General features: G+C 46.0%; 2 non-coding genes across 2 annotated transcripts; both read right to left on the bottom strand.

Annotated features, from left to right (window-relative positions):
* Positions 1 to 31,960: 31,960 nt before the first annotated feature.
* LOC115892239 lies at positions 31,961 to 32,124 on the bottom strand. The gene has a single exon (XR_004052130.1). It is a non-coding gene; the product is annotated as a U1 spliceosomal RNA (small nuclear RNA).
* Positions 32,125 to 35,755: 3,631 nt separating this feature from the next.
* LOC115892252 lies at positions 35,756 to 35,858 on the bottom strand. The gene has a single exon (XR_004052143.1). It is a non-coding gene; the product is annotated as a small nucleolar RNA U13 (small nucleolar RNA).
* Positions 35,859 to 71,793: the final 35,935 nt, after the last annotated feature.

The following is a 71,793-nucleotide window of genomic DNA, read 5'->3' as shown; positions in this document are numbered from 1 at the left end:
TGGTGGCAGGCACCTGTAATCCCAGCTACTTAAGAGGCTGAGGCAGGAGAATCTCTTGAACCCAGGAGGCAGAGGTTGCAGTGAGCCAAGATCATGCCATTGCACTCCAGCCTGGGCAACAAGAGCGAAACTCTGTCTCAAGAAAACAAAACAAAATACAACAACAAAAAACCCTGGTTTGACCTTTTTACTATCTGGGTGACACTCCTTGTGTCTTGGCTTTCTTATCCATAAAATGTACTTGATGAAAAATGTACTATTTCATCCGGCTGTAGTAGTAAAAGTTAAATGAGAAAATGGATCTAAGTTCTTAACTCGGTGCCTGGTACAACATAAGCACTAAGTCAATGTTGTTATTAATTTGTGTCTTCCTGAGGGAAGTGGGTATGGGAAAGGAGGCTTAAACATGATTCCCCCTCAGAAAGGCCTGATGGAGTTTTAATAAAAAACTTGTGGCTTTTTTCTCCCTGCAGTCTTTATGGCCCTCCTGCCTCCTACCCTAGTCCACGGGAAGCCAGGCTAGAATAGAAAACCTAAGAGGAGACCTCATGGTATATGCGCTCTCCTTAACAATCAAGGCTTTGTTACTAGGCCAAGCTTAAGGCTCCCCCGGCTCTGTTTTCCCATAGGGCGAATCCTCTCCCAGAGGCTCTCTGAGCCCACGTGCAAAGACATTTCAGAGGCCCATCCCATCCATTTACCAGGCACGCCCACATGGGCCTGGGGCTCTAGCTGAGGTCACTGCTATGCCTAGGAACAGCTGAACAGGCAGCTCAGTTATCTCTCGGGCTGGAGACAGCCTGGCTGGGGCACCTGAGGCTGGAGCAGATCCCTGAGGTTGTAAATCAGGGCATGCCAAGATCATCCTAGGAAGAGGATTTGGGCTTCCTTCTGTCTAAAGGCTCCGGTGCCCTGGCTTCATCTAGGGGATGGCAAATAAAACTGGCTTCTCCAGAGTGACACAGGGCTGGCCAGGGGCCAAATTGCTATTGATTTTTCTTGCTAGGGTCTGAAGCTGAGATAGGAGATGGCTTTTTGCTTCAGCTGTGTGGACCAGCTCAGGAGGAGGCGGGGGGTGAGGGGCTCCTTTGCAGGAGCCTGAGCCCCTGGCTGAAGTCACTGGAGGAGAGGGCACATGTCAGGAGCAGAATAATGACTCTGCAGTCATCATGTGTCATGTGCAATGGAGGATGACCGTGATGGCCCTGCTGCACTCCAGCCAAGGGTCCAGTGGGCTTTTTGTTTTTTTTATAGTTTGCCGAATGATCTTTTAGTGTCTGACTTCACAGTAGGAAGAGGTTTGATACCTCCAACTGCTTTTCCTCCTTCTGCCAGGATGATGGGAGCTAAGCAGAGCAGAACCACAAGCTCCGTGTTCAGGCTGGCCCCTGTGGCAAGAGTGCAAATAGGGGCTTGTGAAAGCTGTATCTAAGTATTTAAACATTATCCATCCCACTACAAAAATGCTATGTAAAATAAGTTCTACCCTCCAACTTTGACAAATGTATCTTCCTAATGCCCTGCAACACCAGGATGGACTTTAGATTTATCGGGCTCCTTGGTCCTCCACACCCCAATGTGATCTTGCAGGGAGAGCAGCCCCTGACTCCACCCACTCCCCTTCTGTTCCACTGCTGGTTCCATTTTGCATTGTGAAGAACGTCCCTCACTCATGCGTGCTCTCTCTCTCTCTCTCTCTCTCTCTCTCTCTCTCTCTCTCTCGCTTGTGGACACTCCAGCCTGCATATCCATGTTTCATTCCCACTGTCCTTCAAACAGCTGCCCCTAAGTCAACTCTCAGACTTGGGTGCACATGCTGGCGGGCAGGTTTGGACTTCCAACAAAGAAAGAAGGGAAGAGGCCCACGCACATTCTGGAAACAAGATTAGAGCTACTTGGGCAGAGAAGTAAGGATTCCAGGCACCCAGACCAGGACTTAGAAGTGGGAGGACATGGGGCTTAGATGGGTACATCTCTTTGGTCCCATGGACTCCTTAAACATCTGCCCCTTTGAGGAGGCATAAAGCCAGAGGGGATCCTTTGAAGTGGGAGGCCAGGGCAAGACCATTGCTGCCTGATTCAAAAGGCTGTTCTGTCCATGATCACAACACCATGAGACTCCAATCTTGTTCCACAATCACAACACCATGGGCACCATGAGATTCCAATCCTGTACCAGTATGGAGACTGTGCTTCATGGTAGAGAGCATCATTTCTGAAGTCTTGCGGAGATGCATCTTTGACTTCTCTTCCTTCCAAAGAACAGTTCCCTGGGATAGTAGGGACTGCCTTGGAATTAGGAAAATGAGAGGAGAAAACAGCAACTGCAGGGTCCAAAGCACCCCAGCCCTGACCCATGCCTTCTTTTTGGCCTTCCCTAGATCAAGGTTCCCTCTGAAGGCGGCTCTCCCCTCCACAACCCATGTGTTTTCTGTTGTTTCCTAATCCTCAGCTTGGCAGGCCCCCGAGTGCTGCATCCATATTTTTGTCTGCTCTTTTGTCTGATGAGTTTCTCCCTACATGCCTGAGCTGGCAGCAGCAAGCCTGCAAAATGAAGCTCCTGCCCCTTCACAAAAAGATTCATCATGTTCTTCTTCGAAAAAGCCTTTGCAGCCTTCATTTTTCTCCCTCTTGCCCGCCATCTCCCTCTTCTTTTGGTTCTATTATATACGTATTTTTAGCAGCCTTGGTGTTCCCTGCATTTTTTTTTTTTTTTTTTTTTTTTTACCACAAAGTTGACTGTTATGTAACAGTCTCATGGACCTGCCTCCCAGAATCTGAAGTGTCTGTTGCTATAACTACAACGCTCATAAATTCAGCCTCCCTTAAAATTATGCATTTTCCAAACTCCCCAAGTAGAGACTCAGAAGGGTTGGGTTAGCTGGATTTTTAACCATAAAATTCATGTCTAGACCCCCAAATCTGTACTATATATTTTTAAAACATTTTTAAAGGGACCTGGGTTTCTTTTCATTTCTGCAGACAGTTTAAAGGATAAGTTTTATTTCTGCATCTGGAATCACAGACTTTCTCAACTCTCCAGGAAAGAGGTTTTTGCCATACTACCAGATTCTACTGAATCATACTACCAGAAACCCACTGAATAGCAGGGAAGGAGAGGAAAGGTGTGACTTGGAACTAGCCAGTGGTTTTTGTGCCCAGTCTGTTTTTCCTGCAATGCCTTGGGTTTCTGATTTGAGCTCTGTTTCTGGAACTCTGTGTAGGAACCAGGTCATGTATGAGAGGAGCTAAGGGGACCTTGGCAACTGGTAATAACTGAAGGCAAGCCTGTTCTAAAAGAAATAAGATTGCTGCTACTTCAGGAACCAGGAATCCAATCACTACCCTCCATTCCTACTGCCACTGTCCTGATCTAAGACACTGGCTTCTCCTCCCGGGCATGCCTCAGTGGCTTCTGTGAGACATCTGTGCCTTTCACAGTAATATCCATTATCCTCCTCTTTCGTAGGGAACCTCAATTTTGTTGGGGATGGCAATGTACCAGGCTAAAAACTACCTTCCCAGCCTCTCTCAGAGATGAGGGTATGTATTCATTATTCATTGCTGCATAGAAAATTACCACAAACCTGGCTGCTTTAAACAGCATACATGGGGCCGGGAGCAGTGGCTCACACCTGTAATCCCAGCATTTTGGGAGGCCAAAGCAGGCGGATCACTTGAGGTCAGGAGTTCGAGACTAGCCTGGCCAACATGGCAAAACCCCATCTCTACTAAAAATAAAAAATTAGGCAGGCGTGGTGGTGCATGCCTGTAATCCCAGCTACTCAGGAGGCTGAAGCAGAAGAATCGCTTGAACCCGGGAGGCGGAGGTTGCAGTGACCTGAGATTGTACTGCTGCACTCCAGCCTGGAAGACAGAAGGAAACTCTGTCTCAAAAAAATCCAAAGAACCAAAAAACATACATGGCCAGACATGGTGGCTCATGCCTGTAATCCCAGCACTTTGGGAGGATCGTTTGAGGCCAGAAGTTTAAGACCAGTCTGGGTAACAAAACAAGACTCCGTCTCTACAAAAAATTTAAATATATTTAAACACACACGCACACATTCTTATTATCTCACAGTTTCCATGGGTCAGGAATCTGGGCACAGTTCAGCCACTGCTTCCAGGTCTTTCACCAGGTTGCAAGCAAGATGTCAGCCATAGCTGGGGGCTCAGCGGGAGGTTTGATTGAGAAAGGATCTGCACCCAAACTCACATGGTTGTTGGTGGAATTTGGTTCCTGGGAGGGCTGTTTGATTGAGAGTCTCAGTCTTCACTGGTTGTTGGCTGGAAGCTGCCTCCATTTCTGGCCATGCGGGCCCTTCCAACATGGCAGCTATCTTCATCCGAGTGTGTAAGCCGAGAGGGCAAGAGAGAGAGTCTGCTAGCAAGATGGAGGTTATAATCTCTTGTAACCTAATCATGAAAGTGACAACTCATCACCTTTGCTGTGTTCTGTTGGTTAGAAGCAAGTTGTTTCTAACCGCCCTTTCATGCTGCTGTTGTTTGAGCCCCTGGGCTCAGCCATGCTTGAAGTCCTTCAATCCCTGGACTTTTCAGTTACAGGAAACAAGAACCCTCTTCCCCCTTTTTTTAGCTGGAGTCCACGTGAGCTGAGTTTTCCATCACTTGCAACACAAAGAGAATATTCTAATACAGTAGGCTTCTATAAATATTTGATGAGTGGATTTAAAGGAAGTGCTGAAGAATTGATAAGCAATTTTAGAACTCTGAAGGCTCAAGAGCCTAGAAACAACACCCAAGGGTTGGCAAACTTTTTCTGTAAGCAGCCAGCTAGTAAATATTTTAGACTTTGCAGACCACACAGTCTCTGTTGCAACTAATCAACTCTGTGTTGTAGTGTGAAAGCAGCCCTTGACATTATAGAACTGAGAGTGGCTGTGTTCCAATAAAACTTTATTTACAAAATCAGACAGCAGGTGGGATTATCCCACAGGCTGTAGTTTGCTGACCTCTGCCATAAGCTACTGACAAGTGTGAGAAGGATTGTTAAGTATTTCATTTGAAAAAACATCTGAGCAGACTGGTGAACTTGGGGGATGCTACTGCAAGGTTAGGTGAGGTTTCTTCTCAATCTCTTCTTATCTGTCAGTCCTCTTCCCTTTTCCCAGTCCTCTCAGTGCCTGAAGGACTTTGGTAAAAGGGAGAGGACATCCAGGTCCTCGGTGGCTTCACATTCATTCCACCCTCCATCCCTGGGTTGGCCACAGGTGTCGTCATCCCCAGCCTTACTTTGTTCTCTTCCCTTCCTCTCATCCTCAACTTTTTTCTTCCTTTCTTCTTCTCTTCATTCATGAACATTTGATGCCTTCCTCCTTTTGCCCCTTCTTCCATCCAGATAGCAAGGAGGGTGTTCAGAAAGAGGAGAGAGAGGAAGCTAAAGAGAAAAGTAAATGAAACACCCTCCTTCCCAGGACCTTCATCCCGAGTCTTGCAGCGGGAGTGAAGAAGCGTCTGAGCTATCCTTCAGGGACGAGCAAGGGAAAGGACCCCCCATTTTGGGGAGAATCACATGGTAAAATGGGCATTCCTGTGGGAGTGGGGCCTTTCTCCTAGAATGTAAGCTCCAGGAGGGCAGGGACCATGTCCTCAGTCCATCCCTAAAGTCTGCTGCAGTGCCTGCACTCACATATACAACAGAGTTGCTGAATGAGTCAATGGGCAGAGCTCTTGCAGCTGGTGTTCTGAGTGATTTCTCAAATGAAGGCTCACTTTATTTTCAGGCTGCTAAAGACTCTGCTTCCTTAGCTTAGCTCCAGGCCAGCTGCAAAGACTCCCTAAGCTGGAGGCAGGAGGGGTGATTCTGTCCTGTGTAATCTTTTTAAGTGACTTCTTTGGGAAAGGCTTTGCATGCATTAAACACTGGGTTGGCAGAGTCTTAGACATCTTTCAGAGGCCGTGTCAGGCAGCCACTGCCAATAGGGACCACGCGAGGCTGGGTGAAAGATGGATGAGGGATTATCTCTTCTCTGTGGATTCAAGGAGGGGGAGAGCCGAGGGCTGCTACGGCACAGTCCTCGGAGTGACCAGGCCCCTCATGGTTTCCAGAAAACACGGAGTATTCCACCTTCTCCCTCAGGCACAGTGTGGCCTTGCAATCAGGAACACAGATTTGAGACCTAAATGCCTCAGCAACAACACTACCACCTTCTCTTATTAGCTGTGTGACCCTGAGCAGGTTCTGTTCCCTCTTTGTGCCTCTGTCCTCTTCTTTATGAGTTGAAACACTGACGGTGCTGCAGACTTAACATTTTCACATGGGGTTCTGTTGTAAAGTCAGCTGGAAGTCCAAAGTACCCTTGAAAAATGCTTTAAATCACCCTTAAATTCGGTCTATGAGGTTTTTTTTTTGTGTGTGTGTGTGAGACGGAGTCTTGCTCTGTTGCCCAGGCTGGAGTGCAGTGGTGCAATCTGGGCTCACTGCAAGCTCCGCCTCCCGGGTTCATGCCATTCTCCTACCTCAGCTTCCTAAGTAGCTGGGACTACAGACGCCTGCCAACACAATACAATTTTTTGTATTTTTAGTAGAGATGGGATTTCACCGTGTTAGCCAGGACGGTCTCGATCTCCTGACCTCGTGATCCGCCCTCCTCGGCCTCCCAAAGTGCTGGGCTTACAGGCGTGAGCCGCTGCACCTGGCCCGGTCTATGAGATTTTATGTTATCTACAGCTCTTAGAGAAATTTCCAGGCCCACTAAAGGACCCAATGGGAAGTCTCTGTGTAAGTGTCTGAGAAGTCAAATCATTCAGTCTTCCAGACAATTACCAACCCCTGGCAGTGGCTGGTGGTGGAGTGAGGACTTCTCAGGTGTTCTTCTTGCTTGAAGGCTTTTCTCCATGCCGGTTTCATAGCTTCTATAATCGTCATACATGTGAATAATTGTTTTGTTTGGAATTGGAAGGATCAAAGAAAGAGTGGTGTTGCATGGGCGGGGAGTGGAGTGGGAGTTAGAAAACTTGAAAAGCCTCAGAAAGTTGTCCCATAGATTAAATGAGACACTGCATGGTCCATGTGTAGGGCAGTGGTTGGCTGAAAGTAAGTGCTCGATAAAAAATAGGTTTGGGTCTAACATTATTATTGTTACTATGTCTTTGGAGCCTCAATTCTGCCTGGTCTATAATTATTTAGAGAACGTAGTGGATGCTGTCAGCGCATCACCTGCACTCTACCCTTAGGTCTCTTTGCAGTTTTCAGAAAGGCCGTCTCTCACTCCCGCTAGCCTGCACCTGAGTCTCTCTCGAGGGGACTGTCCTCAGGCCACTGGAGCCAGTGGAGAGCAGAAGTGCTTGGGAATTTATGGTCTACCCAGCTCCCTCGCCCTGATCTTTCCAGTGGGGCCAGCTCTGAGGCTCAAGCCACACTGTCCCCAGCACTCCCCTGCAGGATGGAGGCAAAGGTACCCTCTGTTTGCCTCCTTGTTCCCCAGTTCCATCACCCCACTTCCTAATAAGTCACTTTCACATGAACCCTCATTTCCCACTCTGCTTCTGGGAATTTGGTCTAAGAAAGAAGTGCTGGGATTTTCCATATTGTGTGGATGGAAACCAGTGTGGGGAACAGCGTGGGCAGGAGAATAGAGAAAAGAAGGAAACACTGGGAAAGAAAGAGACAGGGGGAATCAGAAAATGGGGTGGAGGTGACTTCGGGCATTATAGAAAGCACACCAACCCAGACTTGACAAATGGAGAAACTGAGAACCGAGGAAAAGGGGCTTGCCTAGGGCAAATGACATTGCTAGACCCAGAACTTGGCTGGTACCTGGCTCACAAAGGTGCCTGGTATGTATTTGTAGAATGAGAGAATTGAATGGGTAAGTGGCCAGGACTGCAATCCCGTCCCCTGAGCCAACAGGCTCAACTGAGGCTTCGGAGAACATTTTGCCCTGCAACATCTGCCCCCCCAGGTGCCTGAGCCTCCCTGCAGATTAGTCTCTGGGTATCTGTTCCCCGCACACCTGGAGGCCTCTGGTTCTGGGGTGCCCTGGCCAAGGTCCCAGGGTGGGCACATCTATATGACCTTGTCATTGGCCCAAACACGTGGGGAGGTTCTCTCTTTTTCCTTCCTTCCTTTACCACAAAGGCATTTTCAGCATCATCAGAGATCATCTGTCCTGAGCTCCTCAAACTTTGATCTGCACCCAAACCTCCCAATTGTTCAAATGCAGATTCTGATCCAATGGGTTTGGGTGGGCCTGAGAATCTGTATTTTGAGCAAGCGCCCAGGTGAAGCAGGTGCTACTCCGTCCATGAACCACACTTTGCAAGGTTCTAGGAATGTGGCTTTGTTTGCATCGCCCCCTGGTCTCCTTACCCACCCTTTAAGGCTCAGCTCGAATGTCACTTCCAATTCCCTCTTGAGTCTTCCTCATTTTTTTTAACAGGAAGAAATCTTTTGCCATGTCACTTTTTCTATGCCTCTTAGAACATTTAAAATATGCTCCCTATGGCATGATTATTTATGTCCTGGACTGCGAGCTCCTTAACAGACTTTGATTTCATTTTGTAACCTTGTGGCACCTCTTTTGCTCTCTGGTACATTGTAGCAAATGGTCACTTGCCGGTGCCAGGCACTGGGCTCAGTCCCTAGTAAGCATTATCTGGATAATCCTCAAATAGTCTTGTGAGGTAGGTATGAGTATCCTGGGGCTCAGAGAGGTGAGGTGAATTGCCTGAGGCCACACAGCTAGTAAGTAGCCAAACCCGTTAAATCCATCTGTCAAGCCGGGCATGGTGGCACACACCTGTAGTCCCAGCTACTTGGGAGGTTGAGGCGGGAGGATCCCTTGAGCTTAGGAGTTTGAGTCCTGTCTGGGCAACATAGCAAGACCCTGTTTCTAGAAAAATCATTTTAAAATATTAAAAAATCCAATGATCAAAGCCCAAGCTCTTGTGCATTTTGTATTTGTTGAAGGAGTGAATAAGTAAATGAATAAATGAATGGATGGATGCGTACTTCAGATGAAAAAACTGATTCTGTGTAAAATGCTCCACTTGAAAGCTCAGGAATGCACAGATTTTAATTTGAGATGGGACTGATTCTTCCCGAATCCCTCCCTCCTTTCAGTCCCAAAATTTCCATGAAATTCTTATTCATAATTGAGACCCCACTCACAAAGAACAGGAAACTGACATATTCAGCCACAGCCATTACACTTCTGAACACCCTCGGGTTTAGTCCCCAACATCTCATCTGTCACCAGATAGGATCTCCCTCCCCGAGTATGAAGGGAGAGCTCCCTGCCTCCTGGGGGTGGAGTCGGGGTGGGTGCTGGAAGGCAAAGCTGCCTTTCAGAAAAGCGCAGCGCTGATGTGGAACCAGGCAGCTGTTGGCCTTTATTTCACTGGAGCAGCTTACCTCAGATCATCTTCTCAATCACAGGCCCTTAAACAGCTTCTGACAATCAATTCATATCCCTGCTGCCGCTGCTGCTACTGCTGGGAGGTGGAGGAAAAGAATTACCGTATTTGCCTGTGTATAAGCAGCAGCTTTCTGGTGGCCAGTGACTCCCTGGTGTGAGCCAAACTGCTGCCCCTGTGGGAGGATAGCACAGGCAAAGTAACTGACATTGATGGAGCCCTTGACATGGGTCAGGGGTCCATGTAAGTCCTTTCAGGGCCTCATCTTGAATTTTCCCCACATTCCTGCCACTCTCCCTCTCTCTGATCGGCACACTCCAGCCCCACTGGGCTTTCTCTGTACCTAAAATAGACCAAGTTCCTTCATGCCCCAGGGCTTCTGTACTTGCTGCTTCTGTTGGCTGAACACTCTTCCCCAGATCTTTGCCTGCCAGGCTTCTCCTCTCCAACTGGGTATCAGATCCCAGGTTACCTCCACAGACAGCCCCTCCCTGGCCACTTTGTCATGGGCAGCCTTCTCCTTCCTGCACCATTGTCATGTTTTATTTTCTTCAGAATGCTTATCACTATTTGGAAACCTGACTGTGTATGGGTGCATGTGTGTGTTGGTCTATATTTCCCCTTAGAATATAAACTCCATGAGTGCAGGGGCTTGTCTTGTTTACATCATCAGCTCCTACTACCATGCCTGGCAAATAGTAGGTGTTGCATGTGGCTTGCTGAGTGAATTAAGGCAGAACCCTGTAAAGATCTCTATTGTGAAGGTAGGAAAGTTCAGAGAAGTTAAGTGACTTACCCAAAATCACACAGCAGATAGGCCAACCCAGATGTGTTTGCAGAGAGAGAGGAGGTATGTAGTCAGACTCCCTCCCTGTCTGGGAAGGAAGGAATTGTGCCCGGGGTACCTAAGCATGAGTCCTTGTTTTCCTTCTTATCCCATTTTCTCATCTGGTCCTGAAAGAGCAGATGACATAGTGACTCACGTTTAATGGCTTTCTATGTATTATCCTGCTTAGTGCCCTGAGATCTTTTTATCCCCATTTTATGCATAAGCAACTGAGCCAAGGAGGCAGGTCACCTGCTGAACCACATCAAATATCAGCTTGTTATTGGCCAAGAGCAGGGCTTGCCACCCCCTCCTTGGTTTTCCAATTCTAGGATTGTCTTTGTGGACCGAGCACTGTGGGGAAACCAGATCATTCTTCTTAGGCCCAGCTTGCTGCTAATGATGGGTGGCGGAGCAGGTGCTCTGCCCCAAAATAGGGGGCATGGGAATGGGAGGGTGAACAGAGTGGCTAGGGAGCCTGGGCTTAGATGGCAGGTCTGCTGCTCACAAGCTGTGTGAGTCTTCACTCTGAGCTGTATTTTCTGCACAGCCTCACCTCACAGGGTGGTGGTGAGGACTGAGTGAGATCAAGCATGGAAAGGTCAACAAGTGCCCGGCACGTGGAAAGCACTCAGCAAATGGGAGGTGTGCTCAGTTATTGGGCACACTGAAGCTGATTGCTGGAGCCCTGGAATCACAGCATGGCAGGCTGGCTTCCTTGACTTCATTACTGTGCCCTAGACTTCCTGGCCTCCTACTCATCTTCCAGGAATCCTCCTTCAGGGAGCTGCTGGGACCTGGGGTTAAATGCCCCTTTCTGCTTCCAGGCTGAGCTTCTCTGTTGGAGACATTTCACAACGTCTATCTGTCTTTTTTGTCTTCACCTTCCCCGCTCAGTCTATGCCTCCAAGCCAGGATCTGACACATAAATAGTAGGCCCTCCGTAAATATGTGGGTAAAGAATATCAGTAAAAGGGAGCAGCTTGGGCAAGGGCAGAGAAGCATGAGGAAGCATGTGTATTTGGAAAAGCAAGCCATCTGGGTGGGAGGCGGGTGGGAAGGTGAGGCTGAAAAGGCATTTGGGACCAGCTCACAGGGGCAGCTGGAGACCTGAGAAGGAGTCAGGACCTGATGCAGGGGCGAATGATGAGGAGGCCGGTGAGTGGTGCAGATCAGAGTTTAAGAAGGCTGTGTGAAGGAGGACTGTGGGGGTTGAGGGATGGAGGGGAACGAAGGAGAGTAGATAGGAAACTGTTGCCAGCCAGGGTGATACTCAAAATATTTAACTACTGGCACCAGATCAATGAGACAACTCATAGGTCATGAGCATCAGCCAATCAGAAGGGGCTGGGTCAGGGTCTTGGAGGCCCCTGCTGCAACTCAGCATTAACCCTTCAGTGCCTAGTCTGTGGCCATCTGTGGGACTGAAAAGAGGGCCTGAGTGGCCTGAGTGGGAGAAGCCAGGGACTCAGGCCAGTGGATATTTACCAATAGGTAACGGAAATAGTGCAGTACTTTAACAACGATGGTGGCCATATCAGTGCACATATGCTGATGGTCAGCCGTGACTGGTTACTTGGTCATGGAAAGGAAGAAGCAGATATCTGTGAGATTGTTCAGAAAACATTGACAGGAGAGCGTGGTGACTGCTTTGGTTCCCATATTGTTATAAGAAACCTGCTTTGTTCAGAGCTCTCTAGGGTGGGTGGAAGGGGGTAATGTCACCCCTTGACCATGTTGGTTGTTTACTTCTGTCTGCTGAAATCCATGCGTCCTTTTCCTTTTTCTGGTACCAGTACCTCAGTCCTCTTTGGAGAAAAATTCTCCTCCTGCTTTTTTTTTTTTTTTTGGCTCATCACTGCAGCCTTGACCTTCCCAGGCTCATTTTCCCAGCTAATTTTTCTATTTTTTGTAGAGACAAGGTTTTGCTATGTTGCCCGGGCTGGTCTCGAACTCCTGGCCACTCAAGCTATCCTCCCACCTTGGCCTCCGAAAGTGCTGGGATAGTAGGCATGAGCCACCGCACCTGGTCATTCTCCTGTTTTTAGTCCATCTGGCCCCAGGGTACAGTGTCACTCGAGTCTGGCCCATCAGCATTTCCATCCACTGGACAGAGCAACTGGTTCAGCAAGGGGGCTGTGATCTGGGTTGGCTTAGTGAAAGTCAACCCTAGGAATGTGATTGGAACTTCTGGCAGAAAGAAGCCGACTTTCTACTGGGACTGCTAAACTGGAGGATCTAAACTTGGAGGTAACTTACCTGAAAATGAAAGCAACATAGATCAAAAAAGGGCCGAGCACCAGAATTCCCGACAAAAGAACTTAAGCTCCTGGATCCAGCAATGCCTGATGCCTACCCTCGACTTTTAAGTTACTTAAGCCAATAAATTTGCTTTTTTTCTGGAAGCCAGTTTGAGTTGGGTCTTCCAATACTTACCAGTCCAGTACTCTCCCTTGTGAATTACAAATTGAGACATAAAGACTGAAGCCTATTTATATTGGCTTAAACTAAGAGACCACAGAATACCAGGTTGAGTGGCCATGTGCTCACCTGAGCACAAATACCAGAGACACAGAGAGAGGTTGCAGAGAAGAACAAAAGTGAGAGAGAGATGGAACAGATAAAAAGATAAAGGGGAAGACGAGAGACCATGTGGCTTCAGAAAAAATAGGAAAGGCCTTTTCTCTACCCCTGGGATCTTCGTGGTCTCTGCTTCTGAACCTGCAGGGAGGCTGGCTACATTTCCTGCCCTCAGTTCTTCCCCCAGCTCTCATATCTTCCCCAAAATTGGCCTCCTGGACTTGAATTCTTTTGAGTGGATTTCTTGCCTCCAAATAATTCACAATCAACACAGCAGCTGATTGGATAGGAGAGACAGGGAAAAGAAATATACCAAGGATTACATCAGAGATTATATCATGGGGCGAGGAGAGGGAGGAGCACAAGGTTGCGGGTGGGGGTGACCCAGAATTAAAGCCTGTTAAGGCCTTTTTATGTGCCTAAAGCCAAGCCTGCTACAAATACTGCAAATTCCTCTCTCCTGGAAACTAAAAGTCCATGCAGCTCAAACAACCAGAATCCCACGATCCTGCCCTGCATGGATGCTCAGAAGGTTGTTGGTCGGCACATGGCTGTATTTGTGCTGATCTGACCCTGGGGATTAAAGGTTTCACTTGTTCGTGCCCTGAGTCAGCGTGCTGGAGGGTTGCCATCCTCCTTTTGATGGCACCCCCTGCCTCCTCATTTCCATCTGCACCTGTCAATCTCACCACACTCACCAGCCTCTTCCTGGCCTCAGTCTCTCATGCCTTCCATCACTGGATAAAGACTTAGTCACAGCCTCTGCTGCAGCCTTGCACATGTGCCCTTGGCACCACTGTTCCCACAACCAGGGATGGTGTCCTTGTAGGTGCCTGTCACTACCGGCCAGGGAGCTTGCTTTGGCCAGGAGCATGCTTGGGGGAGTGGGGTAGGCAGGCCAGAATGTTCAGGCATTGATGCCCCCAGGAGAAGCCAGACCAACACCAGACAGGGGTCTGTGGGCAAATACACCAGTTTCTTCATTCCTTAGGTGGGGCAATTCTGACACCTGTTCTAGACTATCTCAAGGTGTAGGGGAGCCCAGCCTAAGTTAAACTGACACATCCCTGCGTCCAGTCACTGTCATTTCTCACCTGGCTTCCTGTCTGGCTGCCCTCTAGTCCATTCTATAGCTGAGGGAGTTTTCTTTTTCTTTCTTTCTTTCTTTCTTTCTTTCTTTCTTTCTTTCTTTCTTTCTTTCTTTCTTTCTTTCTTTTTTTCTTTCTTTCTTTCTTTCTTTCTTTCTTTCTTTCTTTCTTTCTTTTCTTTCTTTCTTTCCTTTCTTTCTTTCCTTCTTTTCTTTCTTTCCTTCTTTCCTTCTTTCCTTCTTTCTTTCTTTCTTTCTTTCTTTCTTTCTTTCTTTCTTTCTTTCTTTCTTTCTTTCTTTCTCTTTCTTTCTTTTTTTTTTCTTTTCTTTCTTTCTTTCTCTTCTTTCTTTCTTCTTCCTTCTTCTTTCCTTCCTTCCCTCCTTCCCTCCTTCCCTCCTTCCCTCCTTCCCTCCTTCCCTCCTTCCCTCCTTCCCTCCTTCCCTCCTTCCCTCCTTCCCTCCTTCCTTCCTTCCTTCCTTCCTTCCCTCCTTCCTTCCTTCCTTCCTTCCTTCCTTCTTTCGAGACAGTCTCACTCTGTTGCCCAGGCTGGAGTGCAGTGGCACAATCTCAGCTCACTGCAAGCTCCGCCTCCCAGGTTCACGCCATTCTCCTGCCTCAGCCTCCCGAGTAGCTGGGACTACAGGCGCCCACGACCATGCCCAGCTAATTTTTTTGTATTTTTTTAGTAGAGACGGGGTTTCACTGTGTTAGCCAGGATGGTCTCCATCTCCTGACCTCGTGATCCACCCGCCTCGGCCTCCCAAAGTGCTGGGATTACAGGCATGAGCCATCGCGCCCGGCCAGGAGTTTTCTAAAATGCAAAATTGGCTGGGCGCGGTGGCTCATGCCTATAATTCCAGCACTTTGGGAGGCCGAGGCGGGTGCATCACTTGAGCCAGGAGTTCGAGACCAACCTGGGCAACATAGGGAGACCCCGTCTCTACTAAAAATACAAAAAATTAGCTGGGTGTGGTGACATGCACCTGTAGTCCCAACTACTTGGGAGGCTGAAGCACGAGAATTGCTTGAACTCGGGAGGCAGAGGTTGCAGTAAGCCAAGATCACACCACTGCACTCTAGCCTGGGTGACAGAGCGAGGCTCCATCTCAAAAATAAATATGTAAATTAATTTAAAAATAATAAAATAAAATGCAAAATTAATCCTTTCCCTCCTCTGCTCCCTATTGCTTTTAGACAGTATTCGAACCCCTTACATGGATGACAAAACCCCTTGCAGGGTTACTCGGCCAGCTGTCTCCTCCATCTCCCGCTCCCTTCTCTCACTCACAACTCCAGCCATGTGCAATCATCGAAAATTGTCCTGTGTGCAATGCAATGCTTGACTTCAACCCAGGCCATTGCCTGTGCTGCTCCCATCTCCTGTAATCTTCTCCTGCTTTCTCCTTTCCCAGTACCTTGGCCCAACCCATGCTGACTTCTGTCTTCAGGTCTCTTTCCTCTAGAAAGCCTTCCTCTGACCTCGGGCAGGGTTAGAGTCCATCTCTCCTTGCATCCACAGAACTTTACTCTTGCCCCCCTCACCCTGGGACAGAGCTGTTTCCTTATCTGCCCTTCCTTCTAGAGTTGTGGCTTTCAGCCCTGGTTGCACGTTAGAAACATCCAGAAGCCTTTACAAAATGCAGATACCTTGGCCCCGCAATGGACTAATCACATCAGAATCTCTGCAGGTGGGGCTTAGTATAGGCTTTTCTTAAAAGCTCCCCGAGCCATCGCAGAGTCTTAGTTTTATTTATTTCATCTTCAGTTCCTGGCACATAGTAGGAGGTCTCTGATAAATGTTGGCTGTGGATATGAATGACAGCTACTGACATGTGTCAGGTGCTGTTCCAAAGCAATCAATGGATACACGAAAGAATAAGTGAGTGGCCGGGCGCGGTGGCTCAAGCCTGTAATCCCAGCACTTTGGGAGGCCGAGACGGGCGGATCACGAGGTCAGGAGATCGAGACCATCCTGGCTAACATGGTGAAACCCCGTCTCTACTAAAAAAAAAAATACAAAAAACTAGCCGGGCGAGGTGGCGGGCGCCTGTAGTCCCAGCTACTTGGGAGGCTGAGGCAGGAGAATGGCGTAAACCCGGGAGGCGGAGCTTGCAGTGAGCTGAGATCCGGCCACTGCACTCCAGCCCGGGCGACAGAGCGAGACTCCGTCTCAAAAAAAAAAAAAAAAAAAAAAAAAAAAAGAATAAGTGAGTGAGTGAATGAATGTGTGAGTGAATGAATGTGTGAGTGAGTGAATGAATGTGTGAGTGAATGAATGTGTGAGTGAGTGAATGAATGTGTGAGTGAATGAATGTGTGAGTGAGTGAATGAATGTGTGAGTGAGTGAATGAATGTGTGAGTGAGTGAATGAATGTGTGAGTGAATGAATGTGTGAGTGAATGAATGTGTGAGTGAATGAATGTGTGAGTGAATGAATGAATGTGTGAGTGAGTGAATGAATGAGTGAGTGAATGAATGAATGAATGAATGAATAAAAGGCCCACCCACATGCAGCTGGGAACTAAAGGCTCCAAAAAATGTCTGTCCCTCGAGATGTCTAATTGTCTAAAGGCAGTGAATAGCCTCTTGCTAAACTCCTAGCAGAGATTAAGTAGTCATCCAGCCCTGGGGCACGACCGTGGGTGGTCACTGCTAAGCTGCCAAGTCACCAGCGAGCAGCGGCAGCCACAAAACTGGAAACTGGAGTTGGGAGGTGGGGGCTGGGAAGTCAGGTAGGAAGGAGCCGACGGGCTCCTTATTTAGGAATGAATTTGTTTTGGTGTTGTGGGTGGGGGTGGGGCGGTGTTAAAATTCATTGTTTTTGAGGTTGCTGCGAAGAGCTGGGTCCAACCCAGCAGCTGGAGGTTGAAGCAGGGTAATTGGAAGTTGCAGGGCCTGGATTTGCAGCTCTCCTCCCAATGAAAATACACTGGAAAGTAAAACAGAGAGGCTGGAAAATCGTCTCCCAGCGTCACTGGCAAGAATGAAAATATATGGCTTAATAAAAATGGCTGATTCAATTTCAAACAAGTGGCTCATACCCACCTCTAAATAGCTGCTGTTAAAATGCAGACTCTAGCCCTGTTTTCAATGAGGCCTAAGGTAGGGGGAAAAAGGCCTCTCTGCAGGGAGGGGCATGGATCTTTGGTGAGGCCTATTTCAGTCTGATGTTTTTAAATGGAGTCAAAGCAAGGTCTTGATGTTGCTTTAATTTTTTTTTTTTCCTGTCTGCACAAAGTAGGCTCTAAATGGCATTAGCCGTAATGAGGTAACCCCGTATGCTCCCCGGGGTGGGCACCTGAGCAGGGGCCCCCACAGGACTGACTGCCGCCCTGGGGCACTTTACGGGGAACTGCCGCCTCCCTTTGTTCTGTCTCCATGGCCAGAATGAACCCAGGCGGAGTCGGGTGGCATTCAGAGCTGCCCCCAGCCCAGCTGCCGGTTCCCTGTTATCTGAATTGAAGAGGTCAGAGGTTAAGTGAGAGATCAGAGTCCCCGGGTCAGGGAAAGAAAAACAAATCCCGGGGGCCTCCGCTGTGCTCTTGAAGCGTGTAGGCCGTGCCCTCTGGTGCAGATGGGGGAATGTTTTATACCAGGCCCTGTCCTTTTCTGTTACCATGTAAATTGATTGACTTTTTTTCTTTAATCGAGTTAGGAAAATTTCATGGAGGGGAAAAAAGGGATTGCATGGGCATTTGAATTTTCGCTGAAGACCCGAGAGTAGCAACTCCAGTTCTGGCCTCAGCTTCATGACAGGAAGCCGGCATTGATTGTGGGCCTCAGTTTTCCTCCTTTCAAACAAGTCCAAGAGGTGAAAAGGTAAAAAGGGATCTGAGACACTCATGAATGTATTCAGAAACTAGGCGATCGCACCTGCTATCATGAAGAAGGGAGGCACATTTAAAAGCTTGTTATTGGCTTGGCATGGTGGCTCATGGCTATAATCCCAGCAATTTGGGAGGCCGAGGCAGGCAGATCATCTGAGGTCAGGAGTTCAAGACCAGCCTGGCCAACATGGTGAAACCCTGTCTCTACTAAAAATACAAAAATTAGCCAGGTGTGGTGGTGTGCACCTGTAGTCCCAGTTACTCAGGAGGCTGAGGCAAGAGAATCGCTTGAACCCAGAAGGCTAAAGTTGCAGTGAGCCAAGATCACGCCACTGCACTCCAGCCTGGGCAACAGAGTGAGATCCAGTCTCAAAAAAACAAAGAAAAAAAGCCTTGTTATTCTGTGGTTCCAAGAAACTCCTCATCGTTCAGGCTCATCAGTCAGGAAGAGTTTTGGAGTCTTCACTGGGTTCTTAGCCCCGTGCAAAGAGTTGTAAGGGTTACTGAAGGATAAGATAAGATAATGCCTCTCAAGGGGCATTTTAATGTTGTTTTAGAGCCAGAAAGACTTCAGTTCATCCTGGCTCTGATAGTTCCTAGCCATGTGACCTTGGGCTGACTCCTCGAAGCCTCAGTTTACTTATCTGTAATATGGGCGTAGTAGGCCCTCTGTCCTCACCACTTCAGTGTACCCCAGCACCTCCATTTCTTCACCTAGGGGCTTTCTCAGGTTGCCAATGCCCACTTTGCCTGCCCTTGCAGGTGCCAGCAGTGCCCAGGAATTAGTGCCATTTCCACCTACACACAGCCCTCAACCAGCGTCTGGTGGGAATTGGTGAATAAGTACCCCAACTCCTTCACCGCCTGGGTACAGTGATTCTGAGACACATTCTATGACATTTCCCAGAATCTCCCCAGCGGGATTTGGCTCTGGTTTTCCCCCAGGGTGAACTTGCCTGATAATACACCTTCCCTTCCCTGACCTCCCCACTGACCTGCCCATGTTTCTTTAAACTGCCAAGTAAACCGTGTGCTCTGAGTCCCTGTCTCAGGGTTGCTTCTGCCGGGACTAAGACGATGGGATCATGAGAAGAAGAAGGATGGTTGTGGGGATATTGTAATTGCTGAACAGTGCAAGAGCACAGAGACTGCTTGGCACAGGATACGTCCTCAAATCAGTGATAACTATCATTCATAAGACTCAAAATGTACCTGAGAGACGACAGCACTTTACATTAAGAAAGCAAAGCTGCGTAGGATTGAGTAGCATAGGCAACAGGCAACGTAGACGTTAAGAGGAGAAAGGGGAGAGCTGAAAAGGAGAAACACTTATGTTAGGCCCCACGAAGGAAGTGGGGAAGCGACTGAGATACACAGCCACATCCACGGGCACTGGAAGAGTACCTGGCTCACCAAGGGTCCTCAGCATTCCCTTTTAAAAGCTTTCAGCACTCCTTGATGCTCCCCTCTTAGCACTGAGTCAAAGCTGGAATTCAATAACTATTTGAGACTGGGCATGGTGGCTCACACCTGTAATCCCAGCTCTTTGGGAGGCCAAGGTGGGTGGATCACCCAAGGTCAGGGGTTCGAGACCAGCCTGCCCAACATGGTGAAACCCCATATCTACTAAAAATACAAAAATTAGCTGGGCATGGTGGCAAGCACCTGTAATCCCAGCTACTTGGGAGACGGATGCAGGGGATCGCTTGAATGGGGGAGGCGGAGGTTGCGGTGAGCTGAGATTGCTCCACTGCACTCCAGCCTGGGTGACAAAGCAAGACTCCGTCTCAAAAAATAATAATAATTAATAAATAAATAACTCTGAAAATTTGTCAAGTTTGAATAACATCTGTCTTTCTTGCATAATTTTAAGATTCTGAAGGGGAGGACAGGCTGTGTCTGTTCAGCATTGTATCCCCAACGCCCAGCACACAGCCTGGTATATATTAGGTCTATAATAAATGAGTAAATGGATACGTGCATGAATGACTGTCAAAGGAAGGGACAGGCATAGTTAGGTGCTAAGCCGAGCTAGTCTGGGAGCAGGCTGGTGCAGGCCAGGTGAAGGTCCTAGTGAAGGGCTCGGTTTGGCAGGAGTGGAAAAAGGAAGAATTGTAAAAAGGGAGGCTCAGGGCAGGTTGTGGAGGGCCTTGGATGCTGACTTAGGAGTCTGGACTTTTATTCCAACAGTAATTGGGAGCCATCAAAGGTCCTTGAGCTAGGAGGGAGGGGACATGGCAGAAACAGGAATTTGCTTTGTTTTTTTAAGAAGACTCGTCTGGCACTTTCCTTGGCTGTAATAAAGAGTTTTCATTTCCCCTAATGCCAGTGGGTTTCTGGGAACTTAAATGAGATCATATATCGGCAGTGCCTAGCACAGTGCCTGGCATCTACTCACAGGACACACCCAATAAATGCTAGTTACTGTTCTTGTATAAAGTGTAAATAAAATACTTTATTAGTGTTTTACAAAAGAGATTGTAAATAGAGAAGAGCAGAAGGCCATAGCCTGAGGCCAGAGGAAAGTGGTCACCTGCACCAGGGAAGGAGCGGCTGGAGAGAAGGAGGGTGTGGTGGACACTGTAGTATGCTCCCCAGATCCCCTTTTGGGGAGGGACTGACTCCCCCAGCTGCTGACAATGCTGTTGGAATGGCCTGTGGCTAAAGAACACCACCTTGCCCAAAGCCCTGCCTACTTCCAGGGAGCCCACATCCAGCGACTGATCAATGGGGTGTGTAAAGACCTGATTCTTTTGCTCCAACTCAGTGCCCCGAATGCCTGTCCCTGTGGAGCTGGCTGTGGCCTTTGCTGAGACTGTTTCACAGCTCAGCTTCTCCCTCCCAGTCTTGCTTCTCTATGCTTCCTCCACGGAGTGATGATGGGAGCAGTCCCTGATCATCTCCATCTCAGAGACAGCTTCCCAGGGAAGTCGACCTGCAGCAGAGAGCTAGGTAGAACAGCGCCCTGGAGACCTAGGCAGGAGAGCTGTCTAGAAGGAGGAGATGAGTGGGAAGACCATACTGAAATGGGAAAAGTTCCCTTGTCCCCCTCACAGGGCGTGTGTGGCTCGCTTCTTCAGTGCCCCGCTGCTCAAACCTCTAGGAGGAGCAGGCAGATAGGCAGGCTGTGGGGCTCCGACCCCACGGCAGCGTCTAGGGGTGAATGCTTATAGCTCCTGAAGTCCCAGTGGGTGTGTGTTACAGGGTGCTCTTTTAGTTTTGCCGTCTGTGGGTGGCTTGTGTTAGTCAGCTCTATTAGACCCCCTGCCTTATCACAAGGACAGAGGGCTTTCTGTATCCCAGGGTTTCTTGCTTTGGTGTACTGGAAGAATCGGATCACATGTGGGCGTGGAGAATGAGTGCAAGGTTTTATTGAGTGGAAGTAGCTCTCAGCAGATGGGGGAGCCAAAGGGAGTTGGAATGGAAAGGTGGTTTTCCCCTAGGGTCAGGCCACTCAGCAGCGGGGCTCTCCTCCAACTGCCACAGCCAGACTCTGTGTTGTTGCACTGGTCGATGGCCTGCCAGCCTGCCGGTGCCTGTCAGTGTGCTCCTGACGTCCAGCTGCTTATGTGTTCTTCAGCCAGTGTGTTCCTCTCAATGCTCAGCTGCTTCTTGTATGCATACCTACTAAGGTCTGGGGTTTATTTACAGGCACAGGATGGGGGCGTGGCCGACCAGGGTGGTCTTGGGAAATGCAACATTTGTGCATGAAGGCAGGAGTGCCTGTCTTCACCTAGGTCCGTAGGCACAGGCTTGGGGGTGGAGCCCTAGCCAGAGACCATGCCCTTCCCTTCCCAGCACTTCCCTGCCCATCTTCCATATCAAAATGGTGCCATGGGAGCAGGAGAATAAGATCTGAGAAAAGACCATTGGATTCAGCAACTAGAAAGCTGGCATGAGCCCAGTGCATTCAATGAGTCCAGTGCATTCAATGAGTCCAATTAATGGCAGAGGCTGAAAAGGTGATGCTGGAGTGAAACAGAGACCACAGGTGCAGAGAGTCTAGAAATTAGGCCAGGAAAGAAGACAAGCCGTGAGAAGACAGCTTGAGAGGTGCCCGGGTCCTGTCACATAGCCTCTGGATCTGGCTTATTTTGTTAAAAACAACCAAGGATTCCCATCGGAAAACCCTGACCACGTGTTCAAGAGACACCAAATATCTCTCTAACTGTGAAACTAAAAGGGCAATTTGTTTCTGCAGGATCTAGAATGCAAGCCTTAGGAGTGTCATTTCCTCCGCACTGAAAACACTGCGGCAATCTCGATACTGGGCATTTTGTAAAATGAGAATCACTGTCTGCCCTGCAAAGCCTCTCCCACTCTCCCTCCTCCATCATGGACTCTTCAGGGCCTCCTCTTTGAACCCCAGTCCTATGCCTCTTCCCTTTTGGCCTCCTTTGGCACAGATTATTTCAATAAATAGTTATTGAAACCAACAAAATTGCATCAAGTCAAAAGCAGCTCGTTGAAATTCTTTTCCTCCTCTACTTCCAACCCCACTCCCCAGGCTGGGACAAAGAAAGTGTGGAATAGATTCAGAGCCCGCCAGCTCTCAGACTAAACTGGCCTCCCCCATTTCCTGATGAACTGTGGCTGATTCCCACCCAAGTGCTGTGTCCCCCACCTCTTCCAGGGTCCTCTCCTAAAGATGCCTATGTAAAGTGTGGCCCATGTGAAGTGTGGCCCTCCTTAGAAGCACCCAGGTTCTGGGGTCCTCAGAACTCAGGCTTCTCTCTGGGTTGAAAACAAAGTCCAGACGCTCACTCACTGCTGATGGGAACATTAAATGGTGCAAGCACTTTGGAAAGCAGTTTGGCAGTTTCTTAAAAAGTTAAACTTACCATTTGATCCAGCCATTCTACTCCTAGATATTCACCCAAGAGAAAGGAAAGTTGACGTCCATGCGAAGACCTGCACGAGAATGTTTGAATGTCTACAGCAGCTTTATGTGTGATTGCCCCAAACTGAAAACAATTCGAGTGCCCATCAGTCACTGAATGCATAAACAAAACGTTGTGCATCCATACAGTGTCCTGCTACTCAGCAGTCAAAAGGAATAAGTTACTGATGCTGACAACAATACAAAATTCTAGAAAATGGAGCCTAATCTATAGTGACAGAAAGCAGTGGTTGCCCAAAGGGGAGATTGGGAAGAGGTGGAAAGGAAGGTGTATTAGTCTGTTCTCACGCTGCTGAGAGAGACATATTCAAGACTGAGTAATTTGTAAGAAGAAAGAGATTTAACGGACTCACAGTTCCACATGGCTGGGGAGGCCTCACAGTCATGGTGGAAGATGAAAGGCACATGTTCCATGACAGCAGGCAAAAGAAATAATGAGAGCAAAGCAAAAGGGGTTTCCCCTTATAAACCATCAGATTTCATGAGACTTATTCACTACCACGACAACAATATGGGGGAAACCACCCCCATGATTCAGTTATCTCCCACACAGTCCCTCACACAACTCGTGGGAATTGTGGGAGCTACAATTCAAGATGAGATTTGGCTGGGGGTACAGCCAAACCATATCAGAAGGATTAGAAGACACACAAGGAAACTTTTGGGGGGAATGGCTATGTTCATTACCTTGATTGTGGTTATAATCACACTGATGCATGAATAAATCAAAACTCATTGTATTGCATACCTTAAATATGTGCAGTTTACTGTATGTTAATTATACCTCAATAGAGCTGTTCAAAAAAATTTTTTTAAGCAAAGTCCAGGAGAAGGAAGGTACCATGGCTTAGTTAAAGAGTAAAATCTTTCTCATGGAGAAAGTGCTCCGTTCCTGGGTTGGCATGAGCTGACATTTCAGCCTCTATTTCCTGGACATTGGACCAGGTGCTATATCATTGGTTTTTATTTTTAAAATGAAGACGGGATCTCATTGTGTTGCTCAGGCTGGTCTCAAACTCTCGGGCTCAAGCAATCCTCCCACTTCGGTCTCCCAAAATGTTGAGATTACAGGCATGAGCCACCACACCCAGCCACCCCTGCCAGTTTAGAAATAAGTAGATTTGCTTTCCACTTGATTCCTATATTCCAAAAAACCAAGCAAAGAATAGTTAGGAAATACTAGGTTTGGTGAACTGAACAAACAGTGAAAGGTGGGTCATATTTCAGAGAAAAGAGCATCTATCTCTATGGTTAAATTCCTAGAACTTACTGTATGGTCGCAATTAAATTGGGGCCAGTGTGGTGGTTCACACCTGTAATCCCATGCTTTGGGAGGCCAAGGGAGGAGGACTGCTTGAGCCCAGGAGTTTGAGAGCAGTATGGGCAACCTGGTGTGACCTTGTCTTTACAAAAAATGTAAAAATTAGCTGAGCTTGCTGGTGCACGCCTGTGGTCCCAGTTGCTCAGGAGGCTGAGGTAGGAGGATCGCTTGAGCCTAGGAGTTCAAGGCTGCAGTGATCCATGATCACTCCAGCCTGGGTGACAGAATGAGATCCTGTCTCAAAAAAACAAAAAACAAAACAACAACAAAAAACAACAACCAAACCTAAATAGGGCTTATTTATAAATGTAGCTCTTTCCCTAAATGTTTAGAAGCATCCATTTACTCCTTTCCAAAGAAATGTATACGTATGTTGCTTTAAGTGAATGCATGACATTTATTGTATTGATGAACCATGATTTATTTGGCTTTCTTCAGTAACCTTCTTGTTGGATGTTTAGGTTATTTCCAATGTTTTACTGTTATATATCATAGCAGACAATTTGGTCAAGAGCAATTTGGCCGGAAGCAAATTGATTAAGCTGTCAGTATCGTTGGAATGCTGAATTCGTTGATAATGAAAGTTCTCAGTCACTATGTTTATACAAAGAGGAAATTTTTGTTTGCCAAGGGGAAATTTTGCCTGGAATGATTTTCCAACTTTTTGTGCATCTTTCAGCAAAATCATCATTTAAAAAAAAAAATCTAAAGTTTTGTCTTCTTCTTTTCAACACCTCCCTATTTCCAATCAATTATGCCCTGGTGGCTGGGTGCAGTGGCTCACGCCTGTAATCCCAGCACTTTGGGAAGCTGAGGTGGGCGGATCACCTGAAGCTAGGAGTTCGAGACCAGCCTGGTCTATAGTCAGTGTGCTGGTTAGTAGGCCCAGGGTTAGTAGGGTAGTGGATTTAAAGTGAAATCATATAACTAGGCCAGATGTTATCAGGAGGGCTGAGAGAGCTCCTGTTAACGGCCAAGGACTGGGTTTAACTGTGTGGTAGGCGTGTGTCTGGTGGGTCATTATGTATTGTCGTGTAGGTAAAGGCTTACTAAAAGTGTGAAGACATAAGCTTGGATGAGGGCAACAGCGAACTCAGCCTGGCCAACATGGCAAAACCTCATCTCTACTAAAAATACAAAAATGAGCCGGGTGTGATGACACGCACCTGTAGTCCCAGCTACTTGGGAGGCTGAGGCAGGAGAATCACTTGAACCTGGGAAGCAGAGGTTGCGTGAGCCAACATTGTGCCACACTGCATTCTAGCCTGGGCAACAGAGTGAGACTTTGTCTTTAAAAAAAAAGAAAAAAAAATTATGCTCTGGTTTGGGATTAGACTAGCAAGGAAGCAACTGAAGCAGCTATCGCCCAAAAGATGGAAATGACCCTAGTGTTCACCATTTCTTGTCTTGGATAGAATGTTCAAAATTTATGATATGTTTATTAGTGATTGAAAAACTAATCCTGGCTCAATTTGCTAAATTAATACTTTCAGGAAAACATGGCTAAGTAAACAGAGGAAGAATCAGAAAATAAAGTCTCTCCAGACTTTTTTTTTTTTTTTTTTTTTTTTTTTTTTTTTTTTTTGTGCAAGTAAAGTTCCTAGTATTATCCCTATCCAGGTAGAGAGAAAAAAAAAAAGTTAACCTCTGGCACCCGGGAACCAGTCTGATACTCACAGCAGGGCCACGGTGTTCTGCTGTTGGACAGACAGAATCTCACAGAACACAGACAAGGTCACTCTGCAACCAGGATAAAGTAAACTGAAAGGAAGGTCATTGTGTAACCCATAAGATACCAAACATCTCTTTCTCTCACCTAACACGAGTGACTGCTGCTGCTTTGTCAATTACAGCTTTATCCTTGATTTAGTTTGCCTTCTGTATGCATAAGACTTAGAGTGATACTGAATTCTAGAATTGTGGCTGCTTTCTGACAGCACTGAATCTAGAGTGAGCCTGTTTCCTTAAGCCTTCCCCCAGATTACTCAACCAAAGCCCAAATCCTGTACTAGATTCTTTCTAACACCCTCTACGGAAACTCCCACAGTTCCCCAAGGTATTTATGCTCTCTAGTTTCCACCAGTAACAAAACCAACTTGCTCAATAACAGGTGTGTTCCTGGGTGGTCTTTGGCTGAAGGGCATTGACAAGGTTCTTTAATTCTTTGTTCCTTTTATGTATTTGTTTTCTTTCAATAGCAAAGGCTTTCTCTTTTCAGGCAAAACAGGAAAACCAGACCAGCAGAGAGGAGAGAGACCAGCAATCAGACCCTCCCAGAGACAATCACTGTTAACACACTGGTGCAGACCTTTCCTAATTTCTTTTCTATAGATATATGTTATACTTTTCCTCTTTAAAAATAGAACCAAATTATTCTATTTTGTAGTCTGATTTTTTTTTTTGTCCAACTGACGACAACGATGGTTTAATTTTATGCGTTACCTTGGCTAGGTTATGGTGCACAGTTGTTTGGTCAAACACCAATCTAGATGTTGCTATGAAGGTATGTCACAGAAGTAATGTGCATCTACAATTAGCTGACTTTAAATAAAGGAGATTACCTTTGATAATGTGGGTGGGCTTCATCCAATCATGTGAAGGTCTTAGAGCCAAAACTGAGGTTTCCTGGAGAAGAAGGAACATGGAAATCTTCCTCAGTTTCCAACCTGACAGCCTGCAGATTTCAGACTGGGCTATAACATCAGCTCTTGTCTGAGTTTCTAGCCTGCCAGCCTACCCTACAAATTTCAGACGTGGCAGTCTCCGCCAATCATGTAAGCCAATTCCTTAAAATCTCTCTCTCTGAATTCTGTTTCCCTAGAGAACCCTGATGGACATAATGACCACCTGTTGATGTAAACAGAGGCATACATCTCTATCCTTTCTCTACCATATTCCTTAAAATGAGGCACACCCATCGTATGCTTGCTCTGTCCTTTCACCAACTCCCTATTGATAGACATAAAACAATCTTTTTGCTTCTTCTTATTAACAGCCCAGAGCATATTTAATGATCTGAAAGGGAATTAGAAATTTTAAATGTAGAAGAGAATAAAATCCCCCAAATTCTGAAACATATTTACTTTTTTTTTTTTTTTTTTGTCTAAAGGAACAAAAAGGTCATAAAGCTACTCCACAGGGGATTGAAATTACCTGCACCCATGATTGCAATATTCTTTTCAACCAAATTGTCACAGAGACTACACTGCTATTGCCACCATTGTGTTTTCAACCAAGTCCAATGAAGCCACTCTAAACGAGGCTATGATAGGACATTCTTGTAATTAAAGTTTTTGCACACATCCTGAAAATATTTCCTTACTTTAAATTCTCAGAAGCTGAATTGCTGAGTCAAGCAATCTGCACTTTTAAAGCTTGAGATCTATAATTGTCCCCTTGGGATTAATTCCAATTCATGTGTTTATTAGATAAAGTTTTTGAGCACCTCCTATATATATATATATATATGCTGGAGTGTGCCAGGCCTGGAAAACAGACACAAATAAGCTATATCCTTGACTTCAAGGAGCTCATGGCCCCTTTCAGTTGCCTTTCTGCCTAGCACAATGAGCCAACAGCAGGCTCTCAATACATATTTGCTAAATAAGTGGATGAATGAATAAATGAATGAATACATATCAGTTGGCTTTTCCTGTGTAGCAAACTACCTTATCATAGGCTTAAAATGACAAGCAGTTATGATTTTTCATGATCCTGTGGGTCAACTGAGTGGTTCCTCTTGTGTGAGGTATGTGACTGATCTCTGTGGGCAGCTGGTAGCTCAGCTGGGGCTGTATGATTTAGCATGGCCTCACTCACCTATCTGGCATTAAGCAGACTAATTGGTCCTGAAGGGCTTCAGTTGGGAGGGCTCATCTCTGCTCCATGTAGCCTCTCATCCTCCAGGTGGCTAACTCAGGCTTGTTCCTATGGTAGACTCAGGGTTCCAACGACCAGCAAACAAGGGCAAGTGCCAAGGCACAGTACTAGTCAAAGCTCTGCTTGGGGGGCTGGGCACGGTGATTCATTCCTGTAATCCCAGCACTTTGGGAGGTTAATGTGGGTAGATCACTTGAGCCCAGGAGTTGGAGACCAGGCTGGACAACATGGCAAAATTCCATCTCTACAAAAAAATAGAAAAATTAGCTGGTCATGGTGGCCAACACCTGTAGTCCTAGCTACTTGGGAGGCTGAGATGGGAGGAGCACTTGAGCCTGGGAGGTTGAGGCTATAGTGAGATGAGACTGTGCCTCTGCACTCCAACCTGGGCAACGCAGTGAGACCCTGTCTCAAATATATATATATATATATATATATATATATATATATATATATATATATATGTGTGTGTGTGTGTGTGTGTGTGTGTGTGTGTGTGTGTGTGTATGCCTGGGCCACATTTGTTGCTTTCCCATCGATTGAATCAAACCTCACAGTAAGCCCAGAGTGAGAATAGAAGGGTGTGGACCTAGGGTATGGCTCTTGCGAGGAAGATTCAGCAGCATTTTGGCAGTCTGTGCAGAAAAGGCGTGCCTTTGCTTCTAAGCTCCTGGCCTGTGTCCATTTACCTGATGCTTAAGTTGGAAACTTGGTTCTTTGTTTTTGAAATTACACTTTGAACCCTGAACTTTTCCACTACATGTATTTAGCTCTGCCTTCAAAGAAATAACCCAGTGTGTTTGATTCCGGAGGCCATGGTTAAGAAAACCGTTTCTGGGCCGGGCGCGGTGGCTCAAGCCTGTAATCCCAGTACTTTGGGAGGCCGAGACGGGCAGATCACGAGGTCAGGAGATCGAGACCATCCTGGTTAACACGGTGAAACCCTGTCTCTACTAAAAAATACAAAAAACTAGCCGGTCGCGGTGGCGGGCGCCTGTAGTCCCAGCTACTCGGGAGGCTGAGGCAGGAGAATGGCGTAAACCCAGGAGGCGGAGCTTGCAGTGAGCTGAGATCCGGCCACTGCACTCCAGCCTGGGCGACAGAGCGAGACTCCGTCTCAAAAAAAAAAAAAAAAAAAAAAAAAAAAAGAAAACCATTTCTGGGGCCTCAAATGAATGTTCACCACCGTGTGCTTTGACCTTTTCCTTCGTAAGAATGGAGAATGATAAGTCAGTGTTGCTGAAGCCACCGGTGACTTATCTGATCTCTCTTCACGAGCACAGATAAAGTTCAATCTTTACCCTGGTCCCCCATCACATAGCCTATTGGCACTCCATTTGCTCAGCACTTGGAAGGTGATTGAAGGTAAAATTCCTTAGCATCAATTAAACATTTGGCTCAGGATAGCAACATGAGAGACTTTTTGGGGCGAAAGGGGTGCCTGTCATTTAAAAAAAAAGAATCATTGCTAAAAGATCCCTTTACTACCACTTCTAGCCTGGAAATCTCTGACTCCTGTTAAACACATGTGGCATGTTTGAAATGGGAGAAAATAGCTGGTAGAAATCTCTTGCATTCTTTACTTGAGAGGGCACAGAGGTTAATTTGGGAAATAGTTCTCTAATGGAAGCCAGATTGGGGAAAGTTAGGAAACAAATTTAAAAATCATGTGTCCAAAGTAAGTGAGAAAGACGCTTTATTTATTTATTTTGCATTCAGAATAAATAACCATTTATTAAAATTTTGGGGTTTTGTTTGTTTTTTGAGGGGGACACATTTTTATGGCATGGGCCCCCACATGCATGGGGCTGTCTCGGTCAGTTAGATGAATAGGATGATCTTAATAGCTGCAATTTATTCTCCCTTTAGGGACACCAGGTTCAGAAGACAACTTATAAGCTGTTTATTCTGGCGTATTTGATTCTGAGAAAGTCTTTCGATGTTATCATATGGAGAAGCTTCCCTGCAAATGCAGATTCAACCAAGTTTACCTTCTAAGTTCTTCCCTTTCCTGTTGTCCCTCACTCCACAAACACCACATACACACATACACACACACTGAGACCCCACACACATTTGTCTTGTTGCCCTAGGAACAGTATAGAACAGTGCTGCTCAAATTATCTGGGGATAAAAGGTCAGTTCTTGAGATTTCTTTTTTTGTTGTTTGAGACAGAGTCTTGCTCTGTTGCTCAGGCTGGAGTGCCATGGCACAATCTTGGCTCACTGCAACCTCCAGCTCCTGGATTCAAGTGATTCCCATGCCTCAGCCTCCCAAGTAGCTGGGGTTACAGGCACCTGCCACCACGCCCAGCTAATTTTTGTATTTTTAGTAGAGAGGGGCTTTTGCCGTGTTGGCCAGGCTGGTCTCGAACTCCTGACCTCAAGTGATCCACCCGCCTCTGCCTCCCAAAGTGATGGGATTACAGGCATGAGCTACTGCACCCAGCCAGTTTTTGAGATTTCTAATCCATTGCGGACCAATACAGTAAAATACAATTGACATAATTAAAAAAAAAATAAAACCAAGGCATACAAAATATGAGCTCAGTGTTTTTTTATTATTAGATTCAGCAAACATAAAAGCACTCAGTTAAAGTGCTTTACAAGTTTTTAAACATGCTCAATGTCTGTACTTAATTTGTTGCAAATCGATCATAGCCAGTGGACAAGCAGTATCAGTTGATGGCGCCCACTTACACAGTACCGATCTAGAACAACCCCATTTCAGTGGCCAACTGAGTACCTAGCAAATGTCCATCTACATACTCATCCACATATCATTCACACATTTATCGAGCCTGTGTTCCACATTGGGAGCTCTATGAGACACAGGTAAACTACAAACCCATCCTTGGCTGCTGTGACTGGGGAGCCCATGGGTAGCATCTCACCCAAGTGTCAGGGGTCAGGCAAGGCCAGCTAGAGGAGGTGGCATCTAAGCAAAGTCTAGAGAAAGGAGGGAAAATGGGTTACGTGAAAAGAGGGGTTTGGAAAGGTGAGGGGGCAAAAGGAAGAAGTCCTTTCCAGGTAGAGGCAACTGTATTTGCAGGTGTCTTGGACTGTTAGAGGTGCAGCAGGTAATTCTCTTTGCCAGGATGCAGAGTTGGAGGAAGAGAGAGAAGGGCCTGGGGCTGGAGAGCTGGGGTCCTGGTGGAAGTTTTGATGTTGTGTCAAGGAGTAAGGGCTTCCTCCTGGGGAGCACAGGGAGCAGCTGATGGCCTTGATGGAGAAGCCCCCATCAGTACATGTGCATTTAGGAGGCTCCCTGTGACTGCTGTGTGGAGCGGCTGGAGGCCAGCTATGAGGAGCACAGTCTAGACAGATGCAGAGCCCACAGGGCCCTGAGATAGATTATTTGCAAACGAGAAAGAAAAGAGGCTGGGCACAGTGGCTCATGCCTGTAATCTCAGCACTTTGGGAGGTCGAGGCAGGTGGATCACTTGAGGCCAGGAGTTCGAGACCAGCCTGGCCAACATGGCGAAACCCTGTCTTTACAAAAAATAGAAAAATTAGCTGGGTGTGGTGGCACGTGCCTGTAGTCAACTACTCTGGAGGCTGAGAAACAAGAATTGCTTGAACCTGAGAGGCGGAGGCTGCAGTGAGCCGAGATTGTTTGACTTCACTCCAGCCTGGGTGAGAGAGAGACTGCCTCAAACCAATGAGCCGAGATTGTGTGACTTCACTCCAGCCTGGGTGACAGAGAGAGACTGCCTCAAACCAAAAAAAAAAGAGGGAGAGAGAGAAGAGAGGCTTTGAGGAACCTCTTGAACATAGAACAATGTAGGGTGTGGGTGTGGGTGTGGGTTGCCCAAAGACGGCCCAGTGAAGAATGGGGTTGAGCCAACCTTCAGGTCACAGCTTCTACTGCCAGCCTGGCACCATTCAGGAACCACACACAGCCCAGATGGATAGTTTTCCTAGGCCTTCCTTTTAGAAAGTGTAAGTCTCCCTCATGTAAGTTATAGGAAAGCAATAGAGACTTGACTGAAAGAAAAGGATTCATTCCACACCACGTTGGAGAAACAAGCTCAGACCGATAGGTGTGTAATTCTCAAAGCAGATAATTCTGCTAATTCTTGCCTTTGGATTTCTTTGTTTTTAGTTTAGTGGAATTTTTATTTATTTATCTTTTAATTTTAACTTTTTATTTTTTAGTAGGGGAGAGCATGAACGCAGTCCCCTACTACCACAAATTATGTAGTCGAGTTTCCCACATTTGGGGAAACTGCAGGAGTCAGCACATCTAGAGTGCAATGGATAAGGCTTACCCTGGGAAAACCACTTCCATGATCGTAGTATCTCCCTTGTCAGGTAGTTAAATTTTTTAGAGACAGGGTCTTGCTATATTGCTATATTGCTCAGGCTTGAGTGCAGTGGTATGATCATAGCTCACTGCAGCCTTGAATTCCTGGGCTCAAGGATTTCAAAGGTCCTCTTGCCTCAGCCTCCAGAGTAGCTGGGACTATAGGCTTGAACCACCGTGCCTAACATTAAAAACAAAACAAACAGAAAAGCAAATAAAAAATGGCAGCAACTACCCAAAGCTCAGCGTTTGATGTTTGTAACACATGCCTCATCTCTGAGAGGCATGAGATGAGATGTAACCTCATCTCTGTCTTTGTTGCCCGATGGACATGATGACGGAAGTGCAATGTGTTTGATGCTGAAATCACACAACATACTGCCATAATCAGTTAAATGATGACTCTAGTACAAATTATTCATTTAGTGTTCAGGAGGGAGTTGAACCAGATTTTGTGGATGTCTCTAATTTTAGATGACAAGGGGGCGACGTTTGGGAGTCTCCAAGGTAGCCAGGCAGAAAGGGAGGTAGTGTGATTTTTCACAGCTGGACCCCAGGTGCCCTCTTTCCTCTGGGGAGAGTCAAGATTCTTACAGGCACCACAAAACTCAGAAGAGCCTGGGACTTGAGAGCAGAGCCAGAGTGTGCCCTTGTTTTTTTTTTTTTTTCATACAGAGTCTTGCTCTGTCTCCCAGGTTGGAGTACAGTGGCACAATCTCAGCTCATTGAAACCTCCTCCTCCCAGGTTCAAGTGATTCTCCTGCCTCAGCCTCCCAAGTAGCTGGGACTACAGGCATGTACTGCCATGCTCAGCTAATTTTTGTAGTTTTAGTAGAGATGGGGTTTCATCATGTTGGCCAGGCTGGTCTCAAACTCTTAGCATCAAGTGATCCACCTGCCTCAGCCTCCCAAAGTGCTGGGATTACAGGCGTGAGCTACCATGCTTGGCCCAGAGTGTACCCTTCTGGTGCCATTGTTTCAGGAGAAAATTCAGTTAACTGAAGGACAGTCCTCGGGATCAGTTTTCAGGCTAGAGTTAGCACCCTGGGAGGATGGTGGATGGGGTGGAGAGAGGGGCTTTTCTAGCTAAATGTAAGCAATGGTCCTGTTCTTTAAATATCCTTGCAGCTGGATTTCAGTGTCTCACCCCTCTGGAGCTGTGAGGACTTCAACTAGATTGTTTCCATTCAAGAAAAAAAAATTCATGAATTGCTTAAGGACTTACAATTCTTGTTTCATCTATATATTCCCTATGTTTGGAATTATGACCAACACACAATAGGTGCTTACTAAAAGTTCAATGATTAGATGACTACGTGAATTGTAATTTCCTCTCTGTTGTCAATTTTTGTTTACCTGGTTTTTGTTTGTTTTCCCCACTTGTTCTCATTCTCCTGTGGGAGCAGAGGTTGTATCTGTCTTCATGAGGACTATTTCCCCAGTGCCTAGTGAGGTCCTGGACCTGGATCCATTAGGTGGAAGTCGATTGAATGAATGGATGGAATATTGTGGAGCAGACGCCAGGCCTTACTACTGCTCGGCCCGAATACCTACTGCTCGGGGCCTTCTCTGGCTGCCATACCCATAGGGGCAGCCCCCATCCTGTGACTGCACTGGGTATAAATACCCTGGCTCTCACCTGAGACATTCTATGTGACTCCAGAGTTTCCCAGGTGTGAAGTCCCCTTGACTTGATGATGGCAAAGACTTGATGATATTCTCCTTATTGGTTGCGTTCTCCCACCTCACTTCTCCACTGCTGTTTCCTGGATCACTTATTGAATAAACAAGTTGCACTTGAAACTTTATCTCAGGATCTGCTTCTGGGGTAACCATCTTATCTCCCAGTAATGACAACCTCATCGGGAGAAATAGTGTATTTTCCCTCCCAACATTTTATTTGGAAGGACTTCAAGCCAAAGAAAAATTGAAAAAATATATACACTTTCAACCAGTCTCACCAATCAATAACATTTCTCCATATTTGCTTTATTTATCTGTCTCCCTCTTCTCTCTCTTTATAGACAGATGATAGATAGACAGATAGATGGATAGGTAGATAGATGATAGATAAGATACATTAGATAGATAAAGCTATGTGAGAAAGAGAGAGAGTCTTTATTTTTATTTTTTGTAGAGACGGAGTCTTGCTTCATAGCCTAGGCTGGTCTCGAACTCCTGGGCTCAGGTGATTCTCCTTTTTCAGTGTCCCAAACTGCTGAATTACAAGTGTGAACCACCATGCCCAACCTAAGTCTTTATTACTTATTTTTATTTTCTCAGAGGAAATTTGTTTTTATTGACACAGTTGTCCATGCGAAGAATCCTGGATTTCCTCTGGTAAAGTCTGATCGATACAAGGTGGTAATAGTGTCCACTTGTCAGTTTTCATTAATAAAGAAATGACTGCAAACTTACATAGCCAACGTGGACGAAAGCCAGCATGAAATAGAGGTTACTCCAACCTCAAAGCTCCAATGTTGCACAATGCACAATAAATCCATTATTAGAGAATCTTTAGACTTTAGAATCTAGAGATTTCAGAGGAAAACTCTCATGTAAATATATATATTACATATATCATTTTCTCCCAGAACATTTGGAAGTAAGTTGCAGACTTCATGGAATTTCACCTATAAATTCTTTAGAATGTGTCTACCAAAACAAGGAGCATCCTCCTACATAACCAGAAAGACCCTCATCACACCCAAGAAAACAGACATTGATACAAGAATAGTGTCAAATATACAGTCTATACTCAAATTGCCCCAGTTGTCCCAATAATGTCCCTGAAAACTGTGGGACAATGTGTCTTCACACTCTACCACTAGCCCCTTCTGTGCTGGGGCTCATATAACACCCTTCTGAGCATAGGACTATCCATTAAATGCAGGCCAAATTGATCAGAATGAAATAGCTTCCCTAGGACCGGAAGATAGAGACATTTAAGTTGTACTTCTGGCAGAGAGATAAATATTGCCACCAGACTGTGGGGCATGGCAGGGTTCCTTGACTCCTAGTTAAAATATCTGAAGGCGCAGAGCTGGGCCCCACCACAGCTCCCCACCCTCTTCTCCAGAGTCTTTTTCCAGAGAGTCCTGGCCGAGGGAGAGGAACTCCTCCTCCAGGTAGACCAAGCTTGCAGCTCTGAGTTCAGTTCCTGATTTCGGATGGTTCTGCCATGACCAGCAACAGACTTGAAACTTTGTTTTAATTGGAAGGAAAAAGAAGTGAGGTCTGAGAACGCAGTGGCTATCCTTGGAATTCAGGACTGGCTACATAATTTGCCAGGCTCAGTACAAAATGAAAATGTAGGTCCTTTGTTCAAAATGTATTTTGAATTTCCAGAGGGTGTGGGCAGAGCATTGTGACAAGTGCAGGGCCCTTCTAAGAGTGGGGCCCCATGTGACTGTGCGGGTCACAAGTCTGTGACGCTGGCTCTGTGGGTATTTGCGTGCAGTCTGGATTCACAGAAGGCCTTTCCGAACTTTGAAGTAGTGAGTATTGACCAAAGGCTTGAAGGTCTTGTGGCACATGGGAAGAAATTAAGGTGGAAAGACTTAGTCCCATGCCAAACTGGTCAACAACAATTATAACTCAATATTTCCTCAGGAGAACAGCGTCTACAGTTTTTTGGTTTGTTTTCATGTCAGACAGTAATGTGCTGACTTCAAAATGAGGTTCGATGGTGGCACATCTCACACATGCATGTGAGTACCCGATCATCACACTCAAGAACTACAAAAGCATCTGCAGTTCTTACGAGTGCATCTGCAGTTGTCACATATTCGCTGTCACTTTGCAGCACAATATCAGGTCTGGGAGGCATTCCCACCACCATCACGCAGACATTCTTGTGCATGCTGTAACCGCCCTCTTCTGTTCGGGTGGTTTGACGTGAGGCCACTCCCCTTCCCTGTTACTCAGGGCAAGCTGCACCCGTTCCCATCCCATGACGGCCCCCTTCAGCCTCACACCACATGGAACATTGCTGAAACGGTATCAGCAGAATCAGAAGTTGAGATTGCCCATACCCCTCTTGGTCCTTTTCGACATTTTCCCCAAAGAGGAAACTGAAGCACTGTTGGTAGAATGACGCATCACCGTTCTGGAAGAGAAACACATGTTTGTCCAGTCTGGATGTTTCCTTCTGAAGACCCTAGAGGACAGGCTATTTCAGCATGGAGCCAGGACCCTGGGAGGGGGAAAGCAGAGAGACAGAAAAATGGTGCCAGGACCTCGGCAGGACTGGGGACAGAGGAGAGATGGGCGGAGGGGACCCAGGGAGACCAGAGACAGGAGGGGTTCCCAAATGCACATTTTTATGGACTAAATGATGACTTGTGGGGGAAAAAGAAACGTTTTGTGTCTCCCTCTGGACTCTACAAATAAAAGGCTTCTTTTCTGGGAGTAGCCTATATTTAAATTCCCTTCCAGACTTGATGGGCACGGCTAGCAGGATAAAGCACAGACCTTTAGTGGTAGCCAAAATAAATGTGATGCCGTGATTGGGATCTGACAGTGTACCCGGGATGGGTTGAATGCCCAATGCTAGCATGAAGGTGTGTGGCTGAAATCAACTGTGAGTTTGTGTCTTGAGTCACCGTCCTCAGTAGGACAAGACATGAAGCAGAGGTTTCAACAAATGCTTGGAAAAATAAACATTGCCAGAGGGAGAAACTAGAACCTTATTGTCAACAGGAAACGTTTCCCTTCTGGTATGTCTGACCCAGAAGCAGTCTCGTTTGGTGTGTGATGCCCACAGTTTCTTTTCCTGGGATGCGATAAAAATAGCCAGGAAGTTGATGTTAACTGAAACCAAAGAGTCTGAGACCGAGTCCCTGCTCAGCTTGGCTCCCAGAGAGTGCAACAGTGGTCGAGTCTCAGTACTCAAAGGGTGATGAGAAGACCACCAGCATCAGCACCATCCGGGAATTTGTTAGAAATGTTGGATCTTGGGCCCCACCCCAGACTTGCGGCAACGGAATGTGCATTTCCAAAAGATCCCCGTGTGACGCAGGCACTCATTAAGGTCTGAGCAGTGCTGGTTTAAGCACAGGCTTGCAGATGGAAAAGGCCAGGGCTCCATGACCTTGGAGAAGCCGTAGAGCCTCTCTGAGCCCCAGTTTCCACTTCCATAAAATAGGCATAAAAATACAATCTATCAGATAGATTTGTTTAACTTCAGAGTTAAATAAAAGGGCGTACATGCAGCTCTTAGGTTAGCATCCCCCAGAAAAAGTGTTGGAAGTATTATCATTATTAACTCATTTATTACCTTCTGACCATGTGCTCTTGGGCCAGTCACACTGTTTCTAGGAGTCAGCTAAAGGCACTGTAAACGGTGACCCTCTGTTAAGTTCTTGCTTCATCGTAACCCATTTTCCTTGGCTTAATGATTAGTAGAAGTTCAACAGGCCACAGCTGGAAAGGAAGTTAGAGCTTTTCTAGTGATTCCAGCCCCTTCACTTCCCACCTGAGAAAACTGACGCCCAGGGCTTGCCTTGCCTGGGCTCACAGAACTAAGGGGCTGGCAGCACCAGGCGACAACCATGTTCTTGAATTCCCTGTCCAGAAACTCTCCTCCATGATAAAAACAATTAGCTACTGTGCTTCGGGCACCTCCTTGGTGCTAAGCTCTGGGCTCAAGGTTTACCAAAGAGCATCTCATTTAATCTGTGGGTCCATCTTCCATTTCAAAGAGAAGATACGCCTGTTATCAGCTCCCAGAGTTAACTAATATGCCCAAGGCCACAGAGCCAGTAAGGGGCTAGCTCGCGTGTTCCCAGTGGACCCTCCCCTTCCACCCCAGACAGCCAGGAAGCGGGAGAGACACATGCTGTTAGGCACTTTCGGGTATTGACTCTTATTTTTTGGCCTGGGTGGTAGACACAGGGATTTTTTTTTTTTTTTGAGACAGCATCTTGCTCTGTTACCCAGGCTGGAATGCAGAGGCACAATTATGGCTCACTGCAGCCTCAACCTCCCAGGGTCAAGCAATGCTCCCATATTGGCCTCCCAAGTAGCTGGGACCACAGGCATGTGCCATCACACTCGGCTAACTTTTTAAAATTTTATTTTGCGAGTAGATGGGAGTCTCACTATATCGCCCAGGCTGGTCTTGAACTCCTGGGCTTAAGCAATTCTCCCACCTTGGCCTCCCAAAGTGCTGGGATTACAGGTGTGCGCCATCAGGCTTGTCCAGGGATATTCATTTTATTATCACTCTTTAAACTGTACAGATGCATTGTATACATCAAATGTTGTACACCTAAAACTTAAAAACCAAATAGAAGAGGAATCCTGCAGGTACTTGTATACAACCCTGGGTGGTCTCAAGGCAGAAAGAAGGGGTCTTGGGCTTGGCATAAGAGCAGTAAAAGACCAACCTGGGCTTAGCCTAGGAACCATGCCCTACAGTGCTGGTTAGCACGTGACTCAGGACCAGATAAATGAGCAGGTCTAGAGGCGCTGGGGGCAGAACTTAACGGGAAGAAGGGGATACAATTTGTCTAAAACTGGGTTATGAAGAAAATAATTTGTCTTTTGTTTCATAAGTCCCAGGTTAGGATAGGTGGATTGGATTATTCACTTTTACTAATTTCCCCAGACATCAGTGGAAACGATGCATAATTGTATTAATGGTAGAGGGATTTATGATAGTGGAAATTTGGAAACCACCTAAAAGTCCAACTATAGGGCCTAATTTAATAATGTATGGTATCTGCATATGAGAGATGGCCATAAAAAGCCATTTAAAAGTCATGATGTAGGGACTATCACAAGGACATTAAACACAGCTGTGGCCCTCTATTGCGGGTGCCCCCTGTACCAGGGTCTGCGCTAAGCACAAAACACTTGTCCTGGTCATTGATTCTCACAGTACACCCCCCATTCCGCAGAAGAGGAAATGGAGATTTAGAGAGGTGAAATGACTTGGTCAGCATCCCACAGCTATGACATGGAAAGACGTTCACGATATTTTAAATTTAAAATGCAGCTTATAACGCAGGCTGTGCGGCATACATACACAGTGTCCAATAATGAGATGGTGATGTACGTTACTTCATATTGAGCCCAACTGACGGGGAGCTCTGTGGTCATTGCAAATAATGGTGCATAGATTCCTAATAACTGGCAACAGAAAGAGTTCATGGCATGGTAAATTTTTTTAAAGACAAGGAAGTATTTACAATATGATTTCATTTAGTGAGTGAGTGTGTGTATGTGTGTGTAAGCAGTGATTTATTTTTATTTTTATTTATTTTATTTTTATCTCACAGAGTGAGATGGGGTCTCACTCTGTTGCCCAGGCTAAAGGGCAGTGGCATGATCTCAGCTCACTGCAACCTCTGCCTCCCGGGTTCAAGCAGTTCTCCTGCCTCAGCCTTCCGAGTAGCTGGGATTACAGGCACTCACCACCACTCCCAGCTAATTTTTGTAATTTTAGTAGAGACCAGGTTTCACCATGTTGGTCAGGCTGGTCTCGAACTCCTGACCTTAAGTGATCTGCTCACCTCAGCCTCCTAAAGTGCTGGGATTACAGGAGTGAGCCACCGTGCCCAGCCAAAGCAGTGATTTTAAACAGAGGGTGATTTTGTCCCTCTGGGGACATTTGGCAATATCTAGAGATAGGTTTAGTTATCACAAGTGGGGGTGGGGAGTGCTACTGGCATCTGTGGGTAGGGAGACCAGGGATGCTGCTAAATATTCTACAATTCACAGAACAGCCCCCTGCAAAAAAGATTTATCCCACCCAAAATATCAATGATGCCTGATTTTATATATATACACGCATATATATAAATACAGTCACACGCGTACGTACACACGCATGCAGAGAGAGAAAAAGCATAGAAGGAATATCTCAGAATGTTAACAGTGGTTATCTTTGGGTGTAGGGTGGTTTTTTTTTTATTCATATCTTTATTTTCTAAATTTTTTTAAACAAGGAGCATGATTAAGTGTGGGGAAAAAATAGAAAATTATATAGCTACAATTGCCTTAGAAACAGCTCAGTTAGAGACAAGCGGCAGAGGGAGGAAGGTTTGGGGGGGTAAGGTTTTCCAGGGGTTCAACACAATGCCATATCAAGCCTCTTGGGGAACTATTTCCCAAACCGTTTCCCTGATTCTGCAGCCCACAGAAGCCCCTGGGGAAATGGATGTGAACCTGCGGGTCCCTGCATTAAAAGCCACACCCATCCTCCAGGCGATCAGACCCTGAACAGTGGAGGTGAACTTGCAGGGGCGTGGTGTGTACAGGAGGGCGTGAGGCCCAGGCATTGCCACAGTTATTAATGCTGGGCTCTCATACCCCTCACCTGCTCCTCACGCTGTTTGATGGCTCTGTTCGCTCTTTGCCCTTTTCTGGACCAATAGTGCTGAAGACTTGGGGGCAGCTCAGTAACCACCTGGGTCACAGCTCCTTATGGGAAATAAAGAAAGAGACAATAGTGTCCTGGCTTAAAACAGAAAGGCTCCAGCAGCTGCTTAGCAACTCTTGTGTGGCTTCCCTCCCAGGGCCGAGGAGCAGACATAAACCATCCCATAAAAAGAGAGCAAGAGGGGCCCACAATGCCTGGAAACTCACAGAGGGTCCTGGCAATCTTCCTGAAAGCTCCATGAAGAACCAGACAGCACTAACTAAACAAAGGGCCAGCCCCTGGCCCACCTCCTGAATCCTGTTCCTCATCGGGGGAAGTACAGGCCTCTATCCTGAGCCTGTTACTTGAGTGTCTCAACATTTGAACCAGACCAAAGTTTCCCAGGGATGAGTGCTGGCCAAGTACACCTCCTATCCTCCAAGATCCTATCCCCCGTTCCCACCCCATTATCCCCATTCAATTATAAAATGGATCATAGCTGTGCTCAGCTCCTTCTCAGTGCATGCTGAAGAAATCTCTGTCTGACCAGAACTCTAAAGAACTGTCACGTGTCAGAACTAGTGGATTCCTGGGCGTGTGACCTTAGTTCAAGGATTGCAAATAGGTTGCAAATCCTACACCAACTCTGAATGGCTAGAGGTGGCTGCCTGGAGTGCTGTGCTGAGAAGCTCCCAGGGACTTGGTCCAGGAGAGTAGAAAACGTGTTGTGATTGCTGACCTCTCTCCGTGTGGGTGTTCATGGAGAGCTGTGCCCATGTGCTACTTTATTCTGGCCTCTGGCCTCTGTCCTTGACCGACCTTCTAACCGCTTAGTTATTCCCAAATGTATTAGAATTTCCAAACTGCCATACCAACTGGCAATTATTGTCAATTCTGAGGTGGGTATTTTTACCGATTACCAGCACCAAAGAACCTTGGGGACTTACCAAAATGCAGATTCCTGGACCTCAATAATCTCTGTTAGAATACCCTTACAACTTAGCAAAATAGGCAAATTTCTGGGCCCTACTCCCAAGCTCCTAATATAGAATATTTTGGAGGTAGGCGTAGGAATCTTTCCTTTTACCAAGCACCCCCAGATGATTTGTATGTACAATGAATCTGATAATCATTAACCTACGAATGTGGCTGCCTGGGCTGTCACACCTGAGAATATTCCTAAAATTATTACTTTAAATTGGCTTATGGTGGCTTAAAAATATGTCCAATATTCTTTCACACTTCTCCCTTCAAAAGATGAACCCTACCAACATGGCAAAACCCCATCTCTACTAAAAATACAAAAATTAGGTGGGCGTGGTGGCAATTGCCTATAATCCCAGCTACTCAGGAGGCTGAGGCACAAGAATCGCTTGAACTCAGGAGGTAGAGGTTGCAGTGAGCTGAGATCATGCCACTGCACTCCAGCCTGGGCGACAGAGCGACACTCCATCTTTAAAAAGTGTGGGCTGGACTTAGAGACTCACTTGTAACGAATACTGTGGAGGATCTGACAGTTAGTAACATCCAAGATCAGAGCATAAAAGGGGCTGTAACCTCCTCCTGGCTGTCTCTTGGATCATCTGCTCTGAGGGAAGTCAGCTGCCACATTCTGAGGACACTCAATCAGCCCTACAGAGAAGCCCAGGTGGTGAGAAACTGAGGCCTCCTGCCCACAGCCATGTGAGTGAGCAGCTTGGAGGCCCCACTCACCCACGTGAGCTTTCAGAAGGCTTTAGCCCCAGTTGATATTTGAGCAACCTCATGAGAGACTTTGAACCAAAACCACTTAGCAATTCAGCTACCAAATTTCTAACCCACGGAAACTGTGAGATCATAAATGTGTGTTGTTTGAAGCCCCTAAATTTAAGGATACAGTCGTCCCCTGGTATCTGCAGGGGTTGGTTTCAGGACCCCTTTAGATACCAAAATCCATGGATGCTCAAGTTCCTGATATAAAAGGGTATAGTATTTGCATATAATCTATGCACATCTTCCTGTATATTTGAAATCATCTCTAGATTACTTATAATACCTAATACAATGTAATGTTATATATGAATAGTTGTTACACTGTATTCTTTTTTATTAGTATTATTTTTATTGTATTATTATTGTTGTTGTTATTTTTTGAATATTTTTGGTCCATGGCTGGTTAAAGCTACAGATGTGGAATCCAAGGATAGTGTAGTTTGTTATGCAGCAATAGATAACTAATACGTGTGTAAAAAGTCGGTTTCCATTCATTTCTTGCAGAGCTATACTATTAATCTAATAAGCCACCCCTGGACAAAGTGAGCTTAGCTCCCTTTAGCAAATCAGCTCCCAAATTTCTAACCCACAGAAACTGTGAGGTCATAAATGTGTGTTGTTTGAAGCCCCTAAATTTGAGGGTACAGTCATCCCCTGGCATCTGCAGGGGTTGGTTCCAGGACCCCTTTAGATACCAAAATCCATGGATGCTCAAGTTCCTGATATAAAATACTGTATAAAATATATAAAATATATAAAATGCTTAGCTACCCCAAGAAGGCTTTATTTGCCTCCAGCCAGTCTCCTGGGCTGAGATATAGAGAATGTGCAGGGGGGGCTGTTCCCAAATTACCTAAGACCCAGCCAGGCTCTTCTTCCATTCAGCTCAGGGGTGTGTTTGCCCAGAGCTTTGTTTGACATCCCACCTGTGTGTATATACCCTCTGCCCTGCCTACCAGTGCTGGTGCCAAGCCCTTAACACAGCTCACAAAGCCTTGAAAATCCAGTCCCAATTTCTCCCCAGCCCCATCTCTCACCATTTCACCTCTCTACATGCCTCCCAGTTCCCCCTGCATGGTGAACTCTGGCATCTGAGCCTGCAGGTCTCTGCATGTGCTCTCCTCCTGCCCAGGACTCCCTGCCATGCCCTGACATCACCTTCTCTGGAGCCTTCCTCAGCTTCCCATGTCCCTTCCAGGCAGTATTGATTGCTTCTCCTCTGTTCCACCAGTGCTTTGCACACCCTAGGAATGACATAAACCTTATTTTACAGTGCAGTTTTTGGTTTGGGGGTCTAGATGATAGTTCTTTTAAAGCAGAATGGTTTAAGTGCCCAAAATACAAGCTTGTAGAATTTCTCTTTGTGTCTTCTTCCAGTCTAGCTCAGTGGTTCTCAAAGGTTAGTATACCTAAGAATTATTGTACAGGGAATATGCAATTGGAATTTATATACAATTCTGAATTTTACATAAAATTGGAAGGCTTGGGGCAATTCTGACTTCCTTGATTTGCACCTTATATGCCTGCATTTGAATGCATTCCTTATAGTGAATCCACTGTCGTGAGGCATCTAGAATGACAGATTGCCGAAGCTGGGAAGAACCTTTAAGACAATGTAGGCCTGTAGTTCTAAAAATTTTGTATTACATCCTCCTTTGATAATATAATGGAAACGATGGATAATCTCACTGGAAAACTTTGGCCACCTGAAATTCCTACATGAATTCCAAGTTCAAAATCCCTAAACAGATTACCAGAACCAAATAACTTTGGGGACTATATCCTTTTATATCAGGAACTTGAGCATCCATGGATTTTGGTATCTGAAGGGGTCCTGGAACCAATCCCTGCAGATACCAGTGGATGACTGTACCCTCAAATTTAGAGGTTTCAAACAACTCACATTTATGATCTCACAGTTTCTGTGGGTTAGAAATTTGGGAGCTGATTTGCTAAGTGGTTCTGGCTCAAAGTCTCTCATGAGGTTGCTCAAGTATCAACTGGGGCTAAAGACTCTGAAACTCTTTTTACAGATGAAGAAAATGAGGCTCAGAGAAGGGCCAAGGCCTCAGAGCCCTGTGGTGAAAGAGCTGGGCCTGTAATGCAGATCTCTGTACTTGCTCGTTTCTGGTTCCTTCCCTGGGTCAGGGGCCTCCCTTACAGCACCCTGGGTCTGTGCCAGTGTAGCCTCTGCTTGGTGATGTTCAGAGACCAGAACCCTTCCTTTACCGCTTTAGCCTGCTGGACATTTCATCCAAATTTGGGCGGTTAAGTGGAACCCATGCAAACCCTGAGCTATTACACAACAGAGCTGGGCAGGTGGAAGATGGGGAGGCCACCACGGTGTTCATTCTGTGGATTTAAGGGGGCCGTGGCACTATCTACTAGAATTCTGACAGCTGTTATTTTATTTTATTTGTTTATTTATTTATTGAGATGGAGTCTCACTTTGGCACCCAGACTGGAGTGCAGTGGCGCGATCTTGGCTCACTGCAACCTCTGCCTCCTGGGTTCCTGCCATTCTCCTGCCTCAGCCTCCCGAGTAGCTGGGACTACACACACCCGCCACCACACCCTGCTAATTTTTTTTGAATTTTTTTTAATAGAGACGGGGTTTCACCACGTTAGCCAGGATGATCTCAATCTCCTGACCTTGTGATCCACCCCCCTCGGCCTCCCAAAGTGCTGGGATTACAGGTGTGAGCCACCGCACCCGGCCCACTGTTATCTTTTTTAAAGGCCCTAGTTTGGTCCACACTCCATTTCTAGAGATTTCTTTTGACTCCTTCTTCAGCTGTGACTGAGCCCCTCTGAGTCCTACCTGCTCCTCTTGCAAGTTTGGGAACCTGGCACTGAAAGATGCTGATTCAGTGTTTAGAAGTCACAGAAAATTAGAACAGGAAGGGATCATTTGAAGTCATCTGATCAAACTCCTCATTCCCATTTTTTTATAGAGGTGTTTCCCATCTGGACTCCAAATCCAGTGGTCTTTCTCTGACCCAGTGGGAGGCTCTAGAGTGTGAAGTGTAGGAGGCCAGTTTTGACATAGTGCTGCCACTTAACTGCTGGGAAAGCTACTTAGCTGGTCTGAGGCTCAGTTTCCTCATAAGTAAAATGGAAATGATGACAGTAGTGTGTACTTTATAAGGTTTCATGGGAATTAAAGCTGTATTAGCTTACTATTCCTGCTGTGACAAATTTTGTGGCTTAACACAACACAAATTTATTCTCTTACAGTCCTAGAGGTCTGAAGTATGAGATCCGTGTATTATTGGCAGGGTTGGTACCTTCTGGAGGCTTCTGGGGAGAATCCATTTCCCTGCCTTTCACAGCTTCCAAAGGCTGCCTGCATTCCTTGGCTTGTGGCCACTTCCTCCATCTTCAGAGCACATCACTCCATCCTGTTTCCATAGTCACATCTCCTTTCTTTGACTTTGATCCTCCTGCCTCCCTGTTATAAGGAGCCTTGTGATTACATTGGTCTCACCTGGATAATCCAGAAAAATCTCTCCATTTAAAGAGCCTTACTTAATCACATCTTCAAAATTCCCTTTGCTATGTAAGAAAACATATTCACAGGTTCTGGGTATTGAAATGTGCACATCTTTTTGGGGCTGGGGCAGAGGTTGCTTTATTCTGTGTATGATAGAGTAACAATTAATGTAAAAGCATTAATTGCATAGCACCAGGTATGTAATAAGCATTCAACAAATGGCATTAGTATCATTTAGGGACCACCTACTAGTGCCCATAATCAAAATAGATATAGTTTTTGCCTTTGTGTCTTTGTGTCTTATCCAGTGTCCACAAGCCAGGGAACCCAGGCAGCCTTTGAAAGCTGTGAAAGGCAGGGAAATGGATTCTTCCCAGAAGCCTCCAGAAGGTACCAGCCCTGCCAATACGCTGATCTCATTTGATACTAATGCCATTTGTTGAATGCTTATTACATACCTTGTGCTATGCAATTAATGCTTTTACATTAATTGTTACTTTATCGTAAACAGAATAAAGCAACCTCTGCCCCTGCTCCAAGTGATTGTATCAGCCAGCCTTTCCTGTGTAATCAACTACCCTAAAGCTTACTAACTCAAAACAACTACCATTTATTTAACTCTCAGTTTAGTAAGTCATCAGTTTCAGTTCTTCTGGTCTGGGTTTAGCTAGTTTCCACTGGGCTCCCCCATGGTCACTGGGGCTGCTGGTTTATAATGGTCTTGGCTGGAATGAATGAGGCCTCTCTCCACGTGTTTTTTTCTCACCCAATAGGCTAGCCCAGGCTTGTTTGCATGTTGGTGGAAAGGAGCAACAAGAATAGTAAGACCTCTTAAGTCCTAGGCTTCAAACTGACACATTGTCATATCCACCACTTCTATGGATCTACAAAAATCACAAGGTCAGCCCTGATTCAAGGGCTTAGAAAATAAACTCTGATGAGAGAAGTAGTATTGTGTCCCTTTTTACAATCTACCACAGTGACATTGCAGGGAGGAGAAAGGAAGCATTGAGTTGCATGCCAGTAGAATACTTACTAGGGAAGAATTTTCCTCTGGAAAGTTCCCCAGGAAGGGAGGCAGCAAGGCTGCAACAACCTGTTTAGGAGTGGCCCTGGGGTGGCTAATTATTCTTGTGCTCTCTGTGAAGGACAACACATTAGCATATTTCTTTCTCAATGTACTAAAATGCCAGGCCCCAAGATCTCTATTATAAATGACACAATTAAGTCCTTGGCAAGAAAAAGTCAAGTTCGCCAACCTCTCTTCTGTTTTTCAGAAAGCTAGTAGGACAAGCAGAGTTACTACATCAAAGTCCACACGAGTGACAAAAACGCAAATTTTGAGAAATTGAGAGAAGTCATTGGAACATTAAATTCCTTTAAAACAAAGGCTTCTATTTGTCATTAGCAAAGGTAGTAAAAAAAAGCAGGATATAAAACAGTTGATCCAGCCTTATCCTAATTCTTTTAAGAGAAAAATATTATATGTAGGCCTAGAAAAATGATTGGAAAGACGTATGTGTATGTGTGTGTGTGTGTATATATATGTGTGTGTATATATATATATCTCACAATATTAACAGTTAGATATCTTTGCTGGGATTAGAGGTGACTTTTTCTTTCTATTTCTCCAAAATTTCCCAGTTTCTATAATAAACCTGAATTACTTTAGTAATCAGGAAAAATTTTAATAAAAAAAAAAACCCACAATGGATTCTTTTTTTTGGGGGGGACAGAGTCTTGCTCTGTTGCTCTGACTGGAGTGCAGTGGCTCTATCTCAGCTCACTGCAACCTCCGCCCCTCTGGGTTCAAGCAATTCTCCCACCTAAGCCTCCCAAGTAGCTGGCTGGGATTACAGAGGCATGTCACCATGCCTGGATAATTTTTGTATTTTTAGTAGAGATGGGGTTTCACCATGTTGGCCAGGCTGGTCTTGAACTCCTGACCTCAAGCAATCTGTCTGCCTTGGCCTCCCAAAGTGGCAGGATTACAGGTGTGAGCCACCGCGCCTGGCCCACAATGGATTCTAATTGCTTCAGCATTTTAAAAATGAAGCCCTAAGTTATTTGATTATGTTGTTAATGGTATTTGCTAGAATTGGGACTTTCATATTTTTCTCATTAAAATTATCCTGGGGCACTAATTTGCACACTAAGGTCTTGAACTCCTAATTTCAAGTTTATGAGATGTATTAATTAGTGCAAGTGCCTTTCATTTGTCCAATCTCTCACTTCTCTAGATTCTGGGAGCTCAAAACTCTTTAGCAAGTGAGGTACCCAGAGGCCATTACATTGACTTTTTTTGAACAAATGACTCTACAGAGCTGTGATTTAATATCTTGCTCTCGGCTTTTATCAGGGGTCGATATTGATATACTGAACAGGCCTGCAAAGAACATTTCTGCATCTTTTATAGAACTGCTGCCAAAGGCCTTGTCTTTTATTTGGTTTGCAGTCCTTTTTGCGGAGATCCCCTCAGTCAATTCTCCTTGTGTACCTTATGAGGAAGTTTGGTTTCTATAGTGCACTGGTGTGGCTCATGTTAGGGAATGCTGAGATGAGGTCATTTATCTTGTTTTCCTTTTGCCTTTGCTGCTGGGAAGCTTAGAATCAAATTTGGTGCTCAATGAGGGCAACTATCCTTAACCAAGGTTTTCTATCTTGCTGAATAGTACCACCAACTATCCATCTCACTGAAGCTAGAAATTCCAGACAACATTCTAGAATTTTCTGCCTTCTTGCAGCTATTACCAAATGAAGGCATTCAGGAAATGTCACCCCAAAACATGCTGATTTGGTATTCTGATTGCTTTGGCTCGAGGGCACTTGGGGAATACCAATACAGGCAGAGCTTTCTCTGGGTTCCCTTTATCTGCCTAAAGAGGACTCCTCCAAAAGAAACTCAGTGGTCATGAATCCCCTCCCTGGACTCTCATCATCAACCAGGGAAGATTGGCTCCTATCACAGGAGAAGGGATGGGAGGTTGATGCCACACCAAGACAAACTTTGTCACAGGTTGTCACGTATTCTTCTGAGGGCCCATTCATCTTTCCCCAAAATCATCTATTTTCCCTTAAGTTGCCAAAGCCCCCTCCCCTGTCATACATGAAGAGAGGATCTAAACTTCTAGATCTTACTGGGTTTTGGGGTATTCATTTTTCTTTCATGTAATGCCTCTGAGCATGTAATAAATGTGTTTACCTTTTCTCCTGTGGTATTAGTCCGTTCTCACATTGCTATAAAGAAATACCTGAGCCAGCCTGGCCAACATGGCGAAATCCCATCTGTACTAAAAACACAAAAATTAGCCGGGCGTGGTGGTGCATGTCTGTCATCCCAACTACTTGGGAGGCTGAGGCATGAGAATTGATTGAACCCAGGAGGCAGAGGTTGCAGTGAGCAGAGATTGCGCCACTGCACTATAGCATGGGCAACAGAGTGAGACCCTGCCACAAAAACAAAACAACAAAAGAACCCTGAGAATGGGTAATTTATAAAGAAAAGAGGTTTAATTGGCTCACGGTTCTGCAACTGTACAGGAAGCATTATGCTGATGTCTGCTTGGCTTCTGGGGAGGCCTCAGGAAGCTTACAATCAGGGCAGAAGGCAAAAAAGTCAGCAGGTCACATGGCAAAAACAGGAGCAAGAGAGAGAGGCAGGAGGTGCTACACACTTTTAAACGACCAGATCTCTTGTGAATTCACTCACTATCTCTATCTTGAGGACAGTACCAGGGGGGTGGTACTAAACCATTCATGAGAAATCTGCCCTTATGATCCAATCACCTCCTACCAGGCTGTAGAATATAGTAAATTCTTCTTCAAGGCTTAGCCTGTTAACTTCCTTTAAAATTTAAGAGGGAGAAAAATTGTTAAGTACAGTAAGTTCTGAGTTCTTCTTCAAAGGACCAATATGTCAGTATGTTTAGCTTCCCTGTTCTTTGTTCTCCATTTTAAAGTGTAACTTCCTCGTTCTTTACCTTCCTTGCCCATAGTTTCAGTAAACAACCCCCTCCTAGCCTCTATCACCTGTTTTGTCCTTAGGCGTCCTTAGTCACCTGTTCTGTCCTTAGTAATCCTTAGTCACCTGCTCTGTAACTGTCCCTCCAGCCAAAACTACTCACCCCACCACTCTGGCTCATACCCTCGCTCTCTTTAAAATAGCCAATTGGAATTAGCTTAGACTGTGTGGTCCAACCCTAGCCAATAGGGGAAAGACACAGCAGTAGGGGCTACCTGTGTTGTGAATAAGAACCCCTTCCCTTCCCTTGTCCGGTGTGCTCTCGCCATTGCTCCATCCAGAGACGCACCCTTCTATAGAAGTAAATTGCCTTGCTGAGACAACTTTTGCCTGAGTGCTATTTTCACTTGGCAGCACCGAGCATTTACTTCCAAGAAGGCCCCACCTCCAACATTGGAGATTACAATTCAACATGAGATTTGGACTGGGACACATACCCAAACTATATCACCTGTTCATCTGCCTACTATCAGCTGACTTCATAGATGCAATTATCAAACGCCTCAGAGGGTAGCGGGAAAGTCTGCCCTCTCCTACATAATCCTGGAACATTTTCCTTTTAAGGCTCTCTCCAGTCTGTTCACTGCTCTGTAGTCCTATAGTCTCCTTTTAGTTCAGCTATCATTTTGTGCTTGGATTGCTCAGTATCTCCAGTATCTCCTAACTGTACTTCCTGAATCTCATCTTCCCCTATCCTACAAAAATCCTCTCCCCAAAATGTCCATCTTCCACACCAAGATGAGCAAGTGGTCTTTGTAACATGCCAATCTAATCTGGCAAGTTAAAAATCTTTCCATGTGAAGTCTTAACTCCTTCACTTCTCTCTCTCTCTTTCTCTCTATCTCTCTCTTTCTTTCTCTCTCTCTTTCTCTCTCTTTCTCTCTCTCTCTCTCTCTCTCTTTCTTTCTTTTTTTTTTGAGACAGAATCTCTCTCTGTTGCCCAGGCTGGAGTGCAGTGGTACGATCTTGGCTTGCTACAACCTCCTCCTCCTGGGTTCAAGCAATTCTTGTGCCTCAGCCTCCCAAGTAGCTGGCATTACAGTCACGTGCCACCGTGCCTGACTAATTTTCATACTTTTAGTAGAGATGGGGTTTCACCATGTTGGTCAGGCTGGTGTCAAACTCCTGAGCTCAAGTGATCCACCCACCTTGGCCTCCCAAAGTGCTGGGATTACAGGCGCGAACCACTGTGCCCGGCCTCCTTTGCTTCTCTTGCATAAGTCTCTATCTGCTTCTCTCAACTTTCATCTTCCAGCTCTTTACTCCAGCCATATGGAATCCACAGCCGTACTCTCTCTTGTCTCTGGGATTCCATTTTCTCAGTTGCTTTTCTCTCTTCTCCAGCTCCTCTTTGGCATGGTTCATACCATGGATCTTGCTTCAGAGTTTATGACTAAAGCCTTCCTTGGTTCCTTCTCTCATCTGAGACTGGTTAGGTATTCCTACTGTGAGTCCCCAAAGTTGTCCACACTTCCCCTAACATAACACTTGCTGTGGTGAATTGTAGGGTGGGTTTCCTTTTCTGTCTCCTGCTCTAAACTGTAAGACCCAGGAGGGCAGGTTCTAGGTTTACCTCCCATTATACCTTCAGGGCCAGCATAGCACCTGGTCCACAGTAGATGCTCACTGAGTATTTGTTAAAAAAATCAATAAATAAATAAACTAGAGTTTTGGCATTAAAAAAAAAATCTCTTCTCCACTCCCAACCTCCTCTCCTTTACTCTCATTATTTATCTATTTTTTGTCCCTATTGCTTTATATTTCTCCTTCCATAGATCAATCTGTAAATTGTTTTTCAAAAATGGCCACAAGGTCCCATTCCTTGCAGCAAGTCCTTATCAAGAGGTGGCGCCTGTTTTCCCACCTCTTGAATCAGTGCTGGAACCCTCATGAATAATACGCAGCTGATTGAGTGTGGCTGACTGCATCTGTTCAGGCAGCCTTGCATGTTTCTGCTCCGTCCCTTGGAACTACACAGCAGCCATGTGAACAAGCCTGAGCTAGCCTGCTGGACGATGAGAGACACAAGGCTGAGACCTCACCATCACCCCAGCCAACAGCCTGCTGGTCTCCTGATGTGTAAGTGAGGCCACCTAAGACTAGACGGCCCCAGACAACCTGTCACTGATGTTAGATGTCTGAGTGAGCCCAGTGGAGGTGAGCTCCGCTGGACCCAGATCAGTGGACACACCTAATTTGAGAAATAGACTTGAGAGCAATAGCAAAGGCTTGTCTTAAGCCCCCACATATCAAGGTGGTTTCTTATAGTACACCTTGGTATCGTTCCTGGAAACTGACCTCAAGTGACACCATCCAACACACTGGGAGACACTTTGAAGCCTGCAGAGGGTTAGGGTCAATCTGGTCCTCTTTTTCTCCAGCAGCTTAGGGCACACACCCCAAATCTGTTTTTTTTTATTGTTGTTTTTGTTTTGTTTTGTTTTGTTTTGTTTTTTTCTGAGACAAGCCGTCACTCTGTTGTCCAGGCTGGAGTGTAGTGGTGAGATCATAGCTCACTGCAGTCTCAAACTCCTGGGCTCAAGCTATTCTCCCACCTCAGCCTCCCAAGTAGCTGGGACTACAGGTGCGTGCCACCATACCTGGCTAACTTTTAAATTTTTTTTGTGGAGATGGGGGTCTTGCTGTGTTGCCCACTCTGGTCTCAAACTCCTGGGCTCAAGTGATCCTCCCACCTCAGCCTCCCAAAGTGCTGGGATTACAGGTGTGAGCCATTGCACCCAGCCCCAAATCTTTTTTTAAGACAGAATTATAAAGTGTGCCTCAATATCTAGATGATCAAATTCCTCTTACATCCTTCTCATCTCCACTTTACTTCTTCTAGCCCTTTCTTCTGCCCTAAAAAGCAAAATGAAACTGAATTTAATTTCTCTTCCCTGGACTCAGAGTATCTGCGTTTTGCTTGCATTGGGATCCTTTCAACTAACCCAGTGACTGGCTCCGAATTTGGTGTGGCCTGCTGCTCGTAACTGGCTCCTTCATGACCTCCAGCAAATGACTTACTTTCTCTGAGCCTCAACTTTTCTCATCTGTAAAATGGGCTGAGGTGGGAGGATCGCTTGTGCCCAGGAGTTTGAGGCTGCAGTGAGCTATGATTTTGCCACTGCACTTCAGCCTGGGTGACAGAATGAGACCCCATCTTCCAAGATAAAAAGTAAACAAAATAAGAAACTGAGAGCCAGTTGCTCAGGTTAAGGTCTGACTCTTATCAGCCAAGTGATATTGGCCAAGTCATTTAGAAGCAGTATCAGATTTTAGGGCTATTAGAGAGGTGCTTCTCAAACTTCAAAGGGCAAGATCCTCAGGGGATCTGTTCAAATGCAAATTCTGATTCAGTCTGTAGGTGCTATGGTTTGAATGATGGTGTCCCCTCCAAAATTCATGTTCAAAATTAATCTGGCCAGGCACGGTGGTTCATGACTGTAATCTCAGCACTTTGGGAGGCTGAGGCAGGCGGATCACTTGAGGTCAGGAGTTTGAGACCAGCCTGGCGAACATGGCAAAACCCTGTCTCTACTAAACATATAAAAGTTAGCTGAGCATAGTGACAGGCACCTATAATCCCAGCTACTTGGGAGGCTGAGGTGGGTGAATCGCTTGAACCTAGGAGGCAGAGGTTGCAGTGAGCCGAGATCATGTCATTGCACTCCAGCCTGAGTGACAGAGTGAGACTGTCTCAAAACATAAATAAATAAATGAATAAATAAGCAAAATTAATCCATAATGCAAGAGTATTAATAGTTATAGCCTTTGGGGGGTGATTAAGTCATGAGGACGCCACTGTCATGAATGGGATTAGCATCCTTATAAAAGGGCTCAAGGTTGAAAGGGATGCTCTCTTGCCCTTCCATCCTTTGCGCCATGTGAGGACATAGCATTCCTCCCATCCGAAGAACAGTGTTCAAGGTATCACCAGATACAAAGACTGATGGCACCTCCACCTTGGACATCCTGACCTCCAGAACGGTGAGAAATAAGTTTCTTTTCTTTTTTTTTTTTTCTTTTTGAAATGGAGTCTTGCTCTCTCACCCAGGCTGGAGTGCCGTGGATGTGATCTTGGCTCACTGCAACCTCTGTTCCCCGGGTTCAACCCATTCCTGTGCCTCAGCCTCTCAAGTAGCTGAGAAACCGGTGTGCCTGGCTAATTTTTGTATTTTTAGTAGAGACAGGGTTTCCCCATGTTGGACAGGCTAATCTTGAACTTCTGACCTCAAGTGATCCACCTGCCTCGGCCTCCCAAAGTGCTGGGATTAAAGGTATGAGCCACTGTGCCTAGTTAGAAATAAGTTTATATTGCTAGTATATTATCCAATTTGTGGTATTCTGTTACAGCAGCACAAACAGACTAAGACAGTTGGAATGCAGTGGGACCTGAGCTTCCTCATTTGCACAAGCTGCCAGGTGATGCTTGTCACTGTTAGTAACTGGCTGCTGCTCAGTGACAGGAGCACCCAATGGTGTGGCTGTAACCCTGGCTGCACATTAGAATCACATAGGAAGCTCCAACCAAATTCCATATCGGGTTCTACCTCTGCAAATCTTCTAATTTTATTGGTTTAGGGTAGAGTTTAAGCATTGGAAGCTTAGAAACTCTCCCCTAGTGATTCTGTTGTGCAACCAGAATAGAAAACCACTGGCTTGGTCCATACTCCTCGTCATCTAGGGCTTTAGGTAAGGGAACTATATAATTTATTGTCCAAGCTGGAACACATTTTATTTTATTTATTTATTTATTTTTATTTTCTAGATGGAGTCTTGCTCTGTTCACCCAGGCTGGAGTGCACTAGTACGATCTTGGCTCACTGCAACCTCCGCCTCAAGGTTCAAGTGATTCTCTTGCCTCAGCTCCCTAGTAGCTGGGATTACAGGCACCCGCCACTACTCCTGGCTGATTTTTGTATTTTTAGTGGAGATGGGGTTTCACCATGTTGGCCAGGCTGGTCTTGAACTCCGGGCCTCAAGTGATCCGCCCACCTTGGCCTCCCAAAGTGCTGGGATTACAGGCCAGAGCCACCACACCCAGCCTGGAACACGTTTTAGAAAAAAAGAAGTCTCAGATGATAACCACACAGGTGTAACCACACACCTGGTTCAGCAGGTGTAAACCAGGGTTGTCCTGGGCAAATCTGGATGCATTAACTGTAGCCTTGTGGGGTCCCAGCCCTGCCCAAGGTCACAAAGATGATTTAGTGGTAGAGCCAGGACTTGAAACCAAGCCTGGTGGCCCTCAATTAAGTTCTCATTTCACTTCCTTGTTACCGTAATTATTCAGTCTCTGAAATGGGAATAAGAATGTTTATCTCATCAACCCAAATCTAGGATGATCTATGGTTATAAAAGGAGGCCATAATCCACGTAAATGTGCTTTAAGAAGTCAAGTAGCTCTATGGAATTGGAAGGCATTTTTATCATTGTGAGTCTGTGGTATTTCCTGTAAACTAGTGATGAGCTCCAGAGGCTTAATGAGATTCAGGTTCAGTATTTGTGGCAAGACTCTTATAAATGGTGACTGTACTTTCCAATGCACCCCATCGGGAGGTTTCTAATGTCATAATATCAGGTTGTATCTGCCACCGATATACGTGGTAGTATTTGAAAGTGAAATGAGCCAGGTGCAGTGGCTCACACCTATAATTTCAGCACTTTGGGAGGCCGAGGTGGGAGGATAGCTTGAGGCCAGGAGTTCAAGGCCAGCTTGGGCAACATAGTGAGACTTCTGTCTCTACAAAATAAAGAAAAATTAGCCGGGCGCAATGGCACATACTTGTAGTCCCAGCTACTCGGAAGGCTGAGGTGAGTGAATAGCTTGAGCCTGGAGGTTTGAGGTTGCACTGAGCCATGATCATGCCACTGCACTCCAGCCTGGGTGACAGAGTGAGATCCTGTCTCAAAAAAAAAAAAAAAAAAAAAAGAAAAAGAAAAAAAGAAAAAAGAAAAGAAAAGAAATGATCACCTGTCAATAGCCAGCCCCAAATGGGCTGTGGGTGATGGCACTGTGTCAATGTAGGTTCATCAGCTGTAACAAATGTGCCACTCTGGTACATGATGAGAGTTGGGGGAGCTGTGCACATGTGGGAGCAGGGAGTATGTGGGAACACTCTGTACTTTATGCTCAAGTGTGCTGCATACCTGAAGCTATTCCTACTCTAAAAAATAAAGTATATTACACAATTGCTTTTAAATTTTGTTTTGTTTTTTGAGATAGAGTCTTACCCTGTCCCCTAGGCTGGAGTGCAGTGGTGCAATCTCAGCTCACTGCAACTCCGCCTCCCAGGTTCAAGCCATTCTCCTGCCTCAGCCTCCCAAGTAACTGAGATTACAGACACCCACCACCATACCCTGCTAACTTTTTATGTTTTTAGTAGAGACGGGGTTTTGCCATGTTGGCCAGGCTGGTCTCGAACTCCTGACCTCAGGTGATCTGCCAGCCAATTGCTTTTAATGATCCAAGGAGGGAGGAAAATGGGAGCTGGGGAAGAGAGAGGGACAGAGAGAGAGGAAATAAGAATGGCAAAATATGGTTGTTGAAGCTGGGCAATGGTACATGAGGTTCATTGTGTTATTCTCTCCTGTGTATTTGAACATTTCTGTCATGAAAGTTAAGCAGAAGAAAACACTACTGATGAATGCCCCTAAGAAGATGCAGCAGACACAGTTGGTGGCTTGTAACCCAGTATTTACTTTCTGATACCCCTCCACCCACAGCTGGCTGGACACTTGACCACGCTGAGCCAGTCAAGTCTGTTCTCGTCGGAATTTTAAATAAGAGTAAAAATTCTAGACTAGCTGTAGCTGGGCACCAGAGCTACAAACTCACATGGGGTTATGATCAGTGCAAGCTAAGTAATGGGGCAGCACAAAACAGAAGTTTACAAAATAAGTAAATTGAGGAAGAGGAGAGGAGAAAGAGAGGAAGAGCGAGAGGGAAAAGGGGAGAGGGTGAGACAAAGGAAGAAGGGAAGAGAAAAGCAGGGGGAGGGAGAAACGGGTCCGGAGTGGGGAATGAGGAGTGGGGGTGTGAAGAGAAAGTGAAAGAGTTTAGTTGGTTAAATAGTGCTCCCCGCCAAGGTATGTTCACCCAGAACCTCAGAATAAGACCTTATTTGGTGCACACTTACTAAGAACTAGGAAGAAAAAAAAAGAAAATACAAATTTAAAAAGAAAAAGAAAAAAGACCTTATTGGAAAAAAGGGTCTTGGCATATGTAATTGAATTAAGGATCTAGAGATGAGATAATCCTGGATTTAGGGTGGGCCCTCAATCCAATGACTGGTGTCTTTATATGTGAAAGGAGGGAGATGTAACACCCAGAGACACAGCGGCGGGGCTGTGTGAAGATGGACGCAGAGATTGGAGTAATGCAGCCACAAGCCAAGAAATGCCAAGGACTGCTAAAGCCACCAGAAGCTGGGGGAGGCAGGCGACGGAGGCTTCTTTCCCAGAGCCTCTAGAAGGAACCAACCCAGCCAATACCTTGATTTGGACTTCAGGCCTCCAGAGCTGTGAGAAAACAAAATTCTGTTGTTTGAAGCCACCCAGTTTGTGGTGACTTGCTATGGTAGCCCTAGGAATCTATTTCATCCTAAGAGAGAGGGAAAGGACGAGAGGAGGAGGAAGGAGGGCAAGGGAAGAAAGCAAAAGTGAAAGCAGGAAGGAAGAGGAGAGACAAAAGCGAAGCAGAGACACAGAGAGAGGCAAGACTGCGGCCTGCTCCTCCCCAGAGTACCTGCCCCTGGACTTCCTTGTTTACCTGAGGACCTGGCCATAGGTGCCTATTGTGACATTATCTCCCCACCCTCCACCCGTTTCCTTGAGTGTGTCTACCCCTCACACCCTGGTCTTAGCAACGCCCCTAGTGAGGGATGCAGCCCTGCAGTTGAGCCTTTGTCACCTAGGCAGCCCCTGGGCTGGCCCTGGGGACAGGGGCAGGGACACTGACTGAGGCCAGATGGCTCCCAGTGTGGCGGCTGCTGCCAGCAGTGCACATGGGATGCATGGGGAGGGCGCGCTGGTGACAGGTGGCTCTTCTCTTCTTGCATCCCTCCACCTCACTGCAGAGGTCCCCTGGGACCCTCTCCAAGTGCTGATGAGCCCCACCAAGGGCTGTGTGGCCTGCTCTGAAGCTTGGTACCATCAGAGTCTCCGCCTCAAATGCTCCAAAACGAAGGCACATCCTTGGGGGTTCTACAAAGACCAAGGCTCTTGCTCTCTGCCTCTGCCATGTCATGTTATTTTGTATTCACCACCATAGCTAATATTTTCGAAGCTCTCCTTTTGTGCCAGGTGCAGTACCAAGTGCTGTACAGGCATTGTCTTCACGGATGCGCCTGCTGCGACCCCACATTAAAACGAGAAACGGACGCTGATCAGGGAGGAGAAGACCCTGCCCGAGGACCCTGGAAGACGAGAGCCAGGCTCAGAATGTGACCCCAAGTGCTGCCCTTTGCCCCCTGTGCTCTGCTGCCCTGTAACCTGCTGTGCTCTGCTGCCTCTCTGTGCGCATGCCTTGAATGAGGATGGTCCTTGACATCCAATGCGTTTCCACACACTCAATTGTTAGTGAAATGACAACAGATTTTTATAAGCTGTTAGCTGGGAAAATGAGGAGCTGAATGGTTCCTCCCTGGGCTTCTCAGCCCCAGGAGTTCCCCTCCATTCATAGCAACTACACCCATCTATCTCCATGAGGAGGGCTAAGGAGGGGCAAAGGGAAGCAGTGGGAAGGGAGAGGTTTTAGCGCACCGTGATGGGAATGTCTGGGAAACAAAGCCCAGGCATGAGCTTACTTCTTTACTTCCTTTCTGCTTTTCCCCCAGACTTTTTTGGAACTGTATTGGAGCTCATCCCGGTTGCCCTGAGTCTGTCTGCCAACCTGGGATGCCCCCATCCCAGCCTTGCCCAGGCCACCATTTGCGTCGCCAATGGTGTAGGGCCCTGGGATATGTTAAGTACACTTTAATCAAGAGGTTTTCAAGAGCACAACCCTCTGTGGTTTAGGGGTGCCTGCTTAGGTGTCTTCAACAAAGCAAGGAAGCTATTACCGATTGGGAGGGAAGAGGTGATGTCCTGGACAGGATGTGAGACCTGTGGGATATGGACAACTTACCTGGACCTGGGCAGTGAGGAAGCAGATGTTAGTTGATAATACTTTGTTAAGCTCTATGTTTATGCTTTTGTTGTTTGTGAATACAATTTTTTTTTTTTTTTTTTTTTTTTTTTTTGAGATGGAGTGTCACTCTTATTGCCCAGGCTGATCTCGGCTCACTGCAACCTCCGCCTTCTGGGTTCAAGTGATTCTCCTGTCTCAGCCTCCCAAGTAGCTGGGATTACAGGTGCACGCCACCACGCCTGGCTAATTTTTTTTTCTTTTTTTATATTTTTAGTAGAGACGGGGTTTCTCCATGTTGGTCAGGCTGGTCTCAAACTCCTGACCTCAAGTGATCCATCCGCCTCAATCTCCCAAAGTGCTAGGATTACAGGTATGAGCCACCGGGCCCGGTCGAATACAAATGTTGTATTTCACAACTTTGGAAATGTTCAAAAATAATACAGTTTACCTCCCAGGGTTCTTGGTCATTCTTTCAGACATGCATCTGATGCCCTTGCACATAGTAGGTGCTCAAAGAACAGGGGGTGGGGTGGCTCTTCCCTGGTCATTGTTCAGCCAAGGGAGAGCTCAGTCGTTGGTCAGGCTCAGAACTCCAAGAAGAACATAAAAGAGAAGAGGGAGTGGCAGTTGGCAGTGGAGTGAGGCAGAGATAGATGAGTTATTGCCAAATTCATGGGAAAGTGAGAAATGTATTAAGAATCACCTGCATCCCAGGCCAGGGTAGTTTCAGAAAGGAGCTATGCTAATGGTTTTTAAATTTCTTCTTTGTTCATTCATGCAAGAAATATATAGAGAGCACCTGCCATGTGGCAGGCGTTGCGCTGGCTGAGGGGATACTGGAAGCAGGATGGAGTCCCTTCTCTCAGGACTTATAGACTGCTAGAGAAGTGGACGTTTAATGGGGTGGACTCCATCCACTGGGCTAAGAACAAGGCTGGAGAAATAGAGGGTGGCTGAGCCCCTAAGGGAGTCCTTCTGCCCAGTGGGGTTTTTTGTTTTGTTTTGTTTTGGGGGACAGGTATTTGTCAGAGAAGTCTTTCTGAAAGAAGTCACACATATGCTGAGCCCCAGGGTTAGTTGAATCTAGCATATTCCAGGCAGGGCAATAGTACATGCAAAAGCCCAGAGGTAAGAAAGAAAGGATGATGACTTTGAGGAACAGTAGAAATATTTGAGTGGCTAGAGTGCAGAGAGAGAGAGAAGGAGCGACCAGTGAGGTAAGCCAATGTCAGTTCACAGAGGGCCTTCTGTGCCCCAGTAAGGAGTCAGGCTGTATTCCTAAAAGCAATGAAGAACAATTGAAGGATGGCAAGCAGGGAGGGGTGCTACATTGTCCCAAGCTTCCTTTTAGAAGAACGTGGTGGCTGCCATGTCTGTTAGAAATGGATGGTTACCCTGGGTGAGCAATGCCAGCCTCCCCTTCTGGAACAAGAGCTGACTTTCTAGGTAGAATTGCCTTCACCCTCCTACATAGAACCGGTGCTTGGTCAAAGTATGGGGAAAAACCACTTCCGCCTGTCATTTGATCCATGTGGGCTGCTATAACAAAATGCCTGAGACAGTAATTTATAAAGAACAGAAATTTATTTCTCAGAGTTCTGGAGGCTGGAAGTCCGAGATCAAGGCAGGTTCGGCATCCGGTGAGGCCTGGCCTCTGCTTCCAAGATGGCACTTTGTTGCTGCTTCCTCCAGAGGGAACAAAGGCTGTGTCCTCACATGAAGGGCAAAATGGGCCTAGACAATTCTTCCCAGCCCTTTTATAAGGGTATTAATCCCATTCACAACTTATGACTTAATCACATCCTAAAGGCCCCACCTAATAATATCATCACATTGTTGATTAAGTTTCAACATATGGGCCGAGTGGTGTGGTGGCTCATGCCTATCATCCTAGTACTTTGGGAGGCTGAGGCGAATAGGTCACTTGAGGTCAGGAGTTTGAGACCAGCCTGGCCAACATAGTGAAGCCCTGTCTCTACTAAAAATACAAAAATTAGCCAGGCGTAGAGGTGGGTGTCTATAATCCCAGCTACTTGGGAGGCTGAGGCAGGAGAATCGCTTGAACCTGGAAGGCAGAGGTTGCAGTGAGCTGAGATTGCGCCATTGCACTCCAGACTGGGCAACAGAGTGAGACTCCACCAAAAAAAAAAAGAGAAAGTTTCAACCTATGAGTTTTGGAGAGCACATGCAGGTCATAGCACTGCCCAACTCAGAAAAACAAGAATCCTGATTATCAGGGAACCATGGATGAAAGCCTCATAGGGACAGGGATGTTCGGTCGGGCTTGCTGCACAGAGCTCCCTTCAGGGCCAGGCCCAGGGCCTTGCATAGAATGAGAACTCCATGCTTGCAGATGAGCTAGCAAGGCTGCTTCTGTCTAGCTTTAGTTTTCCTTAATTTCTAGGACTATAATGGGCTGAGGAATTAAGACTTGTATTTATGGGCCAGGTGTGGTGACTCACACCTGTAATCCCAGCACTTTGGGAGGCTAAGGCAGGCAGATCACGAGGTCAGGAGTTCAAGACAGCCTGACCAACATGGTGAAACCCCGTCTCTACTAAAAATACAAAAATTAGGTGCGGTGGCGTGCACCTATAATCCCAGCTACTTGGGAAGCTGAGGCAGGAGAATTGCTTGAATCCAGGAGGCAGAAGTTGCAGTGAGCAAAGATTGCACCACTATGCTCCAGCCTGGGCCACAGAGCGAGACTCCGTTTCAAAAAAAAAAAAAAAAAAAAAAAAAAAGACTGTATTTACACAGAACTCTGCCTTATGGAAACCTGAAACTCTAAGTGTCTATTTGATTTGTGGCCAGCATTCAACTTTCAGTCTGATGAAAGGCTCACTTTTCAAAGGGGATATATCTTATTTGTTTGCTTGGGTGACATTAGTGAGAATAAAGGTCCCATGGGGAAAAATGGAGATTCACAGGATCTACCTTCTCTGTGAGAAATGTTGATTCAGTACGTGTATCAGTCAGCACTCGCTTGGTTATACTGCAGTAACAAATGATTCCCCAAATCTCAGTGGCATATAATGAAAAAAAGGTTTGTTTTTTGCTGACATTTTATATTGGCTGTATATTGGATCTGCCACACTTTCTTCATTTAAGGACTCACACAGAAGGAACAGCCCCATAGGGGACATACACTTGTATCAGAGATGTATCATCAGGCTGGGCATGGTGGCTCAAGCCTGTAATCCCAGCACTTTGGAAGGCCGAGGCAGGTGGATCCCCTGAGGTCAGGAGTTCAAGACCAGTCTGGCCAACATGGTGAAATCCCATCTCTACCAAAAAAAAATTAGCCAGGCATGGTGGCGCATGACTGTAGTCACAGCTACTTGGAAGGCTGAGGCAGAAGAATCCCTTGAACCTGGGAGGTGGAGGTTGCAGTGGGCCCAGATCGTGCCACTGTACTCTAGCCTGGGTGTTAAAGTGAGACTCCTTCTCAAAAAATCCCCCCAAAAACAAAAAACATGTATCATCGTCTTCTAGGAAAGAAGGAGCAAATGACTGGGAACTGTAATACTGTTTACCGTAAGAGGTCTGAGGTGGGGCCCAGGGCTATAAGGCTATGCATTTTTAAAAATTTTTTCTAAGTTCTTTTTTTATAAAGATGAAGTCTTGCCATGTTGCCCAGGCTGGACTTGAACTTCTGGGCTCAAGCAATCCTTATGCCTCAGCCTCTCAAAATGCTGGTATTACAGTAGTGAGCCACTGCACCCAGCTAAGGGCTACAAATTTTTAACCATATATGCGGGTGAGTCTGTTGCAGGAGGTCTGAGGGCCATGTGTTCAGATAAAGAAAGGCATTGGTCTGGACTGGTTTCTCCATGGGCAAATTCAGGCAGTTTTCAGCCTCTTTTTGACACCTAAATCTTCACTTTCAATGCTCTTTCTCCTTGACGAGATCTCCTCTCAGAAGCCTTCACGGCCTGAGTGCTCCACAGTTGAGCCTTGAGTCCCGGATCTCTCCCCTATGCCTCCAGCTCTGTTTTCCACTAAAGAACACAAATAAATCTGATTTTGAAAAAATAGTGAATGTAAATGGGCGTGCATACATTTATGTGTTCACCCTGCCTGAGTAGGTATTTGCATTTTAACCAGACTGTTTTCATGACCCAGAACTCATTGCATGTTGAGGATTTCAGGCACCCTAACTAGTTGTAATGGAGGGTAGTATTAGAATGTGTATTCTCCCTCCACCCTCCCAGCTGATGGGCCATCGCCGTGCTGCTTCTCGCTTATCTCTGGTACTGCACTTGCCTCTTGATGTTGTAATGGTCTATACATCTGTCTCCCTTACTGTCTCCCTTATGAGGTTCTTGAGGGCAGAAGCTTTGAGTTCTTCTTTTAGTTCCCTATATCAAACGTGTTTGATGAGTGAATACGTATTTGTTATTTGGGTATTATTGTAACCCCCTCTTGGACCATTTGAAAACTTGGATTTTTTTTTTTCTCATTTCCTGACACTTCTTCCTGGTTCCTTAAAACTGCTCTGGCCAATATAGTCACCATCAGCCACACATGCCTCTGAGCAATTGAAAAGTGGCTAGTCTGAACTGACATGTAAAATATTAGATGTAAAATATTGGGTTTCAGAGACTTAGAATGAAAAAAATGTAAAATGTCTTATTGCATTTAAAATATTTCATTCATAATTTTATATTGATTATAGGTAAAAATTATAATATTTGGATATAGTATATGAAAATGAAACATTGTCTAAATTACCATTATTTAATATTTATTAATGATTATTAAAATTACGAAATCCTGTTTCCTCTGACTTTTTAAACGTGCCTACAAGAAAAATATTAATTGTTTAATGTATTTCACTTTATTGATTTTTTTTTAGAGAGATGGGGTCTTGCTCTGTTGCCCAGGCTGGAGTGCAGCAGCGTGATCAGAGCTCACTACAGCTTCGAACTCCTGGCCTCAAGGGATCCTCCTATTTCCGCCTTTGGAGTAGCTGGGACTTACTGGTATGCATCATCATGCCCGGCTAATTTTTTTTTTTTTTTTTTTTATAGAGATGGCATCTCATTATGTTGCCCAGGCTAGTCTCAAACTCCTGGCCTCAAGCGATCTTCCCATTTGGGCTTCCCAATGTGCTGGGATTACAGGCATGAGCCACCAGGCCCAGGTCACCAGAAATTTTTAAATTATATAATGTGGCTTGTGTTATATTTCTTCTAGACAGTGCTGTTTTAGAGAATTCTAACAGTTTCTCAATCACATCTGCAGTTTTCTTCACTTCCCTGGGGAGTAATTCACTTGGGTGTGGACACAGGGACGTACTTTAAGGAGCGAATGAGCACCTAACAGTAGCTTTGCCTCTGTCTGCCTTCAATTCCCTTAAATAAAGCTTTTCCCCTTCCAGTTTCTCTGGTGGGGAGGATGCCATCACCCAGCAAATTCCAGCAATTCAGTCCTACTTGAGCCAAAGCATCATTTCTATCAGAATTGGGTCTGCAGCAAAGGTTCTTTTTGGTCCTGGTTGGCTGAGCAGGTTTGGTATCTAAATCCTCAATCCTTATTCCAGGACAACTTTGTAAGTGAGATTGACAGGCATGAAAAAGTTAGAGGAGGATGAGAATAGCTTAAAATATGTAGCCCTGTCAGGAGCATGGACACCCTTGGTAGGGGTGGGGGAGTGCATAGTGACTGCCAGGAGGCACAAGGGGGCTTTCCAGGAGCCTGAAATGTGCTGATTCTTGGTTTGGGGACTGATTATGTGGGTGCAGTCACTTTATGAAAAGTCATCAAACTGTATACATTTCTGATTTGTTTTTCTGTGGGTATGTTATACTTTATTAAAAAGTTTACATAGGCCTGGTGCAGTAGCTCATGCCTGTAATCCCAGCACTTTGGGGGGCTGAGGCAGGAGGATTACTTGAAGCCAGCAGTTTGAGACCAGCCTGGGCAACATAGCAAGACCCTGTCTCTACAAAAATTTAAAAATTAGCTGGGCATGATGGTGCACACCTGTAGTCCTAGCTACTTGGGAGGCTGAAGTAGGAGGATCACTTGAGCCCAGGGATTTGAGGCCACAGCGAGCTATGATCATGCCACTGCACTGCTGCCTGAATGACACTGCAAGACCTCATCTCTAATAAACATAAAAGTAAATGTAAAAAAAGTGTACATAGGCCAGGTGCAGTGGCTCATGCCTGTAATCCCAGCACTTTGGGAGGTCGAGGCAGGCAGATCACCTGAGGTCAGGAGTTTGAGACCAGCCTGGCCAACATGGTGAAACCCATCTCTACTAAAAAAAAAAAAGGCCCGGCATGGTGGCTCACGCCTGTAATCCCAGCACTTTGGGGGGCCGAGGCGGGTGGATCACGAGGTCAGGAGATCAATACCATCCTGGCTAACATGGTGAAACCCTGTCTCTACTAAAAATACAAAAAGCTAGCCAGGCGTGGTGGCAGGTGCCTGTAGTCTCAGCTACTTGGGAGGCTGAGGCAGGAGAATGGTGTGAACCCAGGAGGCGGAGCTTGCAGTGAGCCAAGATCTCGCTACTGCACTCCAGCCTGGGCGACAGAGTGAGACTCCATCTCAAAAAAAAAAAAAAAAAAAAATTAGCCAGGCATGGTGGTGCATGCTTGTAATCCCAGCTACTTGGGAGGCTGAGGCAGGAAGATCACTTGATCCTGGGAAACGGAGGTTGCAGTGAGCCAAGATTGTGCCCCTGAACTCCAGCCTAGGTGACAGAGCAAGACTCCATCTCAAAAAAAAAAAAAAAAAAGTGTACATAGTAAAGCAAATAGGATATGAAGGATATGAGTGACAGTCACAAAAATAAAATGAGAGAAAATTGAAGTCCTATGAAAATAAGTCTCTAGGGCAGGATGTAAAAAAACTTTCATCATTTAGCATTTTAAATGTGTTAAATTGATCAATACAATTATTTACAGCTTTTGTGACAGTAGCTTACGATGGCCCCCATGATCTGCCTGTGGTCATGCCCTTGTGAGGGTCTGCTTTTGAGTGTGGATAGAACTGTGACCTGCTTCTAACCAACTGAATACAGAAAGGTGACAGAATGTGTGCGGTTGTGTATACCTGAATACATGACATAGATGTTGGTGTGGTTTCTGCATCCCCTGCTAACTTTGAAGAAGCAAGCATCATTTTTAGGAAACCCACACAGCAAGGACACCCCAGTGATATCCTGTAGGAGCTGAAGGTGGCCTCTGTTCAACAGTTAGCAAGTGACTGAGACCTTCAGTCCTAAACCACAAGTAACTTAATTCTGCCAACAGCCTGAGAGGGCTGGAAAGCGGGTCCTTCCCCAATCAAGCCTCTAATGAGACCACAGCCCCAGCTGACACCTGGGTTGCACACACGTGAAGAGAGAGAGCAAGTAAGCTCTCTGGTGTCTCTTCTTATAAGGATACCAATCCTATTCTATCAGAGTCCCATCCTTATATACCCTCATTTAGCCTTAATTGCCTCATTGTAGTCCCTATTTCCATATACAATGACATTAGTGGTTAGGGTTTCAGGATTTGAATGGTGGTGGGAAGGATACAATTCAATCCATAGCAATGTGTTTACAAGTTTTTAAAAATTGAAGGTAGGATTTTACTTTCTTTTCACTAAGCAACATATCCTGACTGTATTCTCACATTATTCAATATTTTTATTGGCTGCATAGTGTTCCTGTATAATGCTGCAGAAAGGCTATGTGAATGAACCGTTAGCCATTTAACTGATCTCATTTGGCTGTATATTTAGATGATTTCCACTTTTTTTCGTTAGATATGACGTAGGTGTCCATGTGCTTGCTCATAGAAGTCAGTGTAATATGCTTTTATTTGTATATCCGGGATTACTTTCTTCTGGATAGGTATTACCTTGAAAAATTTACCAAAAAGGAGCCCCTATATTTTTGCTTTTGTTCTAAGCTATTTTATAGCAAAGAATAGAAAGACAGATATTATTAGGAAATTACATCTGGGATGCCCTGTAGCTTTGGAACCTTGGGGTTCAAGGAAGCAGTGTTTTTAGGGACTCAGGGAATTACCTGAGATGCTCTGCTTTAAGAAGCAGCTTCCAGGAGTGACTTGTCTTGTAAGTGCTTTTGCCCTGAGGTGATGCATGTGGGGCACAGCCTTCAGGCCCTTTGGAGAGATGTCATGAAGCTGAGTGCCATCTTACAAAGCAGAGAAAAGAAATTGACAAGGATATGTTAGTCCTACAATTTATAGGAAGAAGTGAGGACATGAAATAAACCATCCCAGCAAACACATGGCCAGGCTCATGGGAACTGGAGGTGCTCATGGGAACTTAAGGAGATGGTTTTGGTCAGGACGCTAGCATACCCAAATCCTGCTTTAGAACATCTCTCCTTGAAAAAGATAAAGATGTGGAGAATGAAACTATGAAACATATTGTGGTCAGCATTTGTTGGTTTTGCCTTCCCAGCATCTGTTCTCCTTTCTTCTAGTAACAGGACCCTGACTATCTTTTGGGAGCCAGCCCTCGCCCACTCTCTGTCCAGGAGTGGGCACAGAACCCAGGTCTGACCAGTCCAGCAGTGGGTGCATTGATAGGTTTGCAACCCAGGCCTGGCCGACCTAGGTCTTCCAGGACTCTGGCTTGATCTAAGAGAATTGTTTCTACTGGTAGAGTGTGAGCCTTCAGCAGCTGATAGTGGTGCTTACCACTCAGGAATAAAGGCAAGTCGAGGTGAGAAGTGGGGAAACAGTGAGTCTTGATGCGATTGTTGAGCTCCTGGACTCAGCTATATCAGAAGCCACCGAAGCAAGTGCGCCCTCTTCCCTTCTCCCATCTTTTTAAAATTTTTAAGCCAATTTGAATTGGGCTTCTTTTTGTTGGCAACCAAGAGTCCTGAATGAAATACGTTTTTATTTAACTGGGGCTCCCTATGCATCTTCAGTGCAGACTGGTGAGCTCTGATATAGAGCCTTTTTATCTGAGTTGATGCAACACTTGTGATCTAGAACCAAAGCAGCCCATATACGAACTCCCCATCTTACCACTGCAATGAGGGGAAAGGGCAGAACCCACCCATCCGTGATCAGAGAGAGAGAGAGAGAGGGAAAGAACATGTGTGCAAAGGTAGGGTGAGGGGGGTTCTACATGGGAGCAGAACAGGAATCTAAAGAGGCAGAAATGACTGGGGTGGTCCTTGCTTTTCCTGCTCAGCCACATAGAAGAAGGGGACAAGGAGATACCACCCCCATGTGTGCATAACTTTTTGAACTCAATGAGTGTTCTATCTGTTTTGGGGCTGATGGCCCACCAGAGCATTTGAATTAGTCCCAAACCTTCACTCCTGCTCCATGGGGTGGAGTGAAAGGAGGTAATGAGCTCTGCTTATTAAAAGCTTTAAGGTCAAGAAGCCAGTACAGAATGTGGGTCAGGCTATATCAGCAGTTCCAGCGACCCGGCCATCTTGTCACTCCCTCAGAAGGGACTGCCTACTCTAAGACTGTCCTCGCAGCGTGTGATGGCATATGCCTATCATCCCAGCTACTCAGGAGGCTGAGGCGGCATGACAACTTGAGCCCGGGAATTCAAACCCAGGCTGGGTGATATAATGAGACCCTGTCTCTAAAATTAAATACATAAGTACATAAATATAAATAAAATTAAAAGTTAAATTTTGTTTAAAATTTAAAAATAAAAATACAACATCAGCCACCACCAGATGCAGTGGCTAACACCTGTAATCCCAACACTTTGGGATGCCAAAGAGGGAGGATCACTTTAGCTCAGGAGTTCAAGACCAGCCTAGGAAACATTACCTTGTCTCTACAAAATAAATAAATAAAAAGTAAAAATCAATAAAAATGCTTATGGTAGAAAAAATACCACCATGATTTAAAAAAAAAAAGACTGTTGAGTGGTGACTCAGCCCCTCCTACTTTTTCTGTCTTCCCTTTCTGCCACCTCGGCTTGTTTCCCTCCGCTGTATGTGTCCCCCAGAGGATAAGCCCTAACTTGGATGGTTCCCACTTGTCTACTGCAGGGCTTCTCTGTCAGTGAGAGTTTTTGCACCAGGCCTCCTCATTGGCTGCCAGGCTCCCTTATGTCTACACGTGGCAGTTTGGGGCTAGCAGATCTGACCAGACTGTGGTCAGGGTGACGGTGATGGGGGTGGTCCCATGACCCAATTTATGGCAACTTAAATGGGACAATGTCTGGCTTCTTGCCTGAGAGCAGAAAAGCCAGAGTAGGTTCCAGAACCCTTATCTTGGTTCCTCTTTCCCATCCCAGGTTGAAAGAATATGTATAATATGCAGTAGTGTCTACGTGTGTCTGTGAGAGTGTGTATGAGCATGCAAGCATACAGAACATTTGACGCTGAGCTCCTCTTTTCTTACACATGTTCATTTCCTCCCTTCCTCCTCACTGTTCTCTTTTTCAAGTAGTCTGTCATTGTATGAGCCAGACTGTGTTGCCTAGGCTACAGGTGTTTTCTATCCATTTCAGCCTCCTGTCAGCCATTGAATGTAGGACCGGGTCCCAGAATATCGGCCACGAACCAGCAATGTCTTAGTCACACCTGCTAGATGATGTACCTGCCAAAGGTCGCCCAACACCCAGTCCTGCCATCTGTCATGGCAGGCCACTGGAAGGGCACCACTCAGTCTGGCCACTTAATCCCAAGTTGGAAAGGTTGAAAATCATGTGCCTTTTTGAGTCATCTTGCCTTGCTTTGTTTACAGAGCTGGTTCTCAAAGTGTGATCCCTGGAACAGCAGTATTAAGAAAGGCAGCTTGTCAGAAAGGCACCCTCTGGTTTTCTATCCTAGACCCAGAAGCTCAGGGGGTGAACCCAGCTCTCTGTGTTTTAACAAGCCCTCCAGGTGACTCTGATGCTTGGTAGAGTTTGAGAACCAGTAGGCGACAACATGGTGTCATAGGGCTTGAGTTTGCATAGTAAAAATATCCACAGCAGCTGATGCTAACTGGGCTGATGACTGCCCGGCTCTGAGCCCGGTGCTGAGCTATGCACTTTACATGAATCATCTAGTGCAGGGTTCTCCTCCTGCCTGAACACTGGAACCAATGAGGATCTTTTGAAACATCCTGATGCTTGGGCCCAACTCAGACAAAGAGAATGCAGATGGCCTGGCGGAGATCTAGGCAAACTGGTACTTTAAAAAATCTCCCCAGGAGATTCTGATTCACAGGGAGGGTTCAGAGCACACTTTTGGCCCCATCTCTGACACCCTTCAGCTGTGTGGCTGTGGGAACAGTGCCAAAGCTCACCCTCCCAGCCTTGTTTTCTGCAACTGTAAAATGGGGATGATGACTCCTAGCCTCTCACCTCCCAAGGCTGTCACATGCAATAAATGAATTAAAGATGTAAAATCTTACGGTAATTGCCCTTAAAATTGTAAACAAGTTGGGCTTGAACCCTGAGCTCGAGAACAGGGAAAACCCCGTGTTTCTCTCAGGAGACTGTGGTGGAGGCAGGGTCGGAGGGAGGGGCTCCTCTCTCATCACTGCCTCTGACTTTCCTTTTAGGTTGACGTCCATCTTTGCCCACTGCACATGCGTATTCCATTTTCAAGGGTCATTCAAACGCCACCCTAAACTCTCCTCTTTTCAAACTTCCACCAACTCAAGCCGATGGTGTATAACTTGGCTGAACGATCCTAACAACATCAAAGGCTTCTAGCCCAACGGAGCCAACACCTAAAACTGTAAGAGTCCATACAGCCTTCCCACCTCCAGGCACAGCTCGTCTTCCTCTTCTCCTTGTGGGCTCCAGCACCCACCACCATCTTGCTCCTCTCTCCCCAGCTTCCAGCCCCTAGAGTTACTTATTCATCTCCCTCGAAGAGTACTTTATCTCTTTGTCTAATTTGTAGCCCATTCCTGCCTTGCCTGGAGGGAGAGCTTTCCACAACCTAAGTATCTCATGAGGACGTTTTGCTGAACAAAAGCACTTGCCTCCTGGAAAAGGAATTCTGCACCAGTTTGTTTGTTTGTTTTCTTCTCCCCACTACATAAACAGACTTAAAAAACATTGGGTTTGAAAGAAGACATTCATATTGTCCAATGTCCCCTTGCTGGTAATTGACCTTAGAGGGATTATCTCACCCCTTGCTACTCCAAGTATGATCCATGAACCAGCAACATCAGCACCAATTGGGAGTTTATTACTAGATGCAGAATCTCAGCCCAGCCCAGACCTACTGAGTAAGGATCTGCATTTTAACAGATCCCCAGGTGAGTCGTTTGCCCAAAAAAAGCTTCGAAGCCCCTTTCTAACCTCTCTGAGCCTGTTTCCTAGTGGGTAAAACGGAGATAATGCCTCATTGGGAGCCTTACATGGAATAATGTATGCAAACTAAGCTCGGTGTCTTGAAGAGAGAGCCTTCAGTAAATGGTAGCTAATATTATTATTAGCTATTAAGCTGAACAGCTCTGTGCCTGCATTGGAGATTGTTATTCCAGCCAAAAATAGAACCTCTCAGGATGCTGGGACTCTCAGGGTAAAGCGATTGCTGTGTGCTGGGGCCAGGAAGCAGGGGGTCAGCAGGCCCTGAGATTGGAGGACTTCAGAAGCAGGGAAGGGAGAGATCGGCCCAGCTGCCGCTAAGCCAAAAACGACATTTCATGTGGTTAGACTTAGCACACCCGCTACTGCACAGTCTGGTGTGTTGGGGGAGATGCAGAGCCACTGGATCAAGGCGGTGTATGTTCTTCATGTGACCTGCTTACTCATGGAAAGTAATTGCATCATTTGCATGTTAAAAGTTGAGAGAGAGGGGGAGGATACAGCGTTTGGTACCACTTATAGCAAGTTGTAGAACAGACAAAACTGAACTAAGGTGATAGAAATCAGAATATTGGTTTTCTGTTGAAAGGTGAGGGGATTAACTGGAAAGATCCATGAGAGGTCTTGGGAGGTGGATAAAAATGTTCTTGATTGGGATGG

The sequence above is a fragment of the Rhinopithecus roxellana genome, chromosome 1 (genome assembly GCF_007565055.1).
Source record: "Rhinopithecus roxellana isolate Shanxi Qingling chromosome 1, ASM756505v1, whole genome shotgun sequence".
Classification (NCBI taxonomy): domain Eukaryota; kingdom Metazoa; phylum Chordata; class Mammalia; order Primates; family Cercopithecidae; genus Rhinopithecus; species Rhinopithecus roxellana.
The sequence above is the reverse complement of the archived record's forward strand: the minus strand, read 5'-3'. Positions and strand labels throughout refer to the sequence as shown.